Raw genomic sequence first — 71,201 nt, 5'->3', positions numbered from 1 at the left:
ACATATGCCGTGAAGGTGTATTGCCATTATGACTGTTATTTACAACAGATATTATCATCATATGTGCACTAATGATCCCTGAATATGTACGCTTGGCCCATGCACGTCATGGTTAGGCATTAGGGTTCACCGCATCTTGTTTTCGAGCCATAGAAGGAGCCATTTATTGCACCAATTCGCCCACACCAGTCATTCATCCTCACGTGACGAGTAAAATTCACACTGCTACCGATGAAACATGAAAAGATAAAACAACATAGATAGGTCGGTGAACATGCGGAAAAGCTCGAAACTACCTCCGTTCTCACGAACCTCACGTAGTAAAACATGGCCACCGGCAAGTCAGCGGGGATAGAGAGCGCGGGCGGCATCGAACCACGTCGATTCTTCGCGCTGGCGGCGCCGTCGCTATCCCGGTGTCGGACCCGTCGTCCCCACTAGTAGCCCCGCGAGGAAGCAGCGCCACAAGAAATTGATAAGAAGAGACACCGCGAACGCTTCCGCGCTCATCTCCACATAAATCCCATCCCTGCTGGGGCTTTAAATCCTACGAAAACCAAAAAAGAGAAAAAAAAAAAAGAGCTCTCCTCTCCCTTTGCGAGAACCCAGCCATGTCGGACAGAGGCGACACCCACCTCTTGCAAGAGCTCGAGGCCCTTTCCCAGACACTTCACCCGCCCCGCGCGCGCCGGACCACCTCCCTAGCCCTCCCCCGGGACCATGCCGCCGTCCCCGCCGAGCCCCCGGCTCGCCCTGCCGAAGAGCCATCCCCGCACCGCCCCCGAGCCCGGCGCATGTCCCTCTCGCCATGGCGCGCTCGCCCGAACCCGCCTCCCCGGGAAACGCCCGACGAGGACGACGACAAAGCTATCCCCGCGGCGACGACGGAAAAGAAGGGGATATGGGGCTGGAAGCCGATCCGCGCGCTGTCCCACATCGGTATGCAGAAGCTTGGCTGCCTCTTCTCCGTGGAGGTTATCTCCATCCATGGCCTGCACGCGTCCGTCAACGGGCTCCGCCTCTCCGTCGCGGTGAGGAAGAAGGAGACCAAGGACGGCGCGGTCCAGACCATGCCCTCCCGCGTCCTCCAGGGCGTTGCCGACTTCGACGAGACCCTCTTCCTCCGCTGTCACGTTTACTGCAGCGGCGGAAAGCAGCCCAAGTTCGAGCCCCGACCGCTGCTCGTCTACGCCAAGGCCGTGGACGCGCCCGAGCTCGACTTCGGCAAGTCCCCCGTCGACCTGAGCCAGCTCGTGAAGGAGTCCATGGAGAAGAACTTCCAGGGCGTGAGGGTCCGCCAGTGGGAGCGCAGGTTCAAGCTCTCGGGCAAGGCCAAGGGCGGGGAATTGACTGTGAAGCTCGGGTTCCAGCTCATGGACGACGGCAGCGCCGCCCTATACGGCGGCGCCGCCAAGGCCAATGAGCTTTCTTCCTCCTCCAGCCGTCAAATCTCCAAGAATTCCTTCAGTATCAGCAGCCCCCGGCCCGTGCCGCAGCCGCGCCCCCCGGAGTCCCCCGCCATCGACGACTTCCTTCTCGACGAGCCCGCCACCGTCTCCTCTCCCCGCACGCCCGAGGACCACGAGTTGCCTGAATTCGATGTCGTCGAGAAGGGCGTGGAGATCAAAGCGAGGTCGGAAGACGAGACCGACGACGATAAGTCGGCCGCGAGCGAGGCGGTGGTGGTGAAGGAGGTGGTGGAGCCGGCGCCGGACCCGGCTCAGCAGCGGCGCTTAACGGAGTTAGACTCGATCGCGAAGCAGATCGAGGCGCTGGAGTCGATAATGGCGAGAGCGGAGGAGGACGACGACAAGGAGGAGAAGAAGCTGGACGTGGAGGAGGAGACGCTGACGAGGGAGTGGCTTCACATGTTGGACGGGAAGAAGACGGACGTAGCGGTGGCGAGAGGGTTCGTCCCCGAGCTAGGGAAGGGGCTGGGGGCGGTGATTCAGACTAAGGACGGGGGGTTCTTGGCTGCCATTAACCCTTCCAACGCGGAGATCCCGAGAGAGGACGCTCCCAAGCTGGCGATGCAGATATCGAAGCCGCTCGTGCTCAAGGACCAGAAGGGCGCCGCTGGGTTCGAACTTTTCCAGAGGATGGCCGCCATGGGTGCCGAGGAGCTGAGCTCCAGGCTGCAGTCTTTGTCCGCCATGGAGGAGCTCGTGGGCAAGACTGCGGGGCAGATCGCGTTCGAGGGCGTGGCCTCCGCCGTGATCAGCGGCAGGAACAAGGACGGGGGGACGTCCGGAGCGGCTAAGTCCGTGACCGCGGCCAAGGCCATGGCCGCGGCGTTGGAGGCGGGGAGGAAAGAGAGGGCTCTCACCGGGATTTGGAACGCCAGCGAGACGGCCGTGCCGGCGGAGTTGCTACTCTCTGTGGTGATTCAGAAGGTCGAGGCCATGGCGATGGAGGCGCTCAAGATCCAGGCAGACATGGCAGAGGACGAGGCCCCCTTCGACGTGTTAACGTTAGCCGGGAAGGACGACCCGAACCAGCCGCTAGCCTCCGCGGTCGCCGTTGACGAGCTAACCGAGCCAGGAAGCTCTATTACTCTAATGGCAGTCGTTCAGGTGAGGGACCCTCAGAGGAGATACGAGACGGTAGGCGCGCCGGTGGTGGCTATCGCCCAGGCTTCGGCGTCCACGGCTGGGAAGGAAGAGGAAGCGACGTTCATGGTGGAGAGCGTACACGTTGCGGGGATAAGGGTGAAGGGGCCGGGGAAGAAGAGCGGCTGGGACGGGGAGACGCAGAGGCTGACGGCAGCTCAATGGCTGGTGACCAACGGGATGGGCCGGGCGGGGAAGAAGTCGAAGGCAACGACCCCCAAAGCTGGCCAGGATACCCTCTGGAGCATGTCTTCGCGTGTCATGGCCGGGATTTGGCTGAAGCAGGTGAGAAACCCGGACGTCAAGTTCCCACGGCAAGCGTAGATTTCTTCAACGAGTGCAAATCCGGGATCCTCTGTAAATTTGAACTCATAGTAATAAGATAAATAATTTTTCTTGCCGTGATGGCATATTATCTTGTGTGGCCTCTCAGGACTTTATCGAAACGTGGCCTACTGGCAAGCGTAGATTTCTTCAACGAGTGCAAATCCTGGATCCTCTGTTAATTTGAACTCATAGTAATAAGATAAATAATTTTTCTCGGCGTGATGGTATATTATCTGTGTACCTTTCCAGGACTTTATTGAAACGTGGCCTACTAGCCTTGTAGATGTTGTTTCGTGTTCCTTTATTTTATTTTATCCTTTTTCTCGATGATACCGTGTGCGTTGTGGAGGCGACCTCCTTCAACAACCACATATTGGTGTGTGTCTGCGTGGAGGAATCCCGATGGTATTTCTCTATCGCGGGATGCAAACAGAATAAAAAAGTAGTTTCCAGGATTTTATGACGTGAGGAAAATTGGTTGGTTTGTTGGCTTTCTTGGCAGAAACTTTTAACTGAAATTTGTGGTTGAAAACGGAACGCAATTATATGTTCTGTTCATTTTCGTGGATCTTGGAATTATCAAAATTTTAAACGTGGGATCCCGTTTGAAAGAATTGTCAAAGATGGAAGAAAAAGATCTCTCAAAAGTGCGCTAGAATCGGGCTTTATAGCATTTCGGAACTGCATGCTCCCTGCTATGTTTCCTTTGACTAGTTGACTAGTTCAGGCCAGCGGGTGCGGATCCAGATCAAATTGTCGATAGATTTCATTATTTAAGTAATCGCATTAAAAAATGGGATGTATGGATCATGATGTTTTCATTTTCAACCGAAACTTAATGCCTGTCTATTCTAGATAATATTTTCAGATAGAGAATGGTAAATCAAAGATGCAGAGTTGCACCTTCTTGCACATAGTATGTTCAATGCTGATTTGTTTAATTTTGCAAGTATTGCTTTGAATATATGCATATTGCTAATACATCATTGACTTCAAAGCCCTAAGAGTTGTCTGAGGAAGGACAGAAAACAAACTTTAAGTGTACTGTAATGTAGAAGTCTAGTATATAAAATCAGATAATTAAGAATATAGCACTCTGGTGTCTGGACTTTATGGATATCCAAAGGGTAAATTTTGGATCTTAGTGTTGTCATGAGAAGCACAATTTATTGTTTTGGCACCATTGTTTTATTGGAAGACAAGAATATCTTATGACATGCTGATGTAACACGACGATCTGAATTGATACCTCGTGTTATGTCAAGATGATAAACACAAAAATGCAAGTTAATGACGTGGAATATTAAGATGATTCGAGAAATAACGAGAAGTACGTTGATCGTCGAATGATTCGAGACACAGATCAACTATACGACATGAGACGGATTAGTCATGATCGAGCTCCCAATGCTCCACGTAACCAGATAGAAGGGACCGACGTGGTGGGGGACGTTCTTGTCCAAGAACGTCCACACCACCAACGTAATCGATAAGATCCGACACCGTCAATAAGATCGCCAACACAAGTGAATTTAAAATTCACATTTAAATTCACTCCAAGGCCATAAGCAATCTGGGGATCCATACTGAAAGAGATAAAATAACACTTAAGGAGGAAAGGGAAGAGGAGCCGACCTGGCTTGACGTATGAAGATCCTGAGTTGTTTGACGACAGGTCGAGCAGGAAATCCGAAACTCGATGGTGCAGAACGTGTTGACCGAATGCGCTTGACTGCAAATAGTGGTCAAATCGTAACTGGAGGAGTACTCTTGCCAGACTCGTGTAGCAGGCTGAGGAGGTCAAGTGAGAAGATCTTGAAGATCAATGCACTGATGTGATCACTCCTGACGACTGGCGTTACTCCCTGGAGGATAATCCGGGCCAATCAGCCAAGATGGCTCAGAATCCACCGACCAACGCAGATCAAAAGATGGCGCCCAAATCAAATAGTTCAGCAGAATGTAAACGTTGTCGGAATGGCACTTTCGATTTCTTCTTCCTTGTGTAGACGGTGGAGGGTCCGAGCAATCCAAATCCACCCTCTCTTGCCACTTCACAAGGGCGTTCGGACTTCAAAAAAAGAATTTCCCGGCGCAGATTATTTCAGCCATCCAGAAGAACAGGGGAAATGGAGGGGCGCCGTCCGTGAAAGTTTATTCTGTTCGGGTCGACCCAGCTGTCTCCTTCTTGAGGAATCTGCTCCGTGGGCAGGCTCGAATTAAACAGGAAAAGAGAAGACTGGGAATTCCCGCTCGTTCGTCATGGAGAGATCTACGGCCACAGCGAGAAGTTGCCTCGTCGAATGAGAATCTTGCCGATTGGGGCTCCAAGGCACAACAAGATCTCCCCAAGGGAGAGGGAAAAGGGGTTCTTCAGAATTCAAGAGTAACAACAACAGTGCTTCTCTTCTTCTTTGACGATCTTCTTCGATAATGATTTCTCCTTTTTCAGAAGAAAGGTGGGACCAAATCGATCAACCAGAACAAAATGATGAACAAGAGAAAGAAATAACTGCCAACAACATCAACGAGATCTGAAAAATTCTGAACACACTGACTTCTTTCTTAACTTCCACTTCTCCCCTACTTAAAAGGTGGGAGAAGTGGCAGTTATGGAAGCCCAAATTGGGCCACCATTAAGGGGAATGCCTATTTTTTAGGGGGAGAAGAAGCCCATTATGGATTTCTTCCCCCCTAAAGATGACATTTAAACACAACTAAAATAAACACGAACGACGGGGGGGAGGCTGGTACTCATACAGGAGGGGCCTCCAACAATTCAAAAATGATGAAAAGGAAAAGTACACGAAGACGTCTCGGCACTCTCCAAGACGATGCGACTGTTTCTTCAAGCTTGATAGTGGAAGTGCTGGTTCTTCACATCGGCTCTGGCTCCGCATAAGGGCTGGCGATGAGTCTGGACGCGATCAGCTGGTTGGTCCTCCATCACATGCTATCATGAGAAAACGTATTCTTGGACTAAATTCTAGATCCCTAACCATCAGGATCTAATTTGATGAGGAATGACAATCATAGCACTTGTTGGGCATCGTACCTCAAGAAAATGTTGGGACACTCAATGCTAGAGATGACCATCTCTGACCTAGAAAGTATAAACATTCAATCTTGCTTCAAGGCTTCAAGAAGAAGAAGGAGAATAGAAGAGGGAATAGAAGAGAGGGAAGAGAACACAAAGACACAATTTTAAGATCGTGTTATTCCCATATCAAAAATATTTGACAAGGTTGGTTTTTATACTATAACATAGTAACGTATTTAGTTTGTTATAATCGTAGCTATTATAATGGTTTATAACGGCTTCTCTTGATATAATCCTGGCTATCCATTCCTATCTGTTATTTAAACGTTTGCTATTGTCGTAGCTGTTATAATGGTTTATAATGGCTACTCTAGATCTAATCCTGGCCGTCCATTCCTATCTATGTTAAACACTATCTATGTAAAATCCTATCTATGTTAAGTACTATCTATGTTGCAACTTATATGAAATCCTAACAATCTAATCTCTAACGAGAATAATTCGATGGTGTTGTCCGACGGATAAATTCACTAAGTGAAAATCTAACTACGTGGATGCAAATGTCCTAGGTGGAGTATACGTGCAGGGCCGACGAGTGGGAATTCGCTGAGTTCCGAGCTCTGGAGCGGGCAACCGATGACAATGACGGTGACCTTCTGACCTTTGTCAGAGCGACGACGGTGACTACGACACCGAACGGAATCATTCCGTAGGGGCTTGCACGTAACGAGCAGGTCCGGCCCATACCTAGGAAGACGCTCAAATTGTAGTTTTCTCGATAATTTTGCTCACGGAATATACTGAAGACGGTAATGTAACAGGCGAGCCGGGGGATGGCGTACCTCGTTGGTGGCGTTGCTCGTCGTCCGGATTTTCTTCGGTGCACGATTCAATGTATGCAGATAGGTAGAAGCGTGACGTTGACTGGTGATGTGTAGCTTGACACGCGATGATGGCACAACGCTGGAGCAGTAACTGGAGAGCGGAGGTGAAGGACGGTGAGGAATGGCAATGATGGAGAACGAGATCCCTCTCCATCAAAGAGGACGCCCAACACCCCGATGTTGTCGGTGACACCTGCCGATTCGAGCCCCACCAGATCGGCCTGCCAAGGCGAGGGCGAAAGGTATCTAGATAGATTTGATTTTTCTCGGGCCATTATCCTTGCAAGGGCCCTTTTCATTTTGTCTTTCCCCCTTCACTCTTCCTTTTCTTCCCTCTGTTTTGTTTTAGGAACTATGTATTAGTGGTCTTAAGAGGGGGCCCCCTTTCCTAATGGGTTCCCCCTCTTTTGGTCCCTCCTTAGGGCCCATCGCCCTCCCTACATAAGGGAACGAGAGGGTGCCCTAAGAAGTGAAGTCATTTAAATTTTTGGAAAAGGAAGGAACCCGTCCCGTCCTCTTGTGAGATGAAGAAGAGAGAAAGGAATAAAAAAAAGGAGAAAAAAGAGAAAGAGAGTTGAGAGAGAGAAGGGCGGAATGGGAACGGGGCCGACATCCGTCGCCCGTCCCGTCCTGCCGAGTCCCGTTCCGCCGAGTCCCGTTCCGTTGGGCTCCGCCGACGAAATCCTAGGCGGCCGCCTCCAGAACCCCAGGTCCCTGACACTGCCCCCCCCCCCCCGCGCTCCGTGAGGCCGCCGCCCCTTGCTCCTTGAGATCGTCCCCTTGTCGCACGTGGACGCCGCCCTCCACGATGCGGTCGCCGCCCAGCGCTGCCCGCGCCAAGTCAGGGTGATGGCGCGGCGCAGCCCGACCCCCCAGAAACGTCTTCGGAGACATCACCGTCGCCATCATTATCACCGCCAGTTGGCCTTCAGCCCACCGGGCAAGCCAAGGCAACGGTACACACACCCGGATTCAAGTATTCCAGGTAATGGGCACATTATCTTCGTTTTGGAGTTCATCATTTTTGTTCGTCATTTTGAATCTTAGGTCGTCGTTCGTTGTTTCGATTCCCATTACGGTCATGTGTAGCAAGGGAGATCCATTCTGTTAGGATCTTCCCTCCACCCTCGAAGGGGGATGAACCCTCGTCTTCCCCCCCCCCCCCTCTTATGTGTCTTCTTTTTTTGTTGTTTGTTTCGGCTTTGTTTGAAAGGGTTCATCCATGTTCCCCAATAAAAGGGAAGGCTGGATGACCCTTGCTTTTTTGTTGAAAGAAATATTCTCATGAGAGAAGAAGGGTCACGCTCCTAGAGAAAGGAGGAAGAAGGAGGGAGGAAAAGGAACAAGGGGAGGAGGAAGAAGAGGAGAAGGAAGGACACCGCCGCCGCCGCCAACGAGCCGCACGCCGCCGCTGCCGCCTGGACCGTCCAACCTGCCCATGCCACTCCAAGCTGCCCTGCCTGCGCCGCCCGCGGCGAGACTGCCACACCGCTTGAGCCACTCGCGCGTCGAGACGAAGCCGTCGCTAGCACAGTGCCGCGCGCTGCCGCTGCCGCTCGAGCCGCCTGCCAAGCGCGCTGCTCAAGCCGCCGCCGACTACGCCACTCGCGGACACCTCGCCGCACTGAGAGAGACACTCGCGTGCCAAACCCAGCCGTCAGCCACCCTGCGGTCACCATCCTGCTCTTCCCCCTCCCACTCCTCGCCTTCGACCGACGCACGTCCGGAACGCCGGAGCAGCCCACTACCGCTCGCAGCCGCTGGTCTGCACCTCCGCACTCTATCCTGTGATGCGCCCGCAGCCTCATCACCAATCGCCACGGGCACTGCCTAGCCGCGTCGTGACCTCATGGCGAGCACGCACGAACGTCGGCCTTGACGACCATGGCCACCGCTCTCCCCCGCGCCCGGCACCAGCCCTGCTAGCTGTGGCCGCTGCCTGTGACTCCGCTAGTGCAACCCGCCACGCGGTCACCCCTAGGCCGCACCGTGACTCCCTGCCGCGCACTGAAATTGCGGCGCTTGTCCGCGATTGCCGCCCACCAACGCGCGCTACGCCAGCTCTGCCCACCGCTAGTGCTCACGCGATTGCCGCCTACACGCGCGCCAGCAGCGCCACCGCTGATACGATCGCCCACCGTGTTCGATGCCACCACCGCATGCCATCATGTGCCCAGTCCTTCATCTGCATGCCATCGCCGTCCCCATCCCCGACAATGGCGCCCAGGCCGAGTACATGGAGGCAATTCGACAGACAGCATACATCGACGAAGTACGCCGCCCTGTCACTGTTGCTTATCTCCTTCAGTGGACTTTCGTGTTGCCTCCACCGCGCTCGGGTTAGACGTAGGTGACCGAAAAAGGTTGACTGAATTGTATCGAAAACAAGAGCATCTTACCCATTTGGTACGAGTCGGGTTCGCCCGTCCCGTGTTAGCAACGCCTAGCAGGGTTACCCCGTTCGGCACCGTAGTCGCCTTCCTCCCCTTGGACGAGGTTCAAAGTGATGTAACACGACAAGGGCCAGGATTGTTCGCCTCGTGTTACACCACAATTAACGTCTAAGGGTGCACCAAATACTATATGATATGACGACAAGTCGGGGACGACCAAGGCGGCGGTGACAGTGGATTCTTCTGGTGGCAAGGAGGGACCAAGATTTCACGTTCTTGATTTCTTCCTTGAACTGTAACTACCAATAACATGGTGTTCTTGAGTAAGGCAAGATTATGATCAAGAGTGGGCGAAGAGCTCCACGTTGATCTTGAAGTGGAGAGACATCCACGTTCCCACGTTCTATTGCAAGGTCGAAATTCTAAAGGAGTAACTTCTGGGCTAAGGCTACTGAAAGAAACAACAAGATACTTGGAGAAATCTCAATCAATGTCTGCCTGTCCTCTTGGGCATGCCATCCTTATATAGGGTCATGGGCATGCCCAATCGGCGTAACTTGAGGGAACCGTCTCAACACGAGCGGTTCTCTCTAAACACAAGGAAAATAAAACGATTGAAATGGACAAGGCCAAAACACAAATGGCCTGGTCCATAATTCGGCGAGGAAATTACACAAAAGACATAGAGAAAATAAACTAAAAAAAAAGCTTGCAGCTTCGTCTTTCACTTGGAGTACTTGAACAAGGCGTCGCAGATGTCAGCTCATACAGCTCAGTGTGGTTGTTGGCGACGTTCTGTCTTGCTGTCGAGATGGTCCCCCATCACAAAGGGTCTACCTCACCTCACCGGGCGACTACATCGGCTTCCCGGACGTCAGACTTCCCTCGAGTCGGCACCTGCACGTACCATAGTTTATTCGCTTTGCATACTCGTTGATATTCGCCCATTCTCATACATTGTCTGACAACTCACTATCGTGGTCCGACTATTACTGCCTATCATCGGCACCGATCCTACACGCTCGGTGTCGAACAGAAGATGTCCTGATGACGTCCTGCATCACAGGGACCGTTGGAACCGTAGGCCGTGGATCCCCGGCGTCGCTGCTCCCAGAGGGCCGCCGGATCCGCCGCCTACCAAGCTGACGCACCGCCACCGTGAGGATGCGGCCGCCTCTGATAGGCTGCAGCTGACGTAGGATCGCCGCTACCACCAAGTGCCCATCACCACCAGACATCCGCAGCCCGTGTGGCGTGCTCCGCACCAAGGGCCGTTGCCCCTACGCCACCCCGACGGCTGCCGCCCCGAGCGTCGCTCGTGCTCCGTGCCTCTCCCTTGCTGACTCTACTGCACCACCGGTCTTGAGCCATGCCACGCTGCCAGTCAAGCAACGTCGAGTCGCCATCGGCTTGGCTTGATGTAATACGATGACGGTCGAGATCGATCGGCTCGTATTACGTCGCAGGAAGAACGATGAGTGGATTCATAGTTAAATGAATGAATGTCAAGTTGAGAGAATTCCTTTAATGAGCAATAATCGGACAACCACGGACAGGGATGGAAGTCGATACCAATCACTAAATGAGATATTGATCCAAATTAAACTCTCAATGACCCATAAGACCAACTAAGACGTCTAAGAAGTGAGGGGCATTTGACGGCCCGAAGGTGTTCGACGCCTAAAAATCAACGATTAATCTTCAACCACAAAGAAGAAACCTATCACTCGACGAAGTGGCTATCCTATAATGATTGTCAGAGTAAACCAGGGCAGAGGAAGAGATAGCAAACGACGGCACCAAAAGAGGTAATAATACTGGAATTAATGGAGGGGAGACGAATAGGTACCTGATTTGATGATAGTCCACGACGCTGTGAGATGTTTCGGTTGTAGGAATCGAGACGAGATGATGGATGAGCAGGGACTTGCAGGGGAGCGGCCACGAGCGGTGGAGGCGGGACGGGTGTGGGCGCACATGGACGTCAGGCGGGACGAGCACAGCGTGGGGTCAGGAGCGAGGTCTGGGCGCTTGCGGCGCCGGGGCGTGTGCAGATGCCGGAGGAAAACGGCCGGCGCAGGCGCGCGTAGGGCCGCGCGCGGGGGTGATGCACGCCCGGGGCACGCACAAGCAGGTGCGACTGATGTGTGTGCCGGCACCGGGAGACGGCCACGGGCGCGGGCGAATGCAGGGGGCGCGCACAGACCGCTCACAGGCGCGCGCGGAGGCGCGAACACGCACGCGCGGGGGCGTGCAGGCCCGCGCGTGGGGTCGCGCGCTGGGTTGTGTGTGGCCGTGTGCAAGAAGAGAGGGGCTGCGGGCGGCGCACCTGTGGGTGACGGGTCTGGAGCCAACGCAGGGCCGCACTAGCGGCGCAGGTCTGTGCGCGCTGGGGTGGCACTCCTGGTGCTGGCTGACAAGGGCGTGCTCGGGCGCGCACAGTCAAGGGGGGGCGCGCGGGGCACGGACGGAGCAGGGGTCTTGCGAGCGCAGGGCACGTGCGAGCATGTGGCGGAGCTCTAGGGGCTGGATCAAGATCTCCAAGAAAGGAGATTTCTTGAAACAATAACCACCCAAGAAGGATCTTGGAGATGGAATTCTTTGAGCTTCTTCGAATGGCTTGGTGTAGTTCTTGATGAATCTTGGAATGGTGGATGTCTCAAACTTTCACTTGGGCATGTTATCCCCTTATATAATGAGGATAGGTGCCAAGTGAGAACGTGGGGGAGGACGAACCGTCGCGAGACATGGTTCGGCCTCTCTTACACGGTTACAATTGAAAGTAAAAACATGACAAGGATGAGGCCCAACACCGGCCCAGTACATAAAATCCAGAAATAAAAATAACGAAAAGATAAAACAAATAAAAGGGAAGATAGGATGCTTACATGGAGTACTTAAACTCCGGGTCGAGAGCATCGGCGCGGGCAGCTCGTCGTGGCTGGAGACATCCGGGCTTGGTGTCTGCTGGATGGTCCTCCATCATGGCTCCACCGTCCCGGCCCGTTGGTACTCCGCATCAACCACGTACGACTACGGGACGACGCGCCACGAGGTACCTTGCTCCTCTAGCTCGCCCGTTAATTATCTTTTGTCGTATATCTGTCGACACAATTCTACCGCGCTCAGGTTAGAGTAGGTGAGAGGGTAAACGGACACGAGAGTGTCCAAAAAGCGTCTTCCCTAGGTACTGGCCGAGCCCGTCCGTTACGTGAGAGCACCGACGGATTTAATCCGTTCAGCACTGTAGATTCCTTCGTTGCTCCGACGAGGGTCAGGAGGTCACCATCACCGTCATCGGTTCCCTGCCTTAGAGCACGTAGCCCGGCGAACCCCACGAGTCGAGGCCTGCACATATCATCACCTAGGCTTGCATCGCATCACATAGTCGCATCTCGATAGGTCCACATCGACGGACGACATCTATGACGACATCTGCGCTAGCCCCTGATACCCGAGCCTGACTCGGTACCAACCGAACGATGACACCGTCGTCATCCTGCATCAGACGAGCAGCAGTATTAGTGTCAAAAGTTCAGTTGAGTCAGTGGGCGTGACCTGGGCAGCTGCATGCGGAGCGTCGAACTATTAGGTCCCGTATGGCAACCTATAGGGCGTAATTTGGCCATGTGGCTTTGAAGGGAATCAACAGCCTAGAAACGACGCGAGGCAATGTCTATGAACGATGGATTGATGTTGTTGTGGTTGAACTGTAGTTAGGGAACAAGAGTTTCTCATGCATGTTGTCTCAAGTAGGCTGTGGCAAATAGTCAGTTGCGGTAGCAAGGCGACCACAAAGAAACCATAGGCCACGGAGAATGATGACCGTTTAGCAGGATCTATCGTGCATTAGTCCAGGTGTTCTCCCAGGGCAGTGGAAGCCAGACGCTGCACAGATTCTATCTCGGCAAATTATGTAGCACGATAGATTGGACAAAGCTCTATTCGCTTGTCAACGGTGCAGATGCATAACTCAGAAGAGTCATAGGGGAAACTCACGTATCGGGGCCGCTGGTAGATGTGGCTGCATCACCGACTAGGGGGCGTCAACTGAGTCGAGTCAGTTCCCCTATCCACAGAGGTCCATCTTCTGGTTGTCGAATGAGAGAATCACAGGGCTGTAGCAATCGCCGTCTCCTTCCCCGTGCAAGTGCGGTCGTGACTTGACCGACACTGAACAGATTAGAAGATAAGCTGGTGATAAACTGAACAGGCGTTGTTAATGATCGGTGAAGATTCTGATGCAGACGAGTAGAACGGGCTGGCGAGTCTACTGGGGGGGTCCACACCTATTCCTGTCCTTGTTCATTGTTCTCCATCCTTGACTCCTTCCTCCTCTCTTCTCGAATGGTGAGATCTGAAATCAATTGTAAATGCGACACACAATATCCAGATCTGAAATATACGTGGTCCCATCATGGCCTTATATAGGGCCATGATGGGCCCTTACAAGGAGTCCATGAAGAGGAGCCCAATAAGAACCTCCCCTCCCCCATTTACAACATAATTAAGAAAATAACCAGAATAAAACGATGTGAAAATTCAAGCAATACAAACGGATACAAAACACAGTGATAGGGACGCATCATGATGAGTAGGATGCACTCGTCGTGACAAACACAAAACAGAAAACAAAACGACTGAAAATAGATAACAAAAGCATGAAGATAAGGACACGGACGTGCTCTACCCGGGTATTTAAACCCGGGCGTCTTCATAGACACTTTGGCGTGTCGGCTGGGCTGGACACAGACCGGCGGTGATGCTGATGATGACAAAGATGGCTCTTCTGACGATTCGTTGGCATCGTCTAGACGTGCTCCATCAATCCTCCCAGGGTCGAAAGAACTCAGCTCCGATGAGTTGGTGGTGGCGAATGGCAACAGCTTAAGGAGATCCGGTCACAAGCGCCTTAGATCGTCCTCTGTGATCGAGGAGTCATCCAAACTTGTGCGTCCCTGCTAACGCACCAAAAACCTCCATGATACCTTGTCCCCTACATACTTAATTACCTCCTGCAGTATATAATAGAATCAATCGTGCCAATTGTGTGAAATGATTGGGGGAGTGGTCGCAGAAAACTCACTCACAATAAAGGGGTCTAGAAAGGTTGGGATGGAGGGGGAAGAAGGGGCTCAGTACAGAGCCAGGTTCACCACGTTAAATGTGGAGTTGATCCCCCACGTAGGAGAGATTTTGACAACATAGGCGTTATTACCCACTCTTTAGAGGATCGAGAACGGGCCGACGCTACGGGCATGTAGCTTAGTTGCCGTCTCGGGAGAATATCTCTCCCGTCTAAGTCTCACCATCACATAGTCCCCCCCGTCGAACACTCCGGGTCAGTGATGCAAGTCTACAGCCTGCTTGTACAATGTATTTTGACTCGTGATTTCATCATATATATATTATAGCAACGAAAAAACATGTTGGGCAAATGCAAGACCGTCCTAAAGAAAGCCTAACATGAAGATCTACGGGTGCTAAGTCGAGGGGTCGACGAGGAGCCTAGCCATAAGCGATCTCAAAAGGATTCAACCCGGTGGGTCGATTCGCCGAGGAGTTGTAAGCAAACTCAACGTGAGGAATTATCAAGTTGATACAGAATGACTAGGGGAGATAGGATGCAGGATGACGATGGGAGCTATGTACTAGGACAACTAGGGGAGGGCTAGGATAAAACAGACCAGAAATCACACGATCGAGTTTGAGAATTTAAATCCAATGAAAATAATGGTGGTGCAGCCCCTTTCCTCATCAAGGGCGGAAGTATTGTCTTCAACCACCACGGTGAAAACAAAGCAACACGTTCAATAAATCCGGACAGCGATCACTAGAAGATTCAAAGGACTATTCAACTAGTTGCTTGAAGATTCAAAATCCAAATCAAATCTGACGACGGCGGATAAACACTCGAAGAATACCGGATGAAGAACACGATCACCAAAGAGTGCAGAGAGTACCTTGGCATTAGACTAGTGCGTTGTGGCGATGTGCGAGATTCTTGAGGCGTCGTTGGCACTGGCATTTGATGTGCACTTTGATAGGGTGTCGTGGATTCTTGAGACCACAAATCACCCGTCGATGCACGTCCGATGAGTGGCTGCGAGGGCAGTCGGGGGTGCGGTGAGCACGCGCAGGCGTCGAGGGGTGCAGCGAGCGCAGGCGGCCGAGGGCGCGGCGGGCGCGGGTGGCCAAGGGCGCGGGCACGGGCAGTTGGGGCGTAGGGCAGGGGCCAAGGGCATGGAGCGCGGGCGGTCGGGCGCAAGGTGGCAGCTAAGGGCGCGGGCAACGACTAGCGCAGGCGATACTAGCATGCATGGGTGCCGGCGGTGACGGATTGCGACGGAGGAGAATTAGGGCAAATTCTTCAAGAGGAAGGAAAACTTCAATTCTTGAAAAATGATTCAACAAGTGTTTCTTGTAAAATTGGCCTACATATAGGCCTTGGAGGAAAGAGAAAATAAGAAATAAAATAACCGTCAAAGACAAGGTGACGTGTCGACTTGTCACATTATGGGTGGTTCTATAGTTGTCATTGGTGACGTGTCATGACGCAAGATATTTCATGTGTTAGTGGAGCCGCATCCGTCACCGGTGGATTGATGTGGTCACCATCATGGCGGTTCTCTAGTTGACGTTGATGACGCGTCAGGATGCGGGACGTCTCGAATGATGGTGGTGGTGCCTCCGATGATGGTGTGTTGATGTCGTCACCACAACAAGTCCAACATCATGAGGTGCTCACCTACTAGGAATCGAAGTAGGTTCCCCAAGCTTCGATTGACTACCTCCATCTGACCATTAGTGTGAGGGTAGTAAGCCATTGAAAACTTGAGTTTCATCCCGAGGAGAGTCCACAGGTCTTCCAGAAGTAACTCGTGAAGCAGATGTCTCCGTTGGAGACGATCGAAGCGGGCAATCCATGTAGATGCACAATTTCTTGAAAGAATAATTGTGCGACCTGAGTTGCGTTGGATGTCTGCGTGCAAGGCACGAAGAGCGCCAACTTTGAGAGCCTATCAACGACATCCACGATAGAGTCCTGTCATTGAACGGTCTGGGGCAACCAGGAAAAAGTCCATACTGACATCATCCCATGAATGCTTGGGCACCTGTAACGGGGTGTATAACCCGGCGCTCTTGTTGACCTGTTTGGCCAAGGCACATATGTGGCACAAGGCAACAATGTTACCAATGTCTCGCTTCAAGCTCAACAAGTAGAACTGATATTCTACTGCGGCTATGGTCTTGTCGCGGCCAAAGTGGCCACTAAGACCTCCACCGTGACATTCCCAAGTCAGGAAGTCACGTAGTGACGTGCGTGGCACGCACAACCTGTTTTGGTAGAACAGGTATCCATCGGTGATGATGTAGTCCTTGAGCTGGCGGGACGATCCTTGCTGGATCTCTAAGACGATTGGCCCAAAGTCAGGGCTGCTAGTGTACCCTTCTCGAATCTACTCAAATCCTATGATCTTTACCTTCATGACATTAAGCTCGTGTGCTCATCGGCTGAGTGTGTCGGCGACGACGTTATCTTTTCCCTTCTTATGCTTGATGACAAAGGTAAAATCCTATAGGTACTCAATCCACCTTGCGTAACGATCGCTCAACTTCTGCCGTGAATGAAGATACTTGAGCGCCTCGGAATTTGAGAAAAGTACAAACTCCTTCGAGAGGAGATAGTGCCTCCAATGATTCAATGCCTGGATGACAGCATAGAACTCCTTATCGTAGGCGATGGACGAGGCGCTTGAGTCATCACGAGCTTCACTTGCTGGAAAGCTTGATCTGCTGCCTCTATCCACGTGAATGACTCTACCTTAAGGCAATCGGTGATGGGAGCCATTGCAGAGCTAAAGTTCTGTATAAATCGCCGGTAGAATGTGGGTGAGCTTGATGAAACTACGCACGTCATGGATGTTAGGCAACGAAGGCCATGACGTGATGGCTCAGACCTTCTCTAGATCGGCGGCGATGCCCTAGGCTGATACAATAAATCCTAGGAATGTAACTTCTGGCGCAAGGAAGCTTCATGATGTCAAACGTCATCTAGGAAGTCGTCCAGTCGACACTGACTATGATGGCTTGGTGCCAATAAGTGATGATCATATCAAACGTCGATGGTGTCGTCGTCCGACAGGTAACCCTAGTTTTATAAAATTTATAAAACTCTACTTAATATGTATAGTGATAAGTATGAGTGTCGTCCAAGGGAGGCAAGTAGGAATTTCAATTTGATTTTATTTTTGGTGTTTTAGATCCTAATTAGAGTGAATTTGATCTTCAATGAGGATCAAGTCACCCTAATTAGGTGAGAATTTAGAGAGGGGGGTAGAAGAGATGAGATGAAAAGAAGAAATGTGGGCTCTAGATTCAATTAATTGATCCAATTGGATGGATCAAAGAATTCAATTAGAGAGGTTGGAAGAAATTTTTGATTTAAGTTTTGGTTGGTTTTGAGAATTTGCTAAATCAGAAATAAAAAGGGAAATCTTAATCTCCTAAGAATTAAAGCTAAATTTTTAGAGTTTTCTTTTGGAATGCAATTGAATGCCAAGGTAAATCCCTCAATTTCTCCTCTCAATCCTAATCAGGGCTTGTACATGCCGCTCAAGCCAAGCGATTTAGAAGTTCAGATCAGAATAGAGATGAAGAAACAAACAACTTAACCTAATTCATTCAAAATGCATAAAAGTTCAAATACAATCAAGGAAAAAGTATCAGATAACTTGATCCAGGGTGGGACTCCTCTCTGTCTTGCAGCTGTGATAGAGAACCATCAAGAATGAGCTCCCCCTCTCGAAATTTAGCTTTTATACTTAGGTTATAGGGTAAAAATCACCATTTTACCCCCGTTTAGTACTTAATATTTATCTATCAATATAGGATAGATCTTAATGATCTAACTGTACAGATAGAAAGAGGGGATCAAGACGAAAAAATCCATTAAAAAATCATCTCAATCGGACTTCAGGATCAAAAGTTATTAATAAATCAATTTTAAACCAATTTAATCCATTGGATTTAAAATTGATTTATTTATTAGTTTCGTTTTTAAACACGCAATGACGTGTCGCTCTCTCATTGGCTGGCGCATTTTGAATCCTTCTTTTTGCAGAAAAGTCCTTAAAAAGCCTGGAATTGCTTTTGGACGCCGCCCAAAAGTAATTGCGTATATGCCCCTAGCGCACTCTCTCTCCTCCGATTTCTCCTAAAACATTAAAAATATTTATTAAAAATTGCAATAAAACCCTGAATGATTTTACATAGGATCTTTACGCCTGCCGTGGCGACCGAGAGCTGTTTTCAGGGTCTTTTGCAACGAAACGTTGCAAAAAGGCCCCGAAAAGTCTAGAAATTGCATAAATACATTTTTTTCTCCTATAAATATGCCCTTTTTTCATAGAATAAATGCATTTCTTCTTGAAATAAATCCCAGAAAATTCCTAAAATTCGTAAAAAATTCTAGAAAATTCTAGAAAATTCCCTGATTAATTCCCATGTTGATAAATGTCGAAATAAACTTTTTAATGTGCCATTTTCATCCAAAAATAATTATTTCGAGCTTCAATAAATCCTTAAAAATTCATATAATTAACAAAAAATTAGGGAAAAATCAGAAATTACTTGGAAGCATTATTTTTGTGTAAATATATGATAACAACCCAAATTTAAGCCTTTTAAATGCATAAATCATGCTAATAACATGAAATAAAGACCAAAATTAGGGTGTTATCAGGGTCACTGGGTGACGGCGACGGCGGCCTATCGAACCTCGTCGGAGTAATGAGGATGCCTACGGCTGAACATAACCAATCCGTAGGACTCGCATTTAGCGAACGGACTCATCCATACTAGTAAGACGCTCAACTTGTCGTAGTTCTCTCAATTATTCCTCTCTCACCTACCTAGCCCGAGCGCGGTGGAGTCAAGACGAAAATATACTGCAAAAGGTATATAAACAAGCGACGGGAGAGAAGCGACGTACCTTGTGGGTAGTGGCTCGTCGTGCAGGGTTCGTTGACGGTCGGCGGCAGTTGAAGCAGGTGGAGCAGAGAGATGTCAGAGAGGCGCCGGAGAGTGGAGGGTGGCTCCACGAGCGATGAAAATGCCGGAGCTCTAGGTAAAGGCCCGGGGATGAGAGGAAATGAGAGCGGTAGCGGTTGCGGGTCCAGCCAGCAACTCATCGTAGTCAGCACGATGATGCTTGTTGTACAACACCGACACGATGGGACAACTGCGGCGAGCGTGCGACAAGGAGTTGAGTCACCTTCGAGGCAACCTACTCGTCCAGTGGCGCGACAGCTTGCGGGTGGTGTGGACGGTCAGCCAAGATCATACAACACCGGGGACCACTAACCTCCCGGGTAGCGACTCCCAGTGTAGTGTGGTCGCTTGGAGGTGCTCAGCCTGGTGAGAATCAAGGTCGGGGTCCCGCAAGACTGGTAGCCTACGATGACCTTGATGGTAGCCCAGGTCCGATTGTGATTAGTTGAACTGACCGGGCGATGGCCAAGAACGGAGTGACGGTCCAACTCCTTCGGCTGACGTTGTTCCGCCGTGAGGTTCAACCGAGTAATTCAATTCCCTAGCAACTGAAATCCATCTCCAAAGAGATCAACGGAATGTTCCATCACCTAGGGCCTGAATTTCGTCGGTCGAAGCTTCCCAAAGTGGGGGTTTGGTTATCGGGTGCCTAAGTTCCATTGGCAGAAGAAATCAACGGAGGAGCCGATCGCATGGCATCTAGGTCATAATTTCTGTCTGGCAGACGAAGCCCTGAGCGACCGGCGGTGGGGAAAGATTCAATCATTGTCGTGCTTTTTTTTTTCTGGCTAGATGGAGCCCGAGCGGCCGGCGGCACGGGAAGACTTCACACTTCACACTTCACACCTTACACCTCACACCTCACACCTCACACCTTACACCTTACACCTCACACTTCACACTTCACACCTCACACCTCACACCTTACACCTCACACCTCACACCTTACACTTCACACTTCACTTTACTTCACACAATTCACTTCACACTTCACTTAACTTCACTTTACACACTTCACTTCACTTCACACACTTCACTTCACTTCACTTCACACTTCACTTCACTTCACTTTACACTTCACTTCACTTCACTTCACACCTCACACCTTACACCTTACACCTCACACCTCACACCTCACACCTATAACTCAAACACACCTATTATAATAATACAGTATTGAAAAAAAAGACACTTCACACCTTACACTTCACACACTTCACACCTATTATAATAATACAGTATTGAAAAAGACACATATAATAGTATACATAAGACATAACACATAACACATAACACATACACCTATAAAAAAAAATCAAATACACCTATAAATCAAATACACCTATAACTCCACCAAAGATAAGTATGGAATGTGGAAGAAGAAAAGTCAGTTATTAAGTTAAAGAATTCCACTTTTGATTTTCCGGTTCTGAAATCAAGTGCGAGCTTGGAGCAGTAGAAGGTTCTTAAAGAATGAACCAAGGCGCGACGGTTCGACGGAGAAATAAATGTCATTTATACAAAACTTCTACCCCGAGCACACGCAACGGAGCCGTAGACAGAAAAGTGAAATCCAATCCACGAAATAATTTGATCTATGGACAGCTTCAAAAAATACACTTCACACTTCACACTTCACACCTTACACCTCACACCTCACACCTCACACCTTACACCTTACACCTCACACTTCACACTTCACACCTCACACCTCACTTCACTTCACTTCACACTTCACTTCACTTCACACCTTACACCTCACACCTCACACCTCACACCTATAACTCAAACACACCTATTATAATAATACAGTATTGAAAAAAAAGACACATATTGACTCTTATTTCCTTTTTGGTGGAGTTTGTGACTCCCGTCGAGGGAGATACTATCTCTTGAAATCCAATCATACTTTTAAACTACTTATCTTTGGTGGAGTTATAGGTGTATTTGATTTATAGGTGTATTTGATTTTTTTTTATAGGTGTATGTGTTATGTGTTATGTGTTATGTCTTATGTATACTATTATATGTGTCTTTTTCAATACTGTATTATTATAATAGGTGTGAAGTGTGTGAAGTGTAAGGTGTGAAGTGTCTTTTTTTTCAATACTGTATTATTATAATAGGTGTGAAGTGAAGTGAAGTGAAGTGAAGTGTGAAGTGAAGTGAGTGTGAAGTGTGAAGTGAAGTGAAGTGTGTGTGAAGTGAAGTGAAGTGAAGTGTGAAGTGAAGTGTGAAGTGTGTGTGAAGTGAAGTGTGTGAAGTGTAAGGTGTGAGGTGTTAGGTGTGAGGTGTGAGGTGTGAAGTGTGAAGTGTGAGGTGTAAGGTGTAAGGTGTGAGGTGTGAAGTGTGAGGTGTAAGGTGTGAAGTGTCTTTTTTTTCAATACTGTATTATTATAATAGGTGTGTTTGAGTTATAGGTGTGAGGTGTGAGGTGTGAGGTGTAAGGTGTAAGGTGTGAGGTGTGAAGTGTGAAGTGAAGTGAAGTGAAGTGAAGTGAAGTGTAAAGTGAAGTGAAGTGAAGTGTGAAGTGAAGTGAAGTGAAGTGTGTGAAGTGAAGTGAAGTGTGTAAAGTGAAGTTAAGTGAAGTGTGAAGTGAATTGTGTGAAGTAAAGTGAAGTGTGAAGTGTAAGGTGTGAGGTGTGAGGTGTGAGGTGTGAAGTGTGAAGTGTGAGGTGTAAGGTGTAAGGTGTGAGGTGTGAGGTGTGAAGTGTGAAGTGTGAAGTGTATTTTTTGGACGAGGTCCTGAGTGACCGGCGGCCCGCGGAGACTCAAATCCCATCGAATTACTTTGTCTGGCCGAATGAAGCCCGAGCGGCAGACGACGTGAGAATATAGGGAGTATGCACTGATAAACTCAAATAAGGGTAGTCATTTCCATGCATTATTCATCTTAAATCTCCTAAAAGTAAGTACAACATTGCCAAAAATGCTTATTTTCCATAGTAATGAGATCATGCCTTTTCACTTTGCCAAAGATTAAAAAGCTTACATTTTGTACTTAATTAATGTTTCCATCAATCCTTTGACATGCATTTCACAAGTTACACAGTTTGGGATTTACTTATAAGAGGATTTGAGGGATATTTCTAACCCCCACTTGACTCATTGAGTCAAGTGGGATATGAATCTAACGAATTCCCTAGTGTGTTGACTCTTCAGGTCAAGGTTGTCTTTTGATGGTCATAAAATTACAAAATTTTATGGGGAAGACAAGACAGAAGTCTTGAGGCTTGGGACAAAATTTCAAGTCAAAAGGAGCAATCAAGAAAAAGATGCGTGCTAACCAGCGGAGTTGACTCAATCGATAGGCTTGGTATAAAGGAGCTTGAAGGAGACCTTCTAGAACGTCCTTGGAGGCTTCCAGGTTGATCAAGGCACATGAAGGTGACTCCAGATGGCAGATCCTGGTTGGAGGAGAGCCTAGGGTCGAGATCCAGCCCAGGATCCATGAGGTGGAACGCATCCACCCATCCATTCCAGCCCAAATCCAAGGGCTAGAGATGACTTGTAACTAACTCTAACCGACTTGTTCTTTTCCCTCAAAATTCGACCTGGAGGGAAAGAATCTGGTTGGTTGGGGTCTGATCACCTGGATTGATGCCTCAAGAACTCAATCATGGACGTTCATCCATAATCCAACCACCAAGAATGGCTGAAACTAACACATGTACACCAAGGGACCCCCTCACCCTCCTTGAGGGCATCCCAGAATTGAGTATTGTTTTCTTCACTTTCTTTCTTTCTTGAGCTTGTTCTTGGGTCCACCTTCATTTAGAAGGTGCAAGGAGTCTTCTAGAAGCGTCCTGGATCTTGAAGCCAATTGGTAGGGAGCTGGAGCAACAACCTTGGGCCCGTTGGGGTGTGACAAAAAGGTTACGTTCTTCTTCTCTCCCTATCTCCTTTTAGAATTCTCTTAAGCTTCTTGGCTATCCTTAAGCAAATAGCCAACTTCTCAAGCTTTCCAACGCCTAATCACACGTGTCAAACCGATATCTGGAACTCCAGATATCGTTATTTTGGTCCACCGCACGTGAGAGGACCTCCGCGCGCGCGACCAGCGGCGGAGGGCGAAGCCCAACGCACAAACAGCGGCAGAAGCGCCCAAGCTTGTGTGCTATCTCTCTCTTCCTCTTCTTTTCTCACTCAATTAAATTCAGAATTTTTTATCTCTCTCTAGAGACGATAAAAAATTTTGAAAAAATTCTCAAAAATTATTCTCAATCTAAAATTTCTACGGAAATTTTTTCACACTTGGGAAAATTCATATCATCCTTATTAATTGAACATTAAACTTCCTAATCACTAAAAACATTACAAAAAAAGTTTATATGAATCTTGAACTTGCAATACTAATTGAAATTCATCCTAACTAGCTACCTAGCTCCCTGAGGGATCGACCCTTACTAAAATACTACTAGTAAGGAAATAAAATTGTTGATTGGTACTTAACTATCCTTACAAACGACTTAAGATCAAATTTTACCCCTTAGTTCGGACCAATCATGCACCATTCAACTACCAAACTTTCCTAGTTTGTGGAACTTTTTATTTAATCTCGTCTCTTGTTTGCATTATAAAATGTATGATCCTAACAAAATATAAGGATTCAGACTGGAGGGTAAGCATTGAGGGCTCACAAGACTTGCATTGAGGTTATAGGAACCTTGGTTTCTATTTTTACATGATCATACATCCACTTCTCCATAAAATCTATCATTTTGTCACTATAAACACTCGATTTCCCCTTTGTTATCTCTCTATAATCATTTCATTCTATCTCTAGATATTCATCCATACCCCTAGCTCATCCTTTGAAAATTTCATGAAACATTCCTTCATTTTCACCTTCAAATTCCATCTCAAAAATCTTCTGCACCCACTCTTTATTTTCACTCTCTATCTCTTCATTTCAGTAATTTTCTTTCGTTAAAGTCATTTCGTTCTCTCTCCCAAACCATTACAGTATCTCATTAGATCATCCTTCATGCTTACTTGCAAATTTTTTAAAACAACTATGTTTGAATGCTATCATTTAGGCCAAAACAAGTGGAGTGTGCAAGACTTAGCCAAACTTACTAAGTCCTGAGCATGCCAAACTTAACTTGTCGATTGTTGATGGTACATGTTGTATCTTCTAGAGCATGAGGTATAGCTTAGCACCCCATGGACTGGAAACTTAACTTGTCGATTGTGTTAAATTTATCCTTATTTTATTAATCTATATGTTTTTGTAGTTAATTAATAATGTGGGTTAATTACTGCTAATAGGACAATAAATTTATTAACAAGAATGATATAGGGGCCGAGAGGGTTACACAAATATGATCATCGTGGCATTGGTGGATATAGTTTACTTACAGGATTTTTGTGAAACATTTGAAGTAAAATTTAAAATTTAAAACTTAAGCACCCATTTTAGGCACCTAGGACAGCCAGAGCTGGGGAACACCCCCCTGATGTAATACGACGATGGCCGGGATCGATCGGCTCGTATTACATCACAGGAAAAAAAAAAGATGATGAGTGGTTTCGTTGTTAAATGAATGAATGTCGAGTTGAAAGAGTTCCCGTTAAATGAGCAATATTCGGACAACACGGACAGGGATGGAAGTCGATACCAATCACTAAATGAGATATTGATCCAGATTAAACTCCCAATGACCCATTGGACCAACTAAGACGTCTAAGGAGCGAGGGGCGTTTGGCGGCCCGAAGATGTTCGACGCCTAAGGATCAACGATTAATCTTCAACCACAAAGAAGAAACCTATCTCTCGACAATGGTGGCCATCCTATAGTGATTATCGGAATAAAGAAGGGCAGAGGAAGAGATAGCGGAAGACGGCACTGGAGACAGGTAATAATACTTGAAGTAATGGAGGGGAGACGGAGAGGTACCTGATTTGACGATAGTCCATGGTGTGGGAAGCAGCATAGTTGACCGGTGGACGAAGGTGAGTCGACATTAGGATCGCGGCGGACGACGGCGGTGACGGAGGATGGTGCGAGACCTCCGAGTGGAAGATTTCTTGAAAATAACCACCCAAGAAGGCTGTGATAGAGGGGCGTTTCTTGATCTTCTTGGGGGGATCTTGGAGAGTTCTGGGCAAATCTTGGCTGGACCTCGGTGGAGGGCGATGGCGGTGGCAGACGATGACGGCGGCGGGGAGGATAGCCTCCGAGAAGAGGTTTCTTGAAAATAACCACCCAAGAAGACTGTGATAAAGGGGCGTTTCTTGATCTTCTTGGAGGGATCTTGGAGAGTTCTGGGCAAATCTTGGCTGGATCTCGGTGGAGGGCGATGGCGGCGGCAGACGATGATGGCGGCGGGGACGATAGCCTTCGAGAAGAGGTTTCTTGAAAAATAACCACCCAAGAAGACTGTGATAGAGGGGTGTTTCTTGATCTTCTTAGAGGGATCTTGGAGAGTTCTGGGCAAATCTTGGCTGGATCTTGGTGGAGGGCAATGGCGACGGCGGACAACGATGGCGGCAGGGACGATAACCTCCAAGAAGAGGTTTCTTGGACGTTTCTTGGGGCCTAACAAATCAAGATTCCCAAGGAGAGGGCGTTCTTGGTCTATAGAGGGGTGGTTCTTTGAGGCGGTTGGTGGAATCTTGGGGAGGAACGACGGTGACACGTACTCGGAGTAATCTCGAAGGTGGCGGTTGACGACGCTTCTCCCTTGATGACGCTTTCTTGAATCCTTGAGACTCTTCGGAGTGATCTCGACGGAGGGCTTATTGGCTTCAAGAAAAGAACGGCTTCTTGAATCTTTAAGCAACCTGGAGTGATCTGGACGGGTCGTTGAAACACGACGCCACGGATGATCTCGACGTGACGACGCAGGCTCTAATAACGGAATAATCTTGACGTGGGCGAGGCTAGCCAACCCTCTCCATACGCTAACTACGATATGGTGGAGACAAGAGTTGGAAACTTTCTTCCACAAATGACTCAAACCTCCACTTGGGCATGTTATCCCCTTATATAATGAGGATAGGTGCCAAGTGAGAACGTGGGGGAGAACGAACCGTCGCGAGACGTGGTTCGGCCTCTCCTTAAAATTGAAAATAAAAATGAAAATAAAGAAACAGGACAAGGACAAGGCCCAACACCGGCCCAGTCCATGAAATCCAAGAATGAAAAGACAAAACAAATAAAAGGGAAGATAAGATGCTTTACGCGGAGTACTTAAACTCCGGATCGCAAGCATCGGCGCGAGCAGCTCATCGTGGCTGGAGACGTCCGAGCTTGGTGTCCGCTGGATGGTCCTCCATCACCCCCCCCCCCCAATCTCAACCCCCCCCCTTTCATCTGAGTTTTTTGTCGCTCATTTAATAAGAGAGTCTTCGTGGGGCGAGGGTCTACAATGATTTCAAGAAGAGTTGGAGATGAAAAAGTGGAGATCCAAGAACAACTTAATCGCGTGGATACTTCCAGACACTGGATATGAACACTTTCAAAACTATCTCCAATGGAGCAACTCAAGGGTGTAACAATGATGGGGGACCATCCAGCTGACGCCAGAACGGGACGAGTCCAACCACGCCGGGCTGTTCGCGCCGATGCTCGCCATCCAGGGTTTAAGTACCCCGTGTAAGCATCCTCTATTTTCGTCTTTTATTTGTTTTGTCTTTATGTAATTTTTGTTCTTGGATTTTATGGACTGGGCCAGTGTTTTGGGCCTCGTCCATGTTATGTTTTCCTTTGCTTGTAACCATTGAAGAGAGGCCAAACCACGTCTCATGATTGTTTGTCCTCTCCACGACCTCACTTGGCACCTATCCTCACTATATAAGGGGATAGCATGCCCAAGTGAAAGACAGGCAATTGTTGAAGAAAATTCCAAAGTTGTCTCCTCGTCTATCCTAGCGTAGATAGGAATTAGAGCGTAGAGAGAGGTGGCTAATCTCACCCCACGTCGAGATTACTCCGTGGGTTAGAGCCCGCGCCTTCACGTCGAGACCATTCCATGAAGATGTGTTCCAACGCCTTCGTCGAGACTACTCCGAGGTCGCCTAAAGATTCAACATTCGTCATTTCTTGAAGCTGGAAGACTCCTCCATCGAGACTACTCCGAAGGTGTCTTGATAATTCAAGAAGTGCCATCGTTGGTGGTGTCGTCGCCTGCAACCCCTCGTCGAGACTACTCCGAGGTCGCCTAAAGATTCAAGATTCGTCATTTCTTGAAGCTGGAAGACTACTCCGTCGAGACTACTCTGAAGGTGTCTTGATAATTCAAGAAGTGCCATCGTTGGTGGTGTCGTCGCCTGCAACCCCTCGTCGAGACTACTCCGGGGGTGTGCCATCGTCATCTTCCGCCAAGAATCCCCCATCCGTCAGCAAGAATCACCCACAGATCAAGAAGTCTCCCACTCCTTTGGGATTTCTTGGGTGGTTACCCTTCAAGAAGTTCCTTTCTTCGGCGCTACTGCACTGTCCCCAGCTCCGCCCGTCCACCTGCAGCCGCACGCAGGCCTTCATCCGCATGCGTCCTGCCCCACCGCCACGCGCTAGCACTCTGCCCGTGCCCCGGCTTCGCCCCGTCCATCCGGGCGCGCCCGGCCACCACTACGCCAGCTCCTTGCCCGCGCCCTGGCTTCGCCCGTCCACCGACCGCTGCACGCAGACCTCCGTCTGCGCGCGCCCGGCCACCACCGCACGCCGGTTCCCTGTCCGCGCCCCCCCAGGCTCTGTCGTCCGCCAGCAGCCGCACACCGGCCACCATCCGCGGTCACCCGGCTCCATTGTCGCGTGCCGCCACCCTACCCGCGCCCCGCCTCCGCCCGTGTCGGCCTCTGCCTGCGCGCGCCCTGCCCCACTGCCCTTGCTAGCACGCCGTTCCCCTGCTCGCCTGCACTCTGTGCGCTCTTGCCCATGCGCCCACTCTGTGAGCGCCAGCACCCGCGCGCTCGTGTCCCTGCGCGGCCGCATTGCTTCCCCACACGCACCGACGTCCTCAGCCAACCGCCTTCGTCGAATTTCCTTTGTCGGCCTGCTCGCCAATCGATTAACACTGCCATGGACTATCGTCACAAGGTACCTGCTCGTCTCTCCTCCATTATTTCCCAGTATTATTACTTGCTGTAGTGCCATCATCCCCTATCGACTCCTCTGCCTAGAGTTTCACGAAATTGCTGTAGGTTAGCCACTTTGACGAGTGATAGGATTTTCTTGCGGTAAAGGGCTTAGTCGTCGACTTAGACGTTGAACAACCTTGGGCCGTCGAACGCCCCTCACTCGTAGACATCTCAATTGGTCTTAGAAAGGGCCATTGGGAGTTTCACATGATCAATATCTCCTCAGTGGATGTCGTTGTCCGTCGTTCCTCATCAGGAGTCGTCTAGTATTGCTCGACAAGGGTTTTAAAACTGGCATTCATCTCATATAAATAGATCCAAGTTCAACTCATTATCGCTCCTCTAACGTAATATGAGCCGTCCGATCCCGACACGATCTTCGTATTACATCAAACAAGTTCCCCGCAAGGTACATGAGATGTAGTATATTTTAGAGACTGATTTGCAATCGATCACATCTTATGTTGCGTGGCAAAGGGATTTCTATATTTCATGAAGGCACCATAATAATTTAAAATTTTAGGATTTTAATTCATCGCAGGTATTTTTGAGATATTTCAATCAAATTATAAACCTGTACTCATTTAGTAATTTTAGCCATTAATGAGTATGGATTGTCCCATGGGGAAGGCGGATAAAAATTTTAAATTTCCTAATATAGTGATTATTTTGATAAGATGAGATAAGTATTAATATGGAATCGAGTGACAAAAAATACGAGGCAAGATAGTGATATAAAGATGAGGATTGTACTTTGTAGATAGTGTTAAGAACTTGATTTATGGAACAATATTTATAAACTTGTCCTTACTTAGAATAGAGTAAGGGTTGAATCCACAAGGAGCAGGTAATCAGAGAATGAATTGCATTTGATTTATATTTTAAAATAACTACTTTAGGTGATTTATATTTCTTTTGGATTTTTAAGTAATTTCTAAATAGGAAAATTGATGAAATAAATCAAAACTAGTAAAAAATTATTTTCAATCAATGGAATACATATTTATTTTGTTTTGATAAGTTCTAATAATAAAATGTGATTCTTGTAAAAAATTTAGGACAATAAATAATATTAAATGTTTATAGACACCTTCAGCTGCAATTTGTAGGCGACAGCGCTCGGCTGGGTGGGTAATAGACTGAAAATGCTCTAACTTTTGCTACATGACAAATTTTTCAATGTGGTTTAATGCATTGGAAAGCTGAAGTCTATGATATACTCATGAATGTTTACCTTGACAAAATGGGAAGAAAATTCAAATAAAAATTTCAAGAGATCACACAAACCATGATGTCACTTCCCCCAAGGGCCAAGTGGTGATCTCTCCAAGAATCTTGATCGCCCTTGAACTCTCTCTCTCACACTCATTTAGAATAAGAGTGGATGAAATAAATCTGATGCACTAGGCCTACAAAACCCTAAATCTCTCAGTCATTGGATTTTATTCCAAGGGACTGTAGGACTAGGATTTCTTGATTTCCAGCTTGGACCCACGTGCCCTCCTCAGATTTGAAAATAGATCTTTCAAATTCAAATTGTGGATTAGTTCTACAATCTTTGTCTTTAGTTGACTTGTTCCTGAAGGAGGTTTGAATAGGCTTTCAGAGTGGGCTTCTTGTGTACTGGGCCTTCTCTTATTATCTATTAGATAGCTTAGTTTTCTACTTTCCTCCCATTTTTATCTCAAATTCACCATTGTATCTACCAGCGTCCTGTTTTTCAAATAAAACTCCAAGAAGGTGTGAGAAACCCACTTGACCCTACATATTCAAGTCAGGTTAGTCTCAAAAATCAATAAAATATTTAGGAATATATCTTAGGAAAGTAAATTATAAAGTTCTCATTTTATCCTTAAATGGTGAATAATGCTAGTGAAAATCTAAATATATGTATTAAAAAGTAAGTATAAAAGCATAATAATATTGATCTAATTTGATGTTATCAACAATAATTTGAATTTGAGAACATCTTGTGAATGCAAGGTTGAAATGATGATGATACTCGATAAATTCAAAATTAGGGTAAAAATAATGTCGTCGTGAAATTGAACTTAATTAAGAATATTTATAATGTTTACTCGTAAAATATTTTAATTAGTCAGCCATGAGAAAGAGTAATCTTGACATGGAATCGATATTAGGGATAGAGTTCTTTCTCGGGTGAATTCGAGAAGGTGAGAAGGATTACATATAACGTACGAGGTAGTGAATGTGTGAAGGTGGTGATTACAATATAGGTAGTAGTGATTTAAGAAGATGGGATGAGTATACTACTAGTGGTGGATCATTATCAAACAAGTCAGACCAAAAGGGTAAGAGGGCATGAAGCGGTCATGTGAGACAAGATTGGAATGAATAAGAGGTATCCAATTTAGGGTTTAATAAGCTAGATATATAATATAGGACGATGGAAAGGTGAGAAGAGATCATAATGTAAGTGACACATGAGGTGGGTGATAGACAAGGATAGTTCAGGATGATAATGGATGGGGATGAGTGTTGATGATGGTTGGAAGTGGTGGATGTTGATAATAAAGTAACTACCTAAATGTGTTGAAGAGCAATTAATGTAATGCAATAGGCCACCTTAGATGCCTATGTTCCATTGGGAACAAAGCATCTTCCTATTGTAGATCAATCGCTCAACTTCTTTGTTGACCCTCTCTAAGCACTCGAGACACCAAGACACCCTTGAGGGACCTTCAAAACTTTACTTTCTTTTAATCTGTTTCTCTGAATAAGTGAGCTTTAATATAATTTTTACAATGATTTGGGGCTCCAATTATAGATCCATTCACATGAATGGATAGATGACATAAAGATGAAGCTAACCTTAAACTTTTAGCTCAATTGGAGTTTTAGATTGTAAGATATCAAGCCTAGAAGTAGGATGATTTGTAGTTGTTGATTTAATAAGAAGATCTCTCTCTCCTCATCCTCCTTAGCGCCGTCAGGTCATTTGGTTAGTGCTTTCTATTTTCCTGTAAATCCATGCAATGATTAGTTCAGATTCTTCCTCATCATTCACAATTGATGGCTCTCATCGCGCCATGTGTCGCCTTGGGAAAAAAGAGAAAATAGAGGGAATAATGGTATATTATTAAATATGTTATTTAATAACTATCTCCCAGCTGATACGGCAGTGTGTCAGTGCATCTTATGTCAGAGTGTTCCCTTTTAAATCAAAACATAGGATGGCACACGTTTGCCACATTTACACTTGCACGCCACACAACTAGTGCCTTGGGTCTTGTGACACATACGTGCAGTCGCATTCGCTGACTTGTTAGAGAAAAAATGAAAAAAAAAAATTTAAGTCCTCGTGCCTTGGTCCCTGCACCATGTTTATTGCAAAAAGAGCGTCCCTTTTTTATTTGGCCACGTCACCCTCAGCTAGAAAAATATAAAAAAACAAAACTCTTCAGCTTTAAATGCCATTATGGCATCAATAATCGTGATGCCATAACAGTTTAGATAAATAAATAGGTGACGCCAATCATTAACCAGGTTTAATTATTGGCTGTCACCAAAAATTATCCCTAATTGTGATTGGTCATCGTTCAACCAATAGAACGGTGATATGTTGCATTGTAAAAATAAATAAATGGCTTTAAAAATATTCAAATTCGTAATAAATTAAATGAATGCCCAAAAAGTATAAATAAATACATATATTGAAGTAGAAAAATCTTATATTTGCAAATTTACTGTCTCAAAATTCAACAAAAAGTTATATTCTTACTTAAAAAAGTATATTCTTTAAGAATTCGATCTCAGAAAAATCTCTAAAAATATGTAAAAATGTATAAAGTTCTTAATATCATTCTACACATAAAATAAAACATTATAAGCTTGATGACATACATGTATAATAAATTTAATACAAACAAGCATGTCAATGTGGTCAGATTAAGCTACAAAGAGTGTGTGTTATGAATACAAAGAATGCAAAGGTAAGGTAGGATTTGAATCATATACAGTAAATGATGAGTAATTAATGTCAAGATGATAATCTGAAGGTCGTAAGACATGATTTAAAGAGTGTATAGTAGTGGTTTGATAATGAGATATGGTAGTGAAATTAATCTAAGCAAACAATGATGTTGCTTACCGTAGATTATACTTACCGTAGATCCTTACATTCCACTAGGATCATGAGAATTTGCAAGTGTAAGTAAGCTCCCTGATGCCGGACGTCGTCTCAACGGCGTCCGACCGTCACCTAGGGTAGGAACTCGGTGTCGTATCACTAACTAATCGGGTTACGTCCACGACGTCAACCGATGGATATGCGGAGAACAGAAATACATGTATGACGATAACGAGGACGATGGTTCTACGATGGTACGTGCAATGCGCCGACAAGCTATGAGAGCCAACCCGGAGCGGGGACGGGGTCGCCAAGCTGGTCGAACCAGCCCTCCAAGTCGCCCGAGGTGGGTCGAGGCGCGCACGCCGCCGAATGGGGTAACTCCCACTGGAATGCTCACACGCTGCCGGGCGCCCCACTGCATCGACAGGTAAGACGCCGCCTTTGTTTCGTTCTCTCAATCTGTCCCACTCACCTATCTAACCCGAGCGCGGTGGAGGCAATCTGAAAGAATACTGAAGGAAATAAATGAAAAGAGGAAGCGAGGAAGCAGAGTACCTTCGCCGCAAGCGACGGATCTTCGTACCAACTGGTTCCGGGAGGAGGAGTTGTCGGTGCGCCGGAGGTTGACTGGTGCGGAGGCGGTTGCGCCAGTCGGGCGCGGAGCGGTGCAGGGAGGCGTGGTCGACGACGAGCAGTGCGGTGGGACGACGCCGCGAGCACGGCGGCGATGTTGCCGCGTCGACGACGGCGGTCACGGCGCGCGACCCGGAGCGACAGCTTGGTGAAGGTGTGAGCGGAGCGGCGCACAGCGCGTGCGCGGCAGGTGGTACAGCGCGGGCGGCGACGAGGACGGCACGGGCGGCAGCGCTGACGGCACGACGGCAGCGGGCGGCGCGCGGCGGCGCGCGGGTCGGCGCGCGGCGGCGCGCTGTCGGCGGGGCGCGGCGCGCGGTCGGCGCGCGGCGGGCGCGCGTCGGCGCGGGCGCGGGCGCGCTGGTCGGCGCGGGCGGGCGCGCGGTCGGGCGCGGGCGGCGGGCGCGCGTCGGCGCGGGCGGGCGGGCGCGTCGGCGCGGGCGCGGCGGGCGCGCGGTCGGGCGCGCGGCGTGGCGCGCGTCGGCGCGGGCGGGCGGCGCGGTCGGGCGCGGCGCGGCGCGCGGCGCGGGCGGCGGCGCGGCGCTGGCGGCGGGCGCGGTCGGCGCGGCGGCGGCGCGGCGGCGCGCGGCGGGGCGCGCGGCGGCGCGGGCGCGCGCGGCGGCGGTGGCGGCGCGGCGGCGGGCGGCGTGGCGGCGGCGCGGCACGCTGGGACGGCGCGCGCGACGGGTGCGCGGCGGCGCGGGCGCGGCGGGCGCGCGGGCGTGGCGGTGAGCGGGCGGCGGCGGTGCGGGACGGCGCGCGGCGCGGGCGGTGCGCGTCGGCGCGGCGGCGGGCGCGCGGCGGCGGCGGTGGCGGCGGCTCCCCTTCCTCCTTCCTCTCCCTTTCTCCTCTTCCTCTCTTCTTCTTCTTCTTTCTCCTCTTCTTCTTCTTTCTTCTATTCTTCTCCACGACCTGACCCTTCTTTCTCAAAATGCCATTCTTCAAAAATTTAGGTCAAGGTAAGGGAAGAGCCCACCTCTTCCCCTTATATATGGGTGAAGATGGCCCTTCCTTAAGTCCAATAACACAAAATAAAAGGGAGAGAAAATAAGCAAGAAAATAGGAAACGGGCTTGTCAGGCCCAACATAAAAAAAAGGGGGGAAAGGGTTCCTCCCATGGGCCCTTCCCCCGCTACACGACAATACGAATAAAGGGAAAACTATAAGATAAAGTAACTGACTGTAACGGTGTGCTCCGGTGGTCGGCGTCCGCGTCATGCCGAGTAACGGAATGCGGGATCCCGTGTTGCTGCGGCGGCTCGTCGTGGTGGCTGGACTCGTCTCGGTGGCGAGCTGGGTGGTGCCGGCTCCTCGGGTGCTGGGTCGGGGAAGTCCTGCTGCTCCTCTGCTGCTGGCTCGATGACGTCCGGTGGTGACGCGCCATCACTCCCCCTCTTCTTTGTCACTTCTTCTAACACACCCAAGACACCATGCACAGCCTTGATGGATCTTAGACACTCACTATCTTTCAATTAACCCACATGACTAGAAGGAAAGTTTATGGATGAATTTGATGGCAACCCATGCTTCTAGTTATAGATCTGCAGATATGGATGAAAAGAGGGTGTGAAGATAAAGCATCCCTGAAAATTTCATCTCAATTGAACCTCTAGATCATCAGATATCAAGCTTTATAATCAGAGCAATCCTAGCCATCCATTTTATTCTCTCTTCATCATAGGCGCTGACGCTTCCTCATTCTCTATAATTTGGTTGAAATGTCCAATCGTCATCTATTCAATTATTAGCACGGTCATCAAGTCTTCCACAATCGCTTAATCCATGAGTGCCATGTGTACCTACTATAAAGATATTTTGCAGGATTAATGTGGGACAGCCTTCACAAAGGTTCCTTGATTTCACTTGATCTTTTAAAATTTATAATGAAGACTTCATCACTATCTATCTCTTCCACATTAAATGGCATATTTAAAGGGACTCTTTAAACCTTCTAGGGTATCCCTCTTAAAATTTGAGGTTGTTCAATATTGATAGAACTCTTAGAAGTGTATTTCGATGAAAACAAAAAAGGTAAAATAGTGGAAAACAAGAATAGAAAGGAAGTCGTGATTGCAGGTTTTGAGATGAAAATGATATCACATTACTACCTAGAGTAAGGCTTCTATTCATGACTTTAAATGCTAAATATTGATGTTTGGGCTATTATGAGATACCAGATTGATGTTTGGGCTTGATGTGGGTTCGAACAAGTTACCCAGGTGCAACAACAATGCCAATTTTTTTCAACATAATGAGAAAATGAGACGAAAGATAAGACAACATTACCAGATCACCATGGGAATACTGCACATGCTGATATAATTGGGAATAAATATAAAACGAGACAACATGAAAGGGGGATTGACTCATTTGGTGACACATATTAATGCCAATACAGTGCAGGAATAAGGACTCATCTGAGGGGGAAGGGGACGATATAAAAGAAGGGGATGGGGAAAGAGGGGGAGGCATCTTGGTAGTTACAACTTAGAGAAGAGGGAGGCAGAGGAAAGAGGAAGCCAGTGCAATTCAGGGCTTCAGCCAGGATACCAATGGTCTTGAGGCGAGAGGCTGCATTAGTTGATAATACAAAATATTTTATGCCATAGTGCAAGCATTCTAGACGTGGGAGCATTAGTTGATTTAGTTAAGTTTATTTTTATTCATGAATTACCTATCATAAATTATCCATTTTTATTGTTGTTGATAGATTTTCCAGATGGATGATTTAATACCATGGAAGAAGATACATGATGCATTTCAAGTTGCAAACCTATTCTTCAAACATATAGTACACCTCCATTATGTGCCTAAAACTTGTGCTTTTGATCATGATTCCACACAATTCTGAAATTTAGTTCTACCAGTCACCCCCAAACATATTTTCAAAACAAAATTTTGAACACAACCTTGGGTAAGTCTGATTCTGTGGTTTTCTAGTGATAAGCAGAAGCAATGGGATGTGACATTGACAGAAGTTGAGTTTGGCTATAGAGCTATGGTGAATCATTCATAATGCATTCAATATTTCCTAGTATTAATCATTTTCTTCTAAATATACATGTAGACCTCTTGTAGTGACCTATATAAAACTGGAAAAAGCTTTACTTGAAGCCTAATTGTTCATTAGATCAAGTTAGTCCACACCAATATCCACATGACTGATAACTTGCAAATTATCATGTTTAATCGATGAATATTACATTATTTTTATGTGTTTTAATGGCCATATTTACATGTTATCATATATAAATGGAGATAAATAACTTGCACCTTGATTTTATTATTATTTCTAATTTTTTAGTATTTTTTACATGGTATTTAACCTATTTTCATTGAATAAATATTTTTTTACAGGGCTTAGAATACTTGGAAAAAGATTGGTAATGGTTTTACTAATTTTCTGGAATTTTTCCATATCTTTTATGTAACTTTCTGACCATTCTATAGCCAATAAATGATTTTTTCATATTTAAATAATACATATTTTATTTATTTGGCATTTTAGAAGGCATTTTATAATATATTTATATAATTATATGATGTGGCATCCACGTCATTCGCCTGAAATTCAGGCGAATAAGTGGATGCATTTTTTTAATTAATAAGATATAAATAAATGAGAGCATTATTAGCTAATTATGGCATCACATTGCGCGACACTATAATGAGAAATCATTGGCTAGAAAAGAAATAATGCGGCGCGGTCAGCGAGAAAAAAAGGTAACTTTTGTCATTTTTTTTGTTGATTCATTTTGGTATAATGATGAGACGAGGAGAATCAATGCACGTGAATCGGTTAGCCGCGTGCATTTAATGCACGTGCTAACCAACCCCACATGCATTTATATAAATAAAAATTTTCAATTTTTCTTTAATACAGCGCAGTCGATTTGCCGTGTGTATTAAATGCATGCGGAAATCGACTCTGCGTGCATCAAAAGAAAAGGAGAAAGAGAGAGATACCTTATACGCAAAATCGGTTAGCGACGTGCATTTATTGCACGCGGCAACCAACATTGCATGCGTGAAATCTGAGGTAAGCTTACCTTTGTTATATTTTATTCTTTTCTTTATTTAAAAAAAGGCTGACTAGGGCGACGTGGCATGATTTTTAACAATACAAAAAGTGCAGTTTTGTCTCGATCTTACAGCAATGATTGTGTGCTGTGGAAGCGCACAAACACGTGTTTGGATGCGATCCGAGGGCGGCAAAAACAAGGAAAAAAGGCGTCAGCCAATCAAAAAATCCATATTTTTAAATAATCAAATGATCCAACGGCCTAGATTAATCCTCAGTAAAACAATGATATCTGTATAGACGTCTGATTGAGCTGACATTTTTAGGGCATGTTTGTCTTTTACCCCTCTACAATCCATACGGTCAGATCTTTGAATAGAGGTCTAGAAAAAGGCAAAAGTCACTTTTTGAAGCTCTCCCCAAGGATTTGTCCACGAAGGACACAGGAGTTTCTTTGGAAGTCGACAGATCTGGATTCATCATTGAAAATTGTAAGTTTCTAATTTGTGTTTTGAACTTCTTCTCAAACGATTCTAAAACGCCAAAGCATGGGTGAAATGTACATGCCCTTGATGTTGTTTGAAATGAAATTTGCATTGCATTTTGATCTGCTTTAAATCTTTAGTTTTAAATAGATTTGGAACAATTCTGCAATTTTAGATTTTTAAATTAGGGTCGGATTTCACTTTTCCCCCAAATTCTTCACTTTCTCTCTCTAGTTAATTCATCTGTTTTCTCTCTCTAGATTTCGAAATGGATTGCTTGGAAATTTATTTTAACATATAAAAAACCTAAAAAAAATTTCATCCAAAAATTAGTCCATCTTGAATTTCAAAACCCTCTTCTTGATTATTAATTCCCAATTTTAATTCATAAAAATTGTATTAAAATTTAATAATAATTGGGAAATTAGTAATCCGAATTAATCTGATCTTATAATTAAAATTATCCAATCTTGAGTGTTTTTGACCGAAGATATTTAAAATCAAAATTAAGTTTTTACTTAATTTTGATTAATTAAAAACATAATTAAATAAAATTAAGGTTTATTTATTGCAAAATTAATTCATTCTTGAACTAATTTATTTAAAATTGGATAAAAATTCTTGGTTGTTGCCTTCCTGTGGTTCGACCCCTTGCTTACTCTATACACTGTATTTAGTGATTAATGGTATTTATTAATTTTATTGCATAAGTCTAAAAGCCCAAACAACGACATATTTACACATTATTTTTAGGCTTATCAATGCCACTAACATAAAGTCGGGGCAATAGAAAAAAATGAGGAAATAATTTTTTTTTTAATGAGGTATGGTAATAGTCTTCCTACATAAAGGGAGGCTCCTAGTATGCACCTACACCAAAGTAGTGGTCCCTAAAACATCTGGAATAAACTCAATGATAATGATGCAGGACCACGTCCGAGACGAGGTCCGGCCGTCACCGAGAGAAGACACTCGGTGTCAAGATCGCGTTGGTGCGCGACGAATACTCGACGGGGGAGTCCGTCGGGCATGAGCCTCCTACGAGGATGACCTACGATGGAATGATCGGGCAAGGGTGTCGTACGTGCAGCTGCCGACGAATAGAGAGAAGCCGACGTCCGGGGGTCGACAGGGTCGCCCGGAGATGGGTACGTGGACCTTCTGACCCTCGTCCAGATGGACGAGGTTGCTACGGCGCCGAACGGGAGGAATCCCGCCGGACGGGCGAACCGACTCGTTCCCAAACCAGGAGAGACGCTCAAGTATATGCCGTCTTCACTCGTCCTGTCACTCTCACCTATGCCTAACCCGAGCGCGGTGGAGGCAAAAGAAAGAGTACTGCAGGAAATAAGAGACGGGATTCGAGCGGCGTACCTCATCGTCGTCCTAGGGGAAATCGTTCCGATCTCTAGCAGGGGGGGTTCGTCGGTGTAGGGCGACCGAATCACGGGGCACACCGAGGGGGTAGCCCGGATCGTGGGACGTCGTGGGAGTCGACTGTTGTCAGTCTCGGAGGAGGAGCCCGTGGCACGTTGGCAAACGCCATGGGCGCGTGCAGGCACGGCGCGGCGGACGGTTGGGCAGCGGCAGCTGTGGCGCGCTGGGGTCCGTGTAACAGTAGTTGCGGCACGCGGGGTAGGGCCGCGAGCAGCAGCAGAGGCGCGCGGGGCTGAGGAGCGGCTGCCGTGGCGCGCAGGGGGGTCGCGGCGCGGCGGCTAAGGCGAGGGGCAGCCGGGATCGGCGCAGACAGTCCGCGGCGGAAGAACTCATCCCCCGGGCGATGCACCTTCGCGCGGTGGAGCAGTTCTGGCAGCCCGGTGTCCGGCGGGTCGCGTCGGGGATCGGCGCGACTGCTCAAGGGAGGCCCAACCCAAGGATCACGGCCCGCGAGGGTGGTGACTGTCGTGGACGGCCGGGGAGCGGATCAGCAGGAAGGTGCGTAGGCATCCTCGGCTGTGTCAGCAGGGCAAGGCTGGCGTCGATGAAGTGAACTCGTGGTGCAACAGGCGGTAGCCGCAAGCCCAGACAAGGTGCTGATGATATCCGTCGAGGTGCAACAGACGTCCCAGGTGGCTGAGAGTTTGGGGGCGACGAAACGGTGGAACGGTGGCGCGACGTCGTTGGCAGTCGCGGCGCGCGCGAAACTAACTCGCGGCGCGACTGCTCAGCAAGGACTTTGGCTGCGCTGAGGAACGGCGTGAAGGCGGCGGGGAACGGGAACCAGGCGGATGGCAGGGGGGGCCCACGACCACCAGGGGCGGCGACCACAGTCGTTCCCTTCTCGTCTTCTACCACTTCCACTTCTTCTTCCGGGTATCCTACTCCTTCCTCTTCCTTAGTCCTCCTTGCTCTTCTTCTTCTTCAGCGATGACCTAATTCTTCAGCGTGCGGGAGCCAGTTTTCTCAAAACAACATTTTCAAATTCAATGATGCAAAAGTCTGCTGTTTAGGGCATCCTTGCTTCCCTTATATTGGGGAAGTGGGGTTTGGCCCATTAACCCAAAACACAAAATAAAATAAGAAAACTAAAGTAAACAACCTACGACTTCTAGGAACGAAATCAACGAGGGGAAACCAAAGGAGCGATAGCAGGGGGGAGGGAGATCCTTATAGGATGAACCTCCCTCCTTACACGCGACCTTATGATTCAGAAAAAACGACGAACGACAAAGACTCAAAGCAAAACAACGAATAAAACAAGACTTAAAGATAACGATACGGTGTCCATTACCCGGAATACTTGAATCCGGGCGTGCGTACCGTCGCCTTGGCTTGCCGAGCAGGTTGAACGCGGACGGCCAGTGCTGTCGAGGGGGGCGGTGACGTCTCCGAAGATGTATCCGAGGCTGGGGCTGGTGCCGTCGGGGACGACGGTGACATCTCCAAAGACATTTCTGGGGTCGCTGCCGGGGCTGTGCCATCAGATAACCCATATGTAATCAACATTCTTGTGATACACCAAAGGTGATGTCAGTTTAACCATTTATGCGAAAAAAAATTCAATGTAATTTGGCTTTTTTATTTCAGTTGGTTTTTGTTATGGCATTCAGCAACTTGCTAATGCATTTTTTCGTTGACATTTTTATGATGAGTTGTTATAAATGACCATACTTCAATATCTCAAAATCTGAAGATACCTAATTTTTTTCATCATCTTGTGTTTCTAGTGTGATACCAATCCCAATCCAAAGTAAATTACACATCAGAAAATATAATATCTAGAGGAGCATAGATTTAGGGGAAGCATCAATTAAGGGAAGCCTATATTTCCATTGTCATGTGTTTCAAATGTAGAGAAAAGAAGATGACATATAGATCATCCTATGCCTTGTCTCGTGGCACATGTCAGATGGACTTCCTAGGCATAGTAAAAAATGTCCCCACAAATTATGTTTCGGTAAGAGAGTGAGAGAGGGTGCTAAATCTAAGGTACTCTCCTTAATTCAAAATTTGACCTTAAATCGCTGCCACCTATTTTAAGATACTATTTAATGGATATTTATGCAGGCTTAATGACGGACATTCTTCCCAAAGTTTCCTTGGTTGTACTAAATCTTTTAATATTCTTAGTGATGATGTCATTGCTATATATCTCTTCCACACTAAATCACATATTTAAAGGGATTCTTTGGACCTCCTATGGTATCCCTCTGAATCTTAACATTAAGCTTAATGTATTTCCATCTGCCAGAGAAAAGAAACACACGTTTTGAACATCCAAAGCTTCTCAATTAATGTGGGTAAGCAAGATCAAGGTTAATATTTCAAAATCCATTCCTCTTTCCGATACAGACTTTTCATCGCATTATTTTGTATGGATTTCAGGTAACCCATTTGAAGAAGAAATCATGGAGAAAGATAAGGAATGAAGAGTTCCCTTTTGTATTCGTCTTCAACCCTAGATGCGCAGGTTTGTGTATTTACCCTGAAAACCATAGACTAGAAAGAGGAACATTGATAACTTGCAAAATAACATGATTAATTAATGAATTTTACATTATATTTATGTGTTTTAATGACTATATTTGCATTTTATCATATTAAAATGAAGATAAATCACTTACAGTTTTATTTTACTATTATTTCTGATTTTTTATCATTTTTTACATGGAATTTAACCTCATTTCAGTGAAGAAATATTTTTTACAGGGCCTTAAGTACTTGGCTAAAGGTTGGTAAGGGCCTTCCTAATTTTTCTGGAATTTTTCCATATTTTTATATAATTTTTTGACCATTTTATAGCCAAGAAATGATTTTTATATATTTAAATAATATATATTTAATTTATTTGGCATTTTATAATATATTTATATATATATTAAAGGGCATCCACGTCATTCGCCCAAAATTCGGGCGAATGAGTGGATGATTATTATTAAATCAGATTAAGAGAGAGAGAGAGAAAGAGCTTTATTGGCTCATTATCGCATCACAAATCGCGATGCCATAATGAGCAAATGATTGTCTTAAAAAAGCATTAACGTGGCACGGGCAGCGAGCCAGGTACAATTTTTTTTACCTTTTTCATGCAATAAATGCACGTGGAGAATCGATCTCCGCGTGCATTTATTCCTCGCATGCTCAGTCGGTTAACCGTGTGCATTTAATGCACGCGTTAACCGACATGTACATTAAATAAGACGTCGTCCACAGTCGATTCGCCATGTGCATTAAATGCATGTGGAAATCAACTACGAACTATTAATAATGACGAAAAGAAAAAGTGTTCTTTTGGCTTTTATGTTTTTTTATTAAACCAGGACGACGTGGCGCGAAAGGCGACAAAGAAAAGGTCAAAAATTATGGCTTAAATTGTCGTTTTCTGTTTTTTTTCAGAAAAAATAAAAGAAAAGGGGCGACGTGGCATCATCCTAGCCGATTAACGAGAGAAATTATTCTCCAATGATTGCCGACGGCGGACGCAGACAACCACATGACAGCGCATGATCCGAGGATGGAGAAAACGAGAAAAAGATATTCCGACCAATAGAAATATGCCATTTTCCTACCTTCTTGGAGGAGAGATAAATACATCCAATGGCCTAGATTAATCCTCAACTAAAACCTTGATATCTTGAGATCTAAACGTCCAATTGGGCTGAAATTTTGAGGTAGGTTTGTCTTTTCTCCCTCTACAATCCAGACGGTTGGATCTTTAAATGGTGGTCTGGAAACGGGCGAAATCACTTTTTGAAGCTCTCTCCAAGGATTTGGCCAGGAAGGACACAAGAGATGCTTTGGAAGTAGACAGTTCTTGATTCTGCACTCAAAGTTGTAAGTTTCTGATTTGCATTTCAATCTTCTTCTTGAACAATTCTAAAATGCCAAGGCTTGGGCGAAATGTACATGCCCTAGAAGTTGGTTTTGAATGAAATTAGCACTGCATTTTGATTCTGATTCAAGATCTGATTTTTTATCTTTAATTCTACATCAATTTAGGACATTTCTCCATCATTAGATTTTTAATTTAGGGTCGGGTTTCATTTTTTCCCCAAATTCTTCATTTTCTCTCTCTAGGTTAATTTGTCTAGTTTCTCTCTCTAGATTTTTATTGTTTAGGAATTTAATTTAATATATAAAAAACCTAAAAAAAATTGATTCAAAAATTCATCCATCTTGAAGTCCAATTTAAAAATCCCTTTCTTGATTATTTAATTCCCAATTTTAATTCATAAAAGTTGTCTTAAAATTTTATAATAATTGGGAAATTAACAATACGAATTAATCTGGTCTTAAAATTGAAAATATTTCTGTCTTGAGCTTTCTGACCGAAATATTTAAAATCAAAATTAAGTTTTACTTGATTTTGATTAATTAAAAACACTATTAAGCATAATTAAGATTTATTAATTACGAAATTAATTCATCTTTAAATTAATTCATTGAAAATTGGATAAAAATTCTTATTCGATGCCTCCCTATGGTTCTACCCCTTGCTTGCTCTATATTCTATATTTAGTGATTAAGGGTATTTATAAATTTTATTGTATAAGTCTAAACATCAAATCAACGACATATTTACACCCATTTCTAGGCTTATCAGACATATCAAAGTATTTATATAGGAATAGTTAGAAAGAAGAGAGAGCTCGACCATTGGAACACAAATATAAAAGAGAGAGAGAGAGAGGTGAAGCACTGAAATAAATACACATGGAGGAAGAAGTAACAGATACATAGTGAATGGAAGGAGGATAAGAAAATCATGGAATTTAGAGGAAAACCAAAGTGAGAGAAATAGAAATCATAGTAAAGAGAAATGCAACGAATAAATAATGGATGAAATAATAATCTGAGATTTTTTTGAGAATTTAAAGTGAAGAAGGGAGAGAGGATTTTTTATTTGAGAAGAAAACAAGAGAGAGGATATAGTGGATCAATGGACAGTGATGGAGAGAGAGGGAGAAAGAGTAAATTGAGTATTTAGAGAGGAAGAGTAAAGAGACATATAAATTAAGAGGGTTTGTTTCTTAGTGTGATCCGAGTGAAGGGGATTTCATTCTTAGAGTGATTGGTGTGAAGATCTTGGAAGATAAACTATTGGGGCTGATTACCATAGGTCTTTTATTTTGCTGATTATTCATCATCTCTTAGGCGGCCTTCAATCAAGCGGTCTGCAGTGGATTTTTTTAAAACTGATCTTTGGGGATTTAAAATATATATTATTGGGCTGATTTGACAGATTATATTAGGCTCAATTAAAGTTAAACTTAAGTGGACTCTCATTGAAACTCTTATCGGACTTCAATCTAGAAATTAGTCGAATAGGCTTTTTTATGAATTGAGAAGTTCTATTGTAGTATTTCTTCAATCTAGAAATAGAGAGTGGGAGAATATGCTTTTTTTATGAATAGGTATTTCTTGATTTAATCCACGCCCGTACTTGATTCTACATCAGTTACTAGACCGAGACACGTGTTTCAATTTCTCTGGTTCAATATCCTTTGAATATTTCTAGTATGGTTACGTGTTCAGCTTAGAGTGGATATCTTCCGGGATAAAACTAGCCGGCCTGGAATTGCTACCGCTTCCTGTCCTCAAACCACCCAACCTCCCTCTCCCTTCTGCCCTTCCGATCTGAACGAGTTTCTCGAAGCTCAAACCGTTTATTCTCACGTAACACCATTGTTCTTCTCCAAACCAAGCAAAGGATCTCAGAGAAATCTTCCGGGATATCATCCGGGATAAAACTAGCGAGCCTGGAAATTCTACCTCTTCCTGTCCTCAAACCACCCAATCTCTCTTCTCCCCTTCCGATCTGAACGAGTTTCTCGAAGCTCAAACCGTTTATTCTCACGTAACACCATTGTTCTTCTCCAAACCAAGCGAAGGATCTCAGAGAAATCTAAGGCTAGCAATGGCGGGGTGCTTCAGCTTCGCCGCGGCGCGGGACCGGTGGCACCGCCGCTCGTTCTCGCGGGCGGGGCTCCGCAGCGCGACCGTGCGGCTCCACGGCGGCGCGACCACGGTGCGCTGCTGGGCGCCGCGCGCGCCGAACCCGGCCAAGCCATGCGTGGTCCTCATCCACGGGTTCGGCGCCAACGCGACGTGGCAGTGGGACGCGCTCCTCCGCCCCCTCCTCGCCCGCTTCAACGTCTACGTCCCGGACCTTCTCTTCTTTGGCGGGTCCTTCTCGGCGCGCCCGGAGAGGACGGAGTCGTTTCAGGCGGGCTGCATGGCGGCCGCCATGGACGCGCTGGGGGTGCGCCGCGCGAGCCTCGTGGGGATCAGCTACGGCGCGTTCGTGGGCTACCGGCTGGCCGCGGAGTATCCCGACCGCGTGGACCGGGTGGCTCTGTGCTGCGCCGGGGTCTGTCTGGAGGAGAAGGACCTCGGCGAGGGGCTGTTCGCCGTGGACGATCTTCGTGAAGCCGCGGCGATATTGATACCGAGGAGGCCCGCGGATCTCTGCAAGTTGATGGATCTCTCTCTCGTCCACCCCCCCAGGAGAGTCCCCTCTTGCTTCCTCTCCGACTTCATCCAGGTCCGCGCGGAGAAGAACCGACGCTGTCTCGCCCGGGTTTCTCAAGTTTTTAAAGTTTTTTTTCATTATCGTGCATTGTCCAGGTTATGTGCATGGACTACGTAGAAGAGAAGACTGAGCTGCTCCGAGCCATCATCAAAGACCGCAAGCTCTCAGAACTCCCCAAAATCCCGCATGTGGGTATCTTCATCATCTCCATGGCAAGCATATTCTTCGCGACTTCTCTATATATTTTCAGGATTTGTCGTTTTTAAGTTTATCTGCTCTGAGACTGGTGTGGATAGGAAAGGCATGGCTCACGTCCGAGGCTTATTTTGGTTGGAAATTTTCATTGATTTTCATTGCTCTCTGGCGCAGGAAACACTGATACTGTGGGCGGAGAAAGATCAGATATTTCCTTTGGAGTTGGGCCACCGGCTAAACAGGTTGGTGCAGCCCCGCCTGCGGCGCCCTCTGCAATTTTTAATGTGTTAAATCTTGACCAGGTAGACCATTTTTTTCCAGGCACCTAGAGGGAAATTCAAGGCTGGTAATTATCAAGAACGCTGGGCATGCAGTTAATATTGAGAAGCCAAAAGAGTTCAGCAGACATTTAAAAGCCTTTCTACTTGCCTCCTAACTTGTTCATCGGCCAGAAATCCTACTTTCTGTAGAAGGTTAATTACCTTTCATTTACCCCCAGTTTTTATGCATTCCCGTAGGTCATGCATAAATGTTAACATCCTAATGTTGAGCTGGGACAAATGACACATCGTCATAGTTGATTATACTTACCCCAGAGGATAATATTGATCGATAACTTTCCTCGGAGCTTAGGATTTATCCAACGAAGATCAGTTTAGTCAACGTTATAAAAATTATAGTTAACGACTTACCAGACTTCATTAAGCTTCGGTTTTTTCGACCCCCTATGATACCAGGGATCTTCTTTTCACCGGAAGTTTTTTTCTGCACAAAATGAAACCCTGTGTAACTAAATCATTCTATCTGTGCCTTAAAATATTTTCTTCTGTAATACATATTCGGAATAATTTTGCAAAAGGGTGTTCCATTTATGTATTTAGATGCACATCAACATGGTACTAAAGGATAGCTGTAACTGTACAATGTGACAAAAGCATTGATGCGGATCAAACACGACACACAGACTCACCCAATTTTTCTTACAAGTTTCGCGTACCTCTCAGACTATTGCCTGCTCCGATAATGTCCAAACTCCCAATAGCATTGAAGATCCACCAATAAAGATGTCGATCACCAAATGGCAATGGTCTCCTGGATTAAGCAGGCCGAATGCAGCCTCCCATCACAAGAACATCGGTATCCTGGCTAAAGACCTGAATTGCACGGGCTTCCTCTTTCTTCCTCCGCATCCCTCTTCTCTAAGTAGTAACTACCAAGAAGATGCCTCCCCCTCTTTCTCACATAGGGTTTGACGGTCCGGGTCCGGTCCGGTCCAGTCCGGTTTTTTGGCATGGACCTAATTCATACTTGAAGTTCGGTTCGGTTTCAGTCCGGTCTTGTTTGGTTCCGGTCCGGTCTCAGTCCGGTCTTGTTCAGTTCCCAATCAAAAGGCAAAATCAAAATCAAAGATTAAATTTTAGCAAGAACTTTTCCTAAAAGAATATGGCATTACGCGGCAATTTACAATATCCATCTTGGAAAGTGAAAAACGCCATTTAGATGTTGCTTCCTACCTCTCTTCAGTTCAATCACTGCACAACCTACAACGTAACATTGCTTTGGCACCACCTTGCTGCTACAACCTAAAAGAAGCATAGACATACACCATGATTAAACAACACACATTGGAAAAGACAATCTAAATTTTGAATAATAGTTAGGACTCTGCTACACGGGCAACCGGTTGCCCCAAAGGAATCTTGGGCAACCGGTTGCCCCCCGCGGGAAAAAAAAAGGGTCCCCGTTGCCCTTTTTTTTCCCTCTTTTCAAAAAAAAGTTGGCGCCCCTTTCACCTCTTTGTCGAGCTCTCTTCCGTGCGGACCTCCGGCGAGCCCTCCGCGCTCTCTTCCGTGCGGCCCTCCGGCGATCCCCCCGGACGAGGACGGCAGCCCCCTCCTAGCTAAGCAGAGTCCTCTCGTTCGAGCTGGGTACGCCGTATTCTTCAGCAAGTCGAAGGTCCTTTGGGCAACCGTTGCTTCGCTTGCGGGCTTCAAACGTGTAGCAAGCTAGAACAGTGTGTTCGTTCAGATCTCCGTGAAGGGCAATGCGGTGGTACTTCGTTGCTTCGCTTCTCACATTTCTAACGAGCTCGCAGGTATGGATGCGATCATCAATCTCTTGATAATCTTCCGGATTCCGCACGATATTCAGTAGCTTGCTGCTTTCTTGTTGATTATTCCGGGGCCAAGAATTATTTTTTCCCCTTATTTTTTGAAATCTGGAACGGATTATACCACCCAGAAACGGGATGAAGCTCAGTAGAATTTTGTGTTGTGTAATTCTATCCCCCTCGAGAGCATTGAACCGATGTAAAGATGAGATTGGACGCCGACAGATGGGCATCTGCTAAAAGAAAAATTCAAAGATAATGGTTTGTACTTATTATTCGGTACAGTCTGCTTTCTTCTTGATAATTACCGGGAGAAGAATTCTGTTTTTCCCCCTTTTTCGGGAAATTGAAATTTGAGTAACAGATCACACACCCCGTGTACGGTGTGAAACCAGTTTGAATTTTGTGTTGAATCGAACCCATGTAAATATCCGAATCCCGAACAACAAATACTCTAGGAATTCAAACAAGAATGTGAAATATCTTCAATGGTCCAACCGATCACACTTAGAGAATACCGATATGGAGTTCAAGAGTTAGGAAGAATCGTTCAAACAAGAACATACACCGGAGCGATGAGAGAAAATATCATTAGCATTCGAAAGGTGCTTATCAATACTTCTCCTCCTTCTATTTTGTTCTATTTTCTGATCTTAATTTCATTCTATTTTCCCGTTTCCATTCTATATGCGCATATCTGTTTTGTACCCTTTTCTGTATCTTCTTTTCTGTTAGCGAATATTTATTCTTATTCAGCAATAATGACTTTTTTTTTGAAGTTATTTTTCACTGATAAGGATCGTTTCAGTGTGTCGAATGCATGCCTGATTTCCGCCGATGCCATGCTACGTGATCTGTATTGAAAGTCATGGATCATATAGAACATGATAGGAAGTTTTGTAACATATAGAACATGGATCAACGTTGTTCCGTTTCGCATGCATCATCCAGTGGTGTTCCAAGAAGTTTGAACAGCAATAGAGACTTGATTTTGGCTTCGGTAGAAACTCAGGCTGTATCTGTTGGAGATGTATTTGACACACTCGAGCAAGCACGTGAGAAGTGTGCCGAGTATGCCAAATGCCCCCTTGGTCAGAAGAGTTCCAAGCACCTGAAATTCATTAGGTTTCTTTGTTTTCGCGGTGGTCAGGCACCGACGAAACAATCCTCAGTTTCAATAGAGTTCCAAAGAGAGAGGAGGACACTGAAATGTCAGTGTCCATTGGTAATTAAGCTGCGTTTAAATAAAGTATTGGGTGTCTATGAAGTGTATCAGATAAACAATCAGCACAATCACGATCTTTTTACTGAAGTTGAATTGGCCCAAATGCAGCAAAATCGCTTCATTCCGGAGAAAGTGAAAACAAAAATGCTGGAGTTAAACGAACTTGGCATGCTCAGTTGCTCTCAAATCAAGACATTGATAGAGCAGGAGCATTTCCCAGATGTCGCGGTTACGTGGACAACCAGAGACATTCAGAATTTGTTGCAAAAAACTTCTAGTGGAGCTCACGAGACTAATGAATTTGTCAAATTATTGAAAGAGAAGTCCAATCACGGTTGGTCCTTCAATTTCCAATTGAACGATGACACACTTCGCCTGGAGAGAGTTTTCTGGATTTCACCTAGCGGCAAAGAGAAGTATGTGCAGTTCAACGATGTTTTAGAAATTGATGCTACATACAAGACGAATCGCTTTGGCATGCCTTTGGTGTTGTTCACACTGATCGATAACCACGGTTTAACAGTGTTGACTGCTGGTTCTCTTTTGTCCAATGAGCAATTTGAGTCATACTCTTGGGCTCTTCAACAATTTCGATCATACACGAATCTTGATCCCATCGTCTTGTTTACAGATGGCGATGTGGAATTGGCCCAAGCTATTAAGGACATTTGGCCAAGTGCAATCCACCTACTGTGCAGATTCCACATTTCCCAGAATATCACTCGTGCTCTAGCTAGCTCTTTGAGGGCCGATCTCAGCAGATTCATGAATGATTTCTGGAGGGTCGGCTCCATTGAAGATGTTGATGAGTTCGAGATGGAATTTTCAACATTGAAGTCGAAATGGCAAGCGGCAGAATCGTATCTTCGAGTTCTCGAGGGAAAAAAGAAGCAGTGGGCATTTGCATACACCCATGACCACTTTGTCGCAGGTGTGTCTTCTACGCAACGCCAGGAGATGGTCAATTGTCAAATCAAATCTGCGTTACTGTCGAATTCGTCTCTATTACGCATTATTGATGGTTTCGATGCAGTCGAAACAAGATCGCGAGAGAAGTTGTCCCAAGCTAGGCTTTCCACCAAGTTCACCCCATCATCAATGGATCCTCTAATTAATGACGTCCTTCCTACACTGACAAATTATGCCCAGGCTCTTCTCAAAACTGAATCAGGAATGTCGCTTTCATATACCTGCGTTGCAGATGATTCCAACGGTGAGGGATACTTCCTAATCAGTCACAAAGATTTTCCAAACAAATTTCATGTTGTAAGGATATCCGTTGCGCAAAGTACGTGCTCCTGTAGGAGGGTGATTTGGCTCGGTATAGTATGCAGGCACGTGCTGTGTTGTTTACGCCACAATAACATATTATCATGCCCTGTATCAATGTTTAATCGTCGCTGGAAAACTGTCTGTGAAATAGTGGATGTTCAGTCTGCCTTCATCGATACTGCACTAGCTACGCGACCCAGCTCTGAAGTCAGGGGTACACAAGGAATGTCCGAAGGTCAACGTCTGTCTAAACTAACGGCTCTGACGAAGCCCATTTTACACCGTTCAATTGGAACCGAAAGCACATTTCAGCTGTACAAGGCATCAATGATTGTTTTGGGTGAAACTATTGAAAATAACCTTCATACCTCACATCGTGCGTCATTTGATTTAGAGGAAGATATTGTTAGAAATCCGTTGAGAGCTCGGTGCAAAGGATGACCCGAAATAGGGAACAAGCGCTATGTAAGCATGGCAGAGCAGCTGCAAAGAAAAACGAAGCAGAGGGGTGTCACTCGTTCTAGCTGCGGGCAGAAAGGGCACAACACCAGAACGTGTAAAAGAGTATGATTGTCTCCTGGTCAACTCCGTCATCACCTATTACGCAGGTACTGTTTGTTATTTTTCTATTTCTTCGTCCATCTTATTGCATAGATGCAGTGCAAAACATGGGGGTTCTGTGCGATTTGTCGTTTTCGAGCGATTTTATATTGGGAAACAGCTAGCCAAATCTTGGGTTTTTATTGCAATGTTCATAATTTTCACAGATTTTCGCCTTCACTTGCTCATATATATGTTTACGGCGTTGATAGACTTTTGACGGGCGCGATCACCGAAACGTCAGATTTCAGATGATATATTTGTCCTGGACGATCAGTTTATCTTCGTTTTGATAAAATTCTGGAGTTCTTTGCGGCAGTTTTTTTTCGTCACTGTCTTTCAGTTTAAATGTGCCTGCAGTACGCCACATTTCTCTTCTACATGCCGTCGGTTTTCGACTCCACCATCTCTCAGTTAAATCTGCAAGAATTCCGTCGTTTATAAATGATAGATAATTCCTAATTTCAAGATAATTGCCCGCTTTTTTCTACATTATGGTCTAACCCTTTATGAACAAATTGCGCAGGCTCAACATTTTCATGTCTTCAAGCCGAGAATCAAAGTCTAGAAGAATTTGACAACCATCAGAATCTATGCAATCGCAGGCTCAACTTTGTCGCAACAACGTTGGCAGCACGCAAAGTCGGCCTGGCGGCGTCAATCGAGGACACCGAGTCTCTACATCGCCAAAGGAAGAGGAGTCAAGATAGCACACCGAGTCTCCTTCTCCCACTAGCTCGACCACCATTATTGTAATAACTGTATGTTCTGTATTTTCGCGTGTTATGAGATCAAAAAATGATTTCTCTTTCTCATTTTGAGTGGGACTAGTTGAGGGGAGAGTGGAGACTTCTTTAAAGAACAATTATTTATAGAGTTAACAAGGTTAGCCCCACGGGCCGGCATCGAATTACATAAATAAAGTGAGCCTTGGTCTCTATCAGCTTTGCTTGAAGGCAAACCCTTGTCCGGCCTGCCGCCGCCGCCTCCTCCTCGGCGCCCCTCGCCTTCGCCTTCGCCTTCGCCTTCACCTTCGCCTTCACCTTCGCCTTCGCCTTCGCCTTCGTCTTATGTCTTCCATCTATGGATACATGCACCTTTAATTGAATTCTGTTGGCCGCTTGACAGTAGCTTCAATTGTTTTTAACATCAGGAAACCAATCATACCTGAAGAAAGAAATCCAAGTAACTTTTGAACACTCCAACCCCAAAATCAAAATTTTGTTACAAACTATTTAGTACACCGTGTAGCAGAGTCCAAGCAATATAAATATTTAGTACACCGTTTGTTAGAAACTGATTCTTTACCAGAGCCAACTGTAGTTGACGCCTCAAGGAAGAAGCCAGCATCGCTCAAACACTTCACAGTTGACGCCTCCGGGAGAAGTCTTCTGAACTTGTCGCAGTGAATGAACGTCGCCAGGCCTCCAGCGGAACAGCCAGAAAGCAAAGCCTGATAAGAGAAGAATTCCAAAGATCAACACTTCTCATCAAAGATTTCTAGTGTTCTGAGTCTTGAGCAGGTAACCAGTCACCTTCTCTGCCACGCCCAGTCCCTTGGGAATGAGGTCTGCAACAATGGCTTCCCAGATCCTTTGTCCTCTAAAGTGGAGCTCCAAACTCTGGAGAATCAGTGGAATTTGGAAGAGAAGCATGGCAAGAAGATGAGCAAAAACAACTAGAGAGGGCGTGTACAAGCAGAGAGAGAGTGTGTGTGAGAGAGAAGGGTCTGCTAGAGAGGGCGCATGAAGAGCTGACATTACTTTAACACTCACTCCCTCTTTCTCTTTTGTCTCTCTCTTCTATATATGTCTCTCTCTCTCTTTCTCTTCTCTTGACCATCATCTCTCTTCCATTTTATCTTCTCATTGCTTCTATAGGCAGTCCATAGAAGCTTCAATTTAAATTGCATGAGAAAAAGAAAGTTCCACTTTTGGAGGAATAAAACCAATATTCCTAGAAATCATCCTTAGTAAGATTCGATGGATTACAAAATCAGGAAAAACACAGAAGCCATGGAAAAAAATGATATATTAAAGAAGTCAACTTTTCTCCATCATTTTAAGAAAATATGTATAATTATGATGGAAAACAATGATGATGTAATTCTCAAGAACAGAATTAAAGAGACAAGTATGTCTAGCGCTACGCAGTATTAAACTCTAATATTAAACAAGTACATCTAGAGCTACCCAGTAACTCTCTAACATTAAACACATCTACATTACATTATTACCCAGCATTATTAAGTTCAAAATATATTAACGTGGAATTCCATGTGATATAAAAATTTGTACCCACCATCCAAACTGTTCGCATATGATTTCGTTGAAATTCAACATAATAAAAAACTCACTACCCAGCATTCAACCAGAGAGGGGCACATTTTTAGCCAAAGTCATCAATTGTAAATAAAACATACCATTATAGCAGGGTTCTGTAAGCATCTTCGAAGGTAGCTGGATTGGGAGCAGAAGAGATCAGGATTGAGTGTAGAACGAGAGGGAAGGGAGTAGAGAGAAGGAAGAAAGGGGGTTTGAACAAAGAAGGGAATTTGAATCAAGAAGAGAAGAGATAGAGAGAGAGATCAAAGACTCGTCGGAATATGAATTTCTAAAGAATTATTTAATGTGGAGCGTGACGATCCTCGTCTGTATCAGTTCATTCATCAGACAATTCCTTCGGATGTTTGTTGACGAATTTGAAAATCTACAGGGGACGAGTGCGATGACACCGCATCATTAACATCCAGCAAAGCACTCGCCATTTAAAGGAAAAATTCTCAAAATGTCTTCTTCCAAAACCCACGAAAAAACACGAACGAAATGAAGGCAAACGGACCTTCGACTTGGGCGAGCTCTGGCCTGTTCTTGGCGCAAAGATGGCGTATCAAAGGATTGTTAAGCGGAGGACTCCCAAATAAATCTATTTACCCAGTAAAGACTCTGGCACCAACCATGCATCTATGATAATCAAGAGTCTTAGCGAAATTTCACGTACAAATTGCGGGTAAAGAAAGGAATTGCGCGCCATTTCAACATCCATAATCGCAAAAAAACAGCTGGGAAATCAAGAATTTGACACCCGTTTCTACCGAGCCGAGCATTCGAAGAGATGCCACGAACTGGAAAGTGTCGTAAATTATATCAAGAGAAAAAAGGTAGAAATAAGGAAGAGGTAAGGGTAAGGCAGAAGGCTATCTAGAATTGAGATTGGGGGGACTAAATTTCGGGTAAATAACAGAATTGCGAGCCATTTCACACGAACCCAACATCCATAATCGCAAAAAAAACAGCAGGGAAATCAACAATTCGACACTCCCATTTCATCCGAGCCAAGCATTTAAAGAGATGGAAGCAACGGTAAGAGAGAAGACTCTAGGATTGAGATTGGGGGGAACACAATTGGGCAAAACTAAAAGAGTTCCGACCCATTTCTTACGAACCCAACATCCATAATCGCAAAAAAACAGAAGGAAAAGCAAGAATTTGTCACTCCCATTTCTTCTGAGCCAAGCATTTAAAGAGATGGAAGAGAGGGCGAAGAGTGATACCGCGTTTGATGGATACTGAAGCAGTGCTCAGTGTAATGGGCAAACGGGGAGAGCGTCTGGGCTTGGAGCTGAAGAAGAAGGCGTACCCAGCTCGAACGAGAGGACTCTGCTTAGCCAAGAGGGGGCTGCCGTCCTCGTCCGGGAGGATCGCCGGAGGGCCGCACGGCATCTCTCCCTGCTTCCTCCTCCACTAATCTCTTGATACCTGACTGCGGCATCTCTTCGAACAAATTATCCAGTACTGAGCATATTACCATTTGAAGGTGCATATTGTCAAGTTTACATTCGATCAATGTTCTCAAGGCTGGCAAAATTACACAACTCAAAATTCTACGAAGCTTCGTCCTGATAATGGGGAATCCAAAATTACGTATGGACATATGACCACAGGATGGTGTACATTATCATATTTACATGGGTTCGATTCAACACAAAATTCAAACTGGTTTCACACCATACACGGGGTGTGTGATCTGTTACTCAAATTTCAATTTCCCGAAAAAGGGGGAAAAACAGAATTCTTCTCCCGGTAATTATCAAGAAGAAAGCAGACTGTACCGAATAATAAGTACAAACCATTATCTTTGAATTTTTCTTTTAGCAGATGCCCATCTGTCGGCGTCCAATCTCATCTTTACATCGGTTCAATGCTCTCGAGGGGGATAGAATTACACAACACAAAATTCTACTGAGCTTCATCCCGTTTCTGGGTGGTATAATCCGTTCCAGATTTCAAAAAATAAGGGGAAAAAATAATTCTTGGCCCCGGAATAATCAACAAGAAAGCAGCAAGCTACTGAATATCGTGCGGAATCCGGAAGATTATCAAGAGATTGATGATCGCATCCATACCTGCGAGCTCGTTAGAAATGTGAGAAGCGAAGCAACGAAGTACCACCGCATTGCCCTTCACGGAGATCTGAACGAACACACTGTTCTAGCTTGCTACACGTTTGAAGCCCGCAAGCGAAGCAACGGTTGCCCAAAGGACCTTCGACTTGCTGAAGAATACGGCGTACACAGCTCGAGCAGAGGACGCTGCTTAGCGAGGAGGGGGCCGCCGCCCTCGTCCGGGGGGATCGCCGGACGGCCGCACGGAAGAGAGCGCGGAGGGCTCGCCGGAGGTCCGCACCGAAGAGAGCTCGACAAAGAGGTGAAAGGGGCGCCAACTTTTTTTTGAAAAGAGGGAAAAAAAAGGGCAACGGGGACCCTTTTTTTTTCCCGCGGGGGGCAACCGGTTGCCCAAGATTCCTTTGGGGCAACCGGTTGCCCGTGTAGCAGAGTCCTAATAGTTATACCATAAAATGATCACAAAACTTTGTCTTCATCGTAATCCTCTGAAATTTCCTCCACTTTGCTATCTTCTTCTTTGTTCTCCTCATCGGCTTTATAAGCCCAAGATTACAAAGTCACCAATGTGGATATAGACTCTGTAGATAGCTGTCCTATTTTGAAAGTGACAATTCCTTTTCCTGCTATAAAGGGACTCTCTGATGGCGTACTTGAACCCCAAATAGGGTGGAACACCTTAGCGACAACTGGAAGCCGTGGATATTTTGCAGACCTAACTTCAGACCACCATTTGAGTGGGTCATCACGAGGACTAATGCAAGGCTCCTTCAAGTATTCATCTAATTCATCTCTAGTTGATCTTTGACTTGTAGTTGTTTTTTCAGGCTCCATCTGATGGAGGACCAACCAGCTGATCGCGTCCAGACTCATCGCCAGCCCTTGCGCGGAGCGAGAGCCGACGTGAAGAACCAACACTTCCACTATCAAGCTTGAAGAAATAGTTGCGTCATCTTGGAGAGTGCCGAGACGTCTTTGTGTACTTTTCCTTTTCATCGTTTTGAATTGTTGGAGGCCACTCCTACGTGAATATCAGCCTCCCCTCCCGTCGTTCGTGTTTATTTTAGTTGTGTTTAGGTGTCATCTTTAAGGGGGAAGAAATCCATAATGGGCTTCCTCTCCCCCCTGAAGATTCCCTTTTTAGGGGAGGCCCAATAGGCCATCCCCTTAAAAGGGGGCCCAATTTGGGCTTCCATAACTGCCACTTCCCCACCTTTTAAGAAGGGGAGAAGTGGAAGTTAAGGGAGGTAATTATTGTCTTGATGAATTCCAGATCTCGTTGTTCAAGTTGGCAGTTGTTTTTTTTTTTTTCTTTCCCTGCTCATCGTTCCAAATTGTTGCTGCTGAAGAAGAAGAACAGATTGGGTAGAAGAAAAGTCAGAAGATCAACAAAGGAGAGAAGTCGTGATCCTCTGATTATTTTTTCCTCGTTCTTTGCTCTTGGTATCTCCCGACACACGTCAAAGGCTAGATCGAAGAAACAGGATGGAATAGACTCAGATTTTGCTCATCCATTACCGTGGATTTTGACAGCGGTGGAATTTTCTTCGTCGATTGTGAAGAAGACCACAGATGATGAATTTCCTCTGTTTCTCAGTCATGAGAATTCCCGCAATCAAAGCTTCATTTTGATTCCCTTATACTCCAAGCAACATCCAGTCATGAGTACTCTGCGTTGAATTTTGATAATTTTGACGCTCCTCCGTTCGTTCAACGTGATATCATCTGATTCTCAATCGACCGTCGCTGACTTTCCAACATTGACGCCGTTGTTTCCCCACTCGATCGTCGCTGGGTTCTCAATCGACCTATTCGTCGGAGCATCATTCTAGCACCAGAATCACTGGAAAATTCTGCATTGCAGACGTCTTGCCCAGGAAACACCGTTCGATTTGGGATCCTCACATCACTCTATTTATTGGTTTTCTTGGACGTCTGCTCTGGAGAAGATCATCAGAAGCAGAATAGCGACGAATTGTTGGGCCAGATTTTGCATCTCTAGGGATCCTGGTTCTCATCACCGACACCATTTCGATCGTGCATCCATTGTAGAAGATTTGTGTGTGAATTTTGACGGAATTATATCGCCTGGATTTCGAGCTTCATCTCCAAGAGATCCAGGTTATGATGTTCCAACTCTGCGGGGCTGAATATTTCCTGCGGTCGTCGCTCCAAACGCTCAACAGCTCTCAACTCCCACTATTCCAGTCAATAGGTTCTTGCAGCTGGATATTAGGCAATTGACCGATTGTTGTGCCTCCACTGTGTGATCGAGGATTTCTACGCCACGAGAGCTACAAGAACTCACCAGTACCCATCGATTGTGTTCGGTCAGGATACCTGAACTGAACTAGCAGGTTCTATCCTCTTCCCCCTTTTCTTATAGTGTTAATTGCATCTTCCAGTGTTGTCTCTTAATTGCTCATTGCCTTTGAGTGAATTAGCACGTGAAGTCCAAGAAGTAGCCACCATTATTGTATTAGAGATTTTCATTGACGGTATCGGATTTGATTGCCTACGTAGACGGTGTGGACACTCTTGGACGAGAAATCGTCCCCCACCACGTCGTCTTTTCGATCTGCTCACACAATTCATTGGGAGTTTGATTTTGATAAAACCCGTCTGTGTTGTCCTATTGAATTACATCTCTGGTCCACCGACAACTCACGTACTTTGCGTTAATTTCTCTTAAATATACGTATCACTACCTTGCATTTTCATCGTATTCTTCGTTCAAACTTCTTTGGTGGAACTCGACCCGTCCAAGTCGGTTGTTGTGTTACATCACCATCAATGCAACTATTAATTTTGAGCACTTTGCAAGTATATATGGTTATTCTTCAATAGTTTGTTGGTTAGTTAAAGTTAAAGAGCTGGATAGTTTATTGAGCAATTGTACAATAGCGTGGATGATGAAAAAAAATTTCATCATCGGAAATAAACTCAAGCTTCTTTCGTGGGTCTAACATTCTCGCTACGGGAAACATAGGCTTTATATTCAAATGATGTTAATAATCTATCAATTTATCCTTCAGTTCACCATATGTAATTTTAGGCGACCTTGTTTGTTCCTTGCTTGATGACCTTGAGAGTTCAGGATGCCTATCGTCTAGCACATGAAAGCCTTCTAATTGATCTAACAAAAGTTTCTAATTGATCTAACAAAAGTTTGTGTCCTCAAAACAGTATATGATTTAATGGTATGTGACTGTGAAAGGATGATAGTAGCATCACGAAAGCCTTCTAGTTCATCAGAAAACCTTTTCAAGAGATCCCACTCTTCATCCATGATTGAATAGCTAACTTTGTTTGTGTTTAGATAATCACTTGTCATCTTGTCTAACACAACCCTCTTGTGTAAGCTGCTTCAATCATTTCATAGGTAGAGTTCCACCTAGTGGTCACATTATCAATGAGCAAGTTTTGATTTTCCATGCCCGAACCATGGCATAAAGTACAATAGTGGTGCACTCTCTATGGTGATGCGCCAGCTGCAATGACAAGTCTTTGAAGTCTATGTAGAATTTCTTTTAATAAAAGCTGAGTATTATTAAGGAGGATATTTTGGTCGTCAATATCTTCACAAAGTGAGCTTGTTGCCCCTGTAATGTGACTCAAATTATGTGCTAAATATTTTTCAAAAGAAGGATTTTCATTAGAGAAAGTTAAGAACCTTAAATACATATCTCCTTCAAGCTTCTTTGAACCGCTAGATTTAGAACGTGCCGTGCATGGTGCTTGATATTGGTCGGTGAAGTCTGAACCAGAACCCTTCATGAACCTTTATAAATTTTCAACCATGGTTTTATTATTACTGGCATGGTGAGTTGTGATAACGAGCACCTAGGAAAAAAAGGAAAAACACTCCAAATATGTCTTACTACATAAAAAGAATTAATGATGGCATACCTTGATTGTGAGATTATAGTCCTTCAACACATTGTTCACTACCTCTGCCAAGTAAGCACCTTGATGAGAACCAATTAATTGGCAAACACTTAGAATTCGTTCACGAAGTATCCATGTTGTATAAATCCAATGAACAGTGATCCAAAAATGACTGCACGATTTGAGGTTGTCCAAGTGTCTATCGTGAGTGACATTTTTTTTATTAACTTGAATACTTCTTTCAGCTTTGACTTTTCCTACGTAAATTTTTCAGCTGATGTGCGTTGTACAGTCTTGGAACTTGGAATATATGCATCATCTCTTTGTGCATAGAAGGTTAAAAGATTCTTAAATTTTTGATAGTCAATAAGTGAGAATGGTAGATCCACACTCACAACAAGATCCAACATAAGTGCTTTTGCTTCTTCCGGAGATCTGCATGAATACATTGCAGTCTTTGCCAAATAACCTGATATAGGTTTCACAGCAGAAAAAGACTTTAAGTCATCCTATTTGATGGGGGACCATCTCGCCACCAAGACGGAATGGCGCCGACAACCGCACTGAGCAGCACGATCCGACGCCCCTGACACAATGTTCAAATATCCCACTTAAAGAGAAGCTGAGAATCGTCGTTTCATTTTATTTCTTCAATGTTGTAATTTCTGTTATGTCCTGGACTGGGTCCGTCATGTTGTGGGCCTCGTCCTCTCTGAACTTTCGTATTTTCTTTCTCGTTTTTTGAGGAGAATCGCTCATCCCGAGACGGTTCTCTCTAGTTATGCCCACTTGGGCATGCCCCAGCCCCATATAAGAACGGCATGCCCAAAAGGACAGACTAGACTGATTGAGAAATCCAAGTATCCTCGTTGTTTTTTTTTTAGCCTTAGTCTAGAGGTAGCCCTTAGCATTTCAACGTCGCCGTACATCGTGGGGAATGTGGTCACCTTTCCACGTCTTGATCGTTCTGGGGCTACTCAGCCACTCTTGTTTGTAGTTTCGTTTCTTCGCAAGGAGCACCAATTCTTGGTAGTTACAGATCAAGAGAGCAATCAAGAATGTGGTTTTTAGAAGCTTCTTGGTTCTCCCGTTCGCCCTTCTTCATCGCCATTGCTGTCGCATTCGCCCCGCCGACGCAAGGTGTCCATCACCGCTGCTCGGAGCCACACCGCCATCCACGACTGTCTGCGAGTCACCTCCGACCGTCGCACGCCCTCTCAGCGCGCTCACGCGTTCGCACGCTGTCCCCGCCCGCCACCTCTGCGCACCCCGTGCGCCCACGCGCAGCCTTCACGCGCCCCCGCGTGTCCGCACGCCACTTCCACATGCGCCCATGCATTGCCCCTGTGCACCCACACGTAGTCGCCGCGCGCCCGTGCGCGCCACAGCATGTCTGCGTGCAACTTCTGCATGCCCTGCGCCACTTTCATGCGCCGTGCGCCGTTATCGCACGCAGACCCTACGCGCCCGCTCACCGCTGCCCCGCGCGTGGACATTTCACGCCGGCGCGTACCCTAGCCTGCACGACCGTGCGCATGCACCACGCCCAGGGATTCGCTAGCCGATCGAGCCCCGCCAACCAACCGCTACATCGGCCTCTAGTGTTGATCAAAGCTCCGGTCAGCCTATATGGTGGAACGATCTCGACTCTTCTTACCAGGTTCATCGGAATTCCCTTCGTATTTGCAGACCATTACTTTCTTTCTAGTATTCGTCTCGTTCTTTCCGTGCCTAGAGAGTTAGATGCCTAATTGACCCGTCTTAATTCCTTAGTGAGTGGTTAGAAATAAATCTTTATTGTGGTAGTGCATTAATTCATTTTGCGGGACGTTGGACGTCTAGGGTAGTGATACTACCCCTCATTTTACGCATCTGGATTTGGTCCAAAGGGACGTTGGGAAGTCGATTGTATTCAATCAAACTTTGCCAATTTAGCTAATTGTCGAATTTGACAGTGAATTTGTCGTACTTGTCATTATTTTATCAAAACTTGATTCAATCATTTGATAGCTAGTGCATCGTTAGATGTTAACTATGGTGTAACATGAGCCGTCCAATCCCAGCCAACATCGTGTTACATCACTATTCCTTGATATGCCATGCTTTTAGGTGCTTCCATAACATTGATGTGCTCCCTAACTTATCCCTGGTCACTATTCTATTTGTTCTTTAACCAACTTTGCATTTGTAGTTACCGTCACCATAATTAATATAGTATTGCAAGACAGATGATGACTTTTGACAATGGGAAGTTTAGGAGTCATACATTATCTCAAAATCGGTTCTTGTAGTATCTAGTACATCGTCTTCACCCAAATCCATGAATCCAAAGCTGATTGGACTTGGAACTTAAAGAGAAAATAATAGGAAAACTAATCAAGATGAGATATCGCAGTAATATTAACCAAAATAATAAAAAATAGGAGTACCAAAACAAAACCAACTAGAACATGAATAAAAAAAATATTCTTCTAGTATAAAAGAAGAAGAATAAAAGAAGAAGAGAACAATAAAAAAGGAAAATGAAAATAAGATGAATAAAAGAAGAAGAGAACAATATAAAGGAAAGAAGATGAAAATAAGAAGAATAAATTATCAGCCTTCATTATTATTCTCAATATAATTAACCAAATTTTTCATTATCTTGGAGTGATACGTTATTTATATCACTCAGCCAAATTCCATTTTGAACCAAATATGGAGATAATGAAGAATAAAAATTTAGAAATTAGTGATTATAAGGCTGAAATGGAATGAGGCAAAAACAAAATAGTTCATGCATGAAAACTGGTTGGTGTTTCAATGATAATCATGAAAATGGTAAATCTCATGAAATGGAGGGAAATCCCATACACTTTGAAAAAGGTCAAATTGAATGGAACCTGAGGGGGACCAATCAAAAATTAACTTCATCAGTTGTCCTATACTTTCATTTTAGCAGAGACTTCAACATTCTGTCTTCAATAAGCAAACATGCATGGCTTCATCTTCTAGTCATTTTCAACAAGCACATGATCCTAATTCAAAAGATTTAATTGTTTGGATGATACATGATCAGGAGAAGATGACTTAGGAGGTGATGAAGAGACTTGATAGAGAGGAAAATGATAGCATAAAATTTGACCAAAACAAGCATTGATAAAATGGAAAGGTAAGTCATGAAAATTCTGGTATTTCTCATTTATATTGTTCGTTTTCTTGTTTCAAAGGGAAAATTATGAATATCCCTTAACCATCTTGTCAACAACACAAAAGAACATCCAATATGAAATGACTATACTAATGGAAATATATGTGGTCGACAAGCCAATCACACATTCCACATATGATTCCATATTCATTAAAAGAACATAGTCATTATAATGCAGATGGGATGCTTATAATTAAGTCCAAAAATGAATGACCTGAGTTAAAGAATTATGATGAGATCGTAATACGAAAATCACTAGTCGTTATGCATGTGTTCTAAATATTCCTATTCAAAGGATATTCGAGAAGCACATCAAAATAACCAGGTAGAATAGCACTATCTATCCTCACTCATATGATGAGTATGGTCGGTCCCGTAGCGATTAATGTGGAGTAGGGTGTGACTGTTCAGATAACGGATACAAAACCAAGTGATGGTAACCAAATACGCAAAGCATTTTGTTTGAAGTTTGTTTGTTATATGCATAAACATAATCGATGTCAGATGATGGAAAAAATTCTGAATGTTATCCGTTACAAGTCCATTGTCTGTCTCCATTCAGTGAATTGATAGTATTCCATGTTTCGTTATTCGATATCGTTTATGGGTATCAGATAACGAGAACAATATTTGTAATGGGCCAACACTATTTTTTATGTTTTGTTGGCCCAATACCTGCGCCTAAAGTGGAGGAGTTGGAGGAGCCAATTTGTTTTCCAGATTAGGGCTTCGATTCTACACTAAATTTAGGGCTGCGATTTGGCTGGAGGAGCTGGTGCTGGTGGGGCTAGAGCTGGTGTTGGTTGCGGAGCTGCTGGCGGCAGAGCCATACGTGCTAGCGAAGAGTTGTTGCTGGAAGAGCTGATTAAGGTGAAGATTTGTTGGCAAAGATTTGCTACTGAAGATCTACTACTGAAGTCAACTTTTGGAGCTGTTGAAGACGCCAGAGATAGATGCATACTAGGACAAGGGTTCTCCTTCACTTCAGGTATATTCTCCACTTCTGATTGAGCTACCTAACTCAAGAAGGGTTCAGGCATTTTTGCATGTGTTTTAGAGTTCTTCTCTATGCCATTGTCTCCTACTTCCTTTCGGAGTATCATTTTTATTCTTGTTACTTCACCTCCCTCTTTGTTTACATGTTCCTCGGTATATTTCATTGCATGTATATTTATTCATTTGTTCATTTTTTCTTATCTATGTATGCATCTAAAAATGTATATATCCACACACTTATCTACTTGGCAATGTGTCTACTGTCTAGCTACGTACATGCCTACATATCTACCTACTACCAACCAGTCTATCCATCTAAGTATCCCACAACTATCTATTTAATAGTTGACCAATCTACAGATTTGTATAACTTCATATTTACCCATCGATAGATCTACATATTTATTTATAATTTTTCTATCCATTCATCAAAGTATCTATTTATCCATACATTTATTTGCCTATGTTTCTACCAATATATAAGCATTTAGCTATCTACATGTTTACTATTCCACCTCTTTGCCCGAAATATCTTTCTTTATTTTACTCTTATCTAAGCACCTATTTACAACATCATCTATTTGTCTATCAATTGACGCTTGTTTCTATACAATCCATACATGATTCTGTACAATTGATGCATCATCTATTTTTTGGTGTGGTTGTTGTGTTATCGAAATCAAAATTCCAGGTCATATTAAAAAAATAACCATCAACGAATGTTTTGATAGATTAGTTATCATTGGAATTCCTAGACCGTCTATTTTGTTTTTCTAATATTATTTACGGTGATATTTTATTTTTTGAATATTATTTAGAGTCCCTATTTTTACTGTTAGTACATTACATATACGCCGTCCACATCACCAAAGCAACTGCCATGTCAACGGCGGAGAGTGCTTTACCCAAATAAATGAGGAGTTGGCATTTGAGGAATTATCAGCATAACATATTGTTGATGCGTTTGAGCTCCATGGACAAGCCAAATGATCACCCATACTAAAGTACTTTACACTTGTTGGGATTTGTGATGGAAATATATGTGGCCGACAAGCCAATCACACATTCCACATCTCATTCCATGTTTATTAATAGAACATATTCATTATAGTGCACGTGTGATGTTTATAATGAAGTATGTGAATACATGATCGGACTTAGTGAATTATGATGAGATCGTAATATAGAGATCACTAGTCTTTAAGTATGTTTTCTAAACATTCATATTCGAAGGATACGCGAGAAGGACATCGAAGTATCCGGATAGAATAACACTATCTAGCCTCACTCATATGATGAGGATGGCCGATCCCGTAGCCATTAGTGTAGAGACACTAAGGAGAGATAGTGGGTGCACTTTATTGGAAAGAGTTCACTAAATTGATCCGTACGAATCCCTGAATGGTACTATACCAAACTGTCAATCAGGTTGATTCACGTCACGGTTGTGTAAGTGGTCCTTAGACGTAAGACACAAAAGACGTCTTGTGGACGAAGTGTTGTGCTTTGACTATGACCTATGCGTCCCTAATCATGGTATCCTAAATAGTCTTAGTTCAGGTGCATCAAGAAGTTTACGAAGATGATTGAATGGTCAAGATGGGATCGTCCACCCTTGGTATAAGAGGTGATAACTCAAGGAAGACAATGCGATGAAGTCCTTGGCCAAGGCAGTGAAATATAAAAGAAGAGTTCTCCGATGATTTCCAAATGCATCAGTACTAACTTAGATGACCGATTAGGGTTCGACAGTCGACCATACCCTAAGTCGTCCAAGGAGCGTTAAGGGGGTGAAGGACTATACGTACACAATAACTGATGACGAACAGGTTCCATGAGTGAGTTGATACACAATCCTTTGTATCTTCTAGAGCACGAGGTGTAGCTTGGCACCCCATGTGTTGGAGACTCAACCTATCTATGGGTTGAATCGATCCAAAGTTACTAAATCTATATGATGATATAGTTAATTAATTTGGAAGGCCAATAAAGGTTATTGGGCCGTTTGAGTCGTTAACTAGACTGATACATGGGCCTAAAGGATCACACGCAAATGGTCTTTTGGACGTCAAAAGATATACTTAAGTTTTGAAAGTTTCATGAAAAATACCCACTTAAGTATAAGTAGGGGAAGGCCCTGAACAAAAATTCACCTAGGCCAGAATGGTTCAAGGGCCTTTCCCCTTCTTCTCCCATCTCCCAACACCCCCTCTCCATCCCCGATGTGATCGGGATGACGTAAGGATGCCGACGGAGAAAGGAACGGGGCTCGTCAATGAGAAGGAGGAGATCAGATGTGTTGAGGTCCTGTGGATACGTCTAGAGGTTGCACACTTGAGTAGCTTGACTCGTCTAGCTCTGGGATCCAAGAAATTACGAATGTGATTTGTGCATTAATTATAGTCATTTAGTGAATTTTTTATTTAAAACATTTTTTGGTATGTTTGTAGTTATAATTTTGACGTAGGACGACTAAGGAATAGGTGACTGAGGGGATGGATGGATGATGACGGGTAAAGGATAATAGACGGGTTTGTAGGGAGGGATAAAACAGCCACAGTGATACACACGGTCGGATTTGGACTTTAAAACTGATGAAAAACTAGTGGTGCAGCTCCGACCCTTGTCGAGGGCGGGAGTACTGTCTTCACCCACCGCGATGATGCCTAAGCACCGAAATCAATATCCAAATTCGTGTCACGAAGAAATACTCGAAAGAAAGAGAGGAAGTGGGAAATCCAAACCAAATCTAATTCTGACGGCGGTGGAAACTTCTCGAGAAAATACTGGACGGAGAACACTTTCGACACCAAAGAGTTCAGGTGAACCTCAGTACCGTAGTGCGTGAAGAGGTTGCGGGGAATTCAGATCGTGACGAGGCTGGGCAAATTCGGGTGTTGAGAGGCCCACTGGACGAGGAAGATTCTGGGCATCCCGGGCGTTGAACGGCCCTGGTAGTGAGTAGATGTCGTTGTCGTAGAGTCAGGCGTAGGCAACTACCTGCGCACGCGAAGCGCGCGTAGGGTGCGCGGAGCGCACGGAGTGCACGGAGTAGCACGCGCGGGCGTTGAGCACGCGGAGCGCGCGGATCGCTGGCGCGCGCATAGAGTTCGCGGAGGGCGCGCAGCGCACCCGGAGCGCGCGAAGCACGCGCGGCTTGAAGCATCGGACGGCGTCGATGATGACCGGCGGCCTAGGGCGCTCTGGGCGGCAGCGTGGGGCGGCCTAGGGTGGCAGCCTTGGGCTGCCTTGGGCAGCAGCCTGGGGCGGCCCTGGCTGGGGTGGCCTAGGGCTGCTCGTGGGTGGCCTTGGCAGGGGCAGCCTGGGGTGGCCTGGGCAGTCTTGGGCGACCCTATTGGGGCGGCCTACGGCTGCTCGTGGGTGGCCCTGGTAGGGGCAGCCTGGGGCGGCCTTGGGCGGCCCTGTTGGGGCGGCCTAGGGCTGCTCGGGGGCGGCCCTGGCAGGGGCAGCCTGGGGCGGCCTTGGGCGGCCGTGGCTGGGGCGACCTGGGCAGTCTTGGGCGACCCTGTTGGGGTGGCCTAGGGCTGCTCGTTGGCGGCCATGGTAGGGGCAGCCTGGGGCAGCCTTGGGCGGCCTGGTAGGGGCGGCCTGGTAGGGGCAGCATGGGCGGCCTGGTAGGGGCAGCCTGGGCGGCCTGGTAGGGGCAGCCTGGGCGGCCTAGGGACGGCAGGTCTGAGAGAGAAAGAGAGAGAGAGAGATGAGAGATGAGATGAGGAAGAGGAAGAGATGGCCGGCAACGACGATCGGCGACGCGAGGAACTAGTGGTGGCGGCGGCGACGGAGGCGGGCGGGTAGGATTGAAGAAGGGATAGGGAGGCTTGGGCAGTCCTCCAAGAAGAGTTAAACAAAAACTCAATTCTTGAATTATGAGTGCCTAATGTTTCTTGAAAACAATGGCCTATATATAGGCCTTGGAGGAAAGAGAAAATGACGAGAAATTAGAGACGAGAAAGAAAAGATGTGCGCCGTGTCACGCCAAATGGCAGTTGTGGATCTGCCTCTAGCGTCGTTTCATGACGCGCGTAGGGGCGTGCGCGGGTGGAGACGTGCTTGTCGACGGTTGCGGCGTGTTGACTTTGGTGTTGACTCCGGTTGACCGTGGCGGGTTGACTTTGGTTGACTTTGCCGTTGGGTCCATAGCAGGCATGTTGACTCCGGTTGAACGTGGCGACGCGTTCGACGATGATGTGTTGGCGTCCTCGCCATCAAATTAATTACTTATAAAGCAAACTTACTAGATTTACTAAAATTATAATAAAATTTTTTATCTATATTAAAATTAATCCTAAAAGGAAACATTAGATAAAGTATGATTTTTGGGAAGTTTTTAGGATTTTTTCTGAATTATTTTAAATTTAAAATAAAATAAGGAGAAGAAAGGAGAATAGATAGGGATAAGTTGAAGAAATAGTGATAGAACCTCTTTGTCACACCCACCAAGGCCCAAGGTGATCAAGACTATTCCACTTTTCCAGTAGCTTTTGCTCTGGAATGCCTCTGCTCCACCCAACTCTCACTAAAGGTAAGAGGACTCAAGAATAATTCCTCACAGGCCACTATATCTTGGATTTATATTGAAACGAGTAAGTATTACATTGGATTGTGAGGGGTTTATATAGGGAAGATAGGGAAATGATGATCCTTGGATCTCCCAAGGTCTTGAATGGTCCAGATATTTTCTTCAGCCTCAATCCTGATGAAGAGGTGTCCTCCAATCAGGTTTGAGTCCTCTGATTGCTCCTCATTATGGTCGCTCACTTGGCTTGCCTCTTTTTGAAGATTTGGCCTTAATGAGATTAAAGGCCCATTAAAGGCTCATTAAAGTCATGCAAGTTGTAACTCTGGGCCACTCCTAGAGCTATGAACATGATTGGGCCTTCTTTAACTTTAACCTCTTTTCCTTGGCCAAATAACCCTCAAATGAGACCTAAACCTGAAATGTCAAAAACTCTAAAAGAGAAGTGAGATCCATTCCACTTGACTCTATGACTCAAGTGGGGTTAGTCTAAAACATATTTATAAACACTCAATTAATAATTTAGGCCAACTTCATGAATTAAGTGCTAAATGATGTTTAAATGATAAATTAAAATATTAATAATTAAAATTTTCACTCAAGTAGGTCATTTAGCACCTACTATTTGAATCATCAGTATGTGTTTTGGGACAGGAGTAGGCATTTCTTCAAGTCCAAAAGCATAGAATTACCATTCTCTGAACCACCTAAAAGCATCTTTGAAACTTATATATCATCCTTACCCATTTTCCCTAGCTTAAATTACACCATTTCATCCACTAGTAACCAATCCCCATAGTAACCAATCTCTCCCCCATAATCCCTAACAACCAATGGTATGCTTTACCCCCAAGTTCTTTCTTTTCTTCACCCTTGTGATATCAGTTTTTCTTGATGTTGTTTCCTTACTATACCCCTATTTTATTTTCACCTACATCTTCTCAATCTATTTTTTTCTCACTAGCATGGATGACTTGTATGGAAACCATTCTATTTGATCAACAGTTGCTTATTTTTTAAAAGCTTAAAATTGTGTGTTTTACCCTTTCAAAAAAAGTTGGAAAAAAAAATTCTAAAAAATAGAAAAAAATGGAAAAATAAAATAATAAAATTGAAACATAAAGACACAAAACTGGTGTTTCTTGTTTGGAAAGCATGTTTTCTCTAAATATGTGTTGATCAATACTTTTTATCACCCCTTGCTTAGGTAGAGACACTCTTCTAATATCTCCCATCATTAAATTTCTTTACAAATTTCTGGTATATTCTTTTCATTCTCTATTCTTGGGAATATGCTATGTTAGTGTTATCCTTTGCCTACTGCATCTTTGTTTAAAGCCATCCATTGTTTCTCTTATTTTTCACATATAATGGGGTGTCCTTGCAAACAATTATATTCACATTCTTTAACACATCATGCACATGCCTTTTTTTTGTTTAAAGGGGATGGGACAACTCATAGAGAACAATGGGATTTTCAAAGGGACTAGCAATGATTAGGTTATAGGGTATTTAATAATTATAAATGTCATGCAAATTTTCATTGCAATTTTATGTATTTATGTGTATATTATCATTAGAAATTATCATATATTAGAAGTATAAAGGCTTAAAATTATTTTTACATTTTTAGAATGAAGTTTATAATTTTCTATATTTTATGGTATCTTAACATATTTCTGACTAAAATTTCCTAAATAAAACATAAGTCATAAAAAATAAGTTTAGAATTATCTAAAACTTTCAAAGGAGATTCAACGATTTTTATAAATGATATTCTGGTTTTTTATTAATTTTATGGAGTTTTCTAGTGGTAAATTCATTAATAAAATAGTTTTATAGACTTTAATTTTATAAAGAAAATAGTTTTATAAAGAAAATAGTTCAATTATGCATTGAGGACCATGCTTGTTCTACTCGGAAGGGGGCAAGCTCATTTTACATAGAAAATTGTAATGTATACATTTAGTTTTAGGGAATATTTCATGAATTGAACTTGCCCATAACAATAATCAAATTTCATCAAATTTTTCATCCATTGGTTTGGGAACATGTGTAGAGAAGTTAATCTCCTAGAGCAGATTAAAAGCATGTTTCAGGTGGAACAATGTGTGATTTGAGCAATGTGGGTTCAATTTCAAATTGGGAAGAGTGTTTAAGGGGTGATTAGATGATTGAAGGTCAAAGGGTAGAAGCTGTATGCTCCGAAGGTAGAGTGATGAGTGAATTGAGGGCTCCCATTCCATCAGCTCAAAGTAACCAATCCCACTTATGTCTTTTGTCTCAACATTAGCCTACTCTTATTCCAAGATAGGAGTGCGTCATTCTCCAAGTCCTATGCACAGAATACGTTGTCTTGACCTACCTCATTGTTTCCACAAAGTTCACATCTTACCCATCATCAACTTACTTTCACTACCAAGGAATACCTATCTCCCAAGTGTGCTTATCTTCCTTTCCACAATATCACACCGATATTGCCTTTTTGCCTTTTTTCTGTCCATGCTTCACTCTGCATTATCTCAATATTATTCTTTTTCTCTTTTTCTAAGACTTCCCTCTCTTGTCCAATGTGATTGTATTCTCCATTTTGACTCATTTTTTTGAAGAGGATATTGTTTTCTCATTCATTGTTAGTTGTGATAAGATGTTTAGAAACCACTTATAGGATGGAATGTGTTTTTGTCGTGCCCTTTTCTATTTAAAAAAGAAATTAAAAAACTAGAAGAAAAAAATGAAAACAAAAAAAGAAGGGTTTCTTATGTGTATATATTTCTCATCCTAGTATTTCATTCATGGTCATATGTATCACACTATAATCTCCTCAATATCTAATGAATACGTTTGCATTTATGTATCGTCATATTTGTCACATCTTTTCTTATCTCCCCCACTTCTTCTAAAATATCGGGAGCAGTTTATCTTATGTAGCTTAGTCTCTCTTTGACCAAAAATTCATCCAATTTCTAACACTTATCCTATCCCATTCATGAGACTTCCAAAATTTCAATCAAAATCTGATGGAGCACAAGACCACGCTCCATCAATGACGATGGCGAAGCCCCCGCCATCGTCGGTGACACCCGCCGGCTCGAACCCCACCAGATTGGCCCGCCAAGGCGAGGGCGAAGGTATCTAGATAGTTTTAAGTTTTTCGGGCCATTACCCTCGCAAAGGCCCTTTCCGTTTCA

The 71,201-nt window shown here is 45.0% G+C and overlaps 3 protein-coding genes and 3 long non-coding RNA genes across 11 annotated transcripts; 4 read left to right on the top strand and 2 right to left on the bottom strand.

Moving 5' to 3' along the window:
* The first annotated feature begins 541 nt into the window (after positions 1-541).
* On the top strand, positions 542-3,021 carry PMI1 (plastid movement impaired1). The gene has a single exon (XM_078588144.1). It carries the CDS (start codon positions 612-614, stop codon positions 2,931-2,933), a length of 2,322 nt encoding a protein of 773 aa, XP_078444270.1. The 5' UTR covers positions 542-611; the 3' UTR covers positions 2,934-3,021.
* An 18,278-nt stretch (positions 3,022-21,299) lies between these two features.
* Positions 21,300-22,009, top strand: LOC144713959 (uncharacterized). Its single transcript, XR_013584198.1, has 3 exons — positions 21,300-21,432; positions 21,710-21,953; positions 21,989-22,009. It is a non-coding gene; the product is annotated as an uncharacterized LOC144713959 (long non-coding RNA).
* Positions 22,010-44,980: 22,971 nt separating this feature from the next.
* LOC144713906 (alpha/beta-Hydrolases superfamily protein) lies at positions 44,981-46,924 on the top strand. Of its 3 annotated transcripts, XM_078588646.1 has the most exons (5): positions 44,981-45,607; positions 45,691-45,807; positions 45,965-46,032; positions 46,112-46,263; positions 46,795-46,924. In XM_078588646.1, the coding sequence occupies exons 1-4, from the start codon at positions 44,981-44,983 to the stop codon at positions 46,224-46,226; spliced, it is 927 nt and encodes a 308-aa protein (XP_078444772.1). In that variant the 3' UTR covers positions 46,227-46,263; positions 46,795-46,924. The 3 variants fall into 3 exon arrangements, with proteins under 3 accessions (XP_078444772.1, XP_078444773.1, XP_078444771.1); XM_078588647.1 differs by lacking the exon at positions 46,795-46,924 and having other exon boundaries at positions 45,691-45,783; positions 46,112-46,282; XM_078588645.1 differs by lacking the exon at positions 46,795-46,924 and having other exon boundaries at positions 46,112-46,282.
* On the bottom strand, positions 45,602-46,927 carry LOC144713907 (uncharacterized). The gene is made up of 3 exons (XR_013584189.1): positions 46,788-46,927; positions 46,483-46,555; positions 45,602-46,060 (listed from the first exon to the last, which is right to left on the bottom strand). It is a non-coding gene; the product is annotated as an uncharacterized LOC144713907 (long non-coding RNA).
* A 4,907-nt stretch (positions 46,928-51,834) lies between these two features.
* On the bottom strand, positions 51,835-55,559 carry LOC144713674 (pectin acetylesterase 3-like). 4 transcript variants are annotated; one of them, XR_013584115.1, is made up of 6 exons: positions 55,403-55,559; positions 54,551-54,770; positions 53,420-53,456; positions 52,533-52,619; positions 52,306-52,450; positions 51,835-52,164 (listed from the first exon to the last, which is right to left on the bottom strand). XR_013584115.1 is itself a non-coding variant. In XM_078588330.1 (3 exons), the coding sequence occupies exons 1-3, from the start codon at positions 52,755-52,757 to the stop codon at positions 52,097-52,099; spliced, it is 438 nt and encodes a 145-aa protein (XP_078444456.1). In that variant the 5' UTR covers positions 52,758-54,543; the 3' UTR covers positions 51,835-52,096. The 4 variants fall into 4 exon arrangements, 1 of the variants encoding a protein (XP_078444456.1); XR_013584116.1 differs by lacking the exon at positions 53,420-53,456 and having other exon boundaries at positions 54,551-54,791; XR_013584114.1 differs by lacking the exon at positions 53,420-53,456.
* A 1,071-nt stretch (positions 55,560-56,630) lies between these two features.
* Positions 56,631-60,170, top strand: LOC144713940 (uncharacterized). Its single transcript, XR_013584195.1, has 2 exons — positions 56,631-57,756; positions 59,562-60,170. It is a non-coding gene; the product is annotated as an uncharacterized LOC144713940 (long non-coding RNA).
* Positions 60,171-71,201: the final 11,031 nt, after the last annotated feature.

This window comes from Wolffia australiana, chromosome 16 (genome assembly GCF_029677425.1).
Source record: "Wolffia australiana isolate 7733 chromosome 16, ASM2967742v1".
Taxonomy (NCBI): Eukaryota; Viridiplantae; Streptophyta; class Magnoliopsida; order Alismatales; family Araceae; genus Wolffia; species Wolffia australiana.
Note: the sequence above shows the minus strand (reverse complement) of the source record. Positions and strands in the feature narration are given on the sequence as shown.

Bases quoted from the DNA above. Each gene is read 5' to 3' on its own strand.
- LOC144713674 (XM_078588330.1), bottom strand. From the start codon at position 52,757: ATGTCAGCTCTTCATGCGCCCTCTCTAGCAGACCCTTCTCTCTCACAC. The intron at 52,451-52,532 runs GTGACTGGTTAC...TTCTCTTATCAG, and splicing joins GACTGGGCGTGGCAGAGAAG to GCTTTGCTTTCTGGCTGTTC. The intron at 52,165-52,305 runs GTAAAGAATCAG...TTCTTTCTTCAG, and splicing joins GTCAACTACAGTTGGCTCTG to GTATGATTGGTTTCCTGATG.
- LOC144713906 (XM_078588646.1), top strand. From the start codon at position 44,981: ATGGCGGGGTGCTTCAGCTTCGCCGCGGCGCGGGACCGGTGGCACCGC. The intron at 45,608-45,690 runs GTCCGCGCGGAG...TGCATTGTCCAG, and splicing joins TCCTCTCCGACTTCATCCAG to GTTATGTGCATGGACTACGT. The intron at 46,033-46,111 runs GTTGGTGCAGCC...ATTTTTTTCCAG, and splicing joins TTGGGCCACCGGCTAAACAG to GCACCTAGAGGGAAATTCAA.
- PMI1 (XM_078588144.1), top strand. From the start codon at position 612: ATGTCGGACAGAGGCGACACCCACCTCTTGCAAGAGCTCGAGGCCCTT.